This window comes from Oryx dammah, unplaced genomic scaffold, assembly GCF_014754425.2.
Source record: "Oryx dammah isolate SB20612 unplaced genomic scaffold, SCBI_Odam_1.1 HiC_scaffold_29, whole genome shotgun sequence".
NCBI lineage: Eukaryota > Metazoa > Chordata > Mammalia > Artiodactyla > Bovidae > Oryx > Oryx dammah.
Window position 1 is genome coordinate 14,126,670 of NW_024070213.1, and position 65,755 is coordinate 14,192,424.

The 65,755-nt window shown below is 49.6% G+C and overlaps 1 protein-coding gene and 1 long non-coding RNA gene across 2 annotated transcripts; one reads left to right on the forward strand and one right to left on the reverse strand.

Annotated features, from left to right (window-relative positions):
• Positions 1-2,176: 2,176 nt before the first annotated feature.
• Positions 2,177-29,452, reverse strand: LOC120857879. Its single transcript, XR_005719762.1, has 3 exons — positions 29,022-29,452; positions 3,291-3,469; positions 2,177-2,493 (listed from the first exon to the last, which is right to left on the reverse strand). It is a non-coding gene; the product is annotated as an uncharacterized LOC120857879 (long non-coding RNA).
• CCND2 (cyclin D2) lies at positions 27,738-55,876 on the forward strand. Its single transcript, XM_040233750.1, has 5 exons — positions 27,738-28,252; positions 29,979-30,194; positions 32,811-32,970; positions 40,949-41,097; positions 50,530-55,876. Exons 1-5 carry the CDS (start codon positions 28,058-28,060, stop codon positions 50,677-50,679), a joined length of 870 nt encoding a protein of 289 aa, XP_040089684.1. The 5' UTR covers positions 27,738-28,057; the 3' UTR covers positions 50,680-55,876.
• Positions 55,877-65,755: the final 9,879 nt, after the last annotated feature.

Consider the following 65,755-nt stretch of genomic DNA (forward strand, 5'->3'; position numbering starts at 1 on the left):
CAGACGGAGCTGAAAAAAACTCCCAGTCTCCAAGGCTCCACCACCAAATGCCCGGCTGGCCCTCAGCTTTGCAGAGGCCAAAGCCTCCGAGATGCACAAGGATTGTAATTGTTCGCAATGCTGGTAACATTTCATCTTCCCAAGGACCTTGTTCATTTATCAGGGTTCTTAAAACCCTTTTGTTCCTAGGCGCGCGGTGAGCACAGAAAACATTCTATCTAATATCAGAGCACAGCTGTTCCCTGACAGACAGACTTGGGGAGAAAGCCCTTAAAAAAGGGGGAAGGGGAGGAGGGGTTTATCCTACCAGGGACAGAAACACGGGAGAAGCAGCCAGAGCAGCTGCCTGACCAGAATAAGCTGCGTGGGGGCCCTGGGAGAAAGTCATCCCAGCGACAGTGGGCCCCCGGGCACTGAGTCCCGAGACAGAGGCTAGGCCCCAAGTCGGGGCTCCACCCCTGTAGGGTTCCTGGCAGTCGCACCCGAAGCCCCAGCCAAGGCCCCTAAAAATGTTTGAAGTAGGTATGGAGTCTTGAGTAACATCTTAAGGGCCAGTGTGGCTGGAAAAAAAAAAAAAAGGCCTAGTGGAAAACTCTGTCCATCCAAGGCCACAGACGACCAGGAAATATTTTCTAAAAAGGGCTTTGATTGCTCCTGAAGGCCCAGGACAGAGTAATCGGGGCCTGGCCATGGTGGGGACTCTACGACATTACCAATGGCTGCAGAAGGTGGGGGCAGACAGGTCCCCAGTCTAGGATTTATTTTTCAGCTCTTGATGATTGAGTCGGGAGTCACGTAAAACTTGGATAAAGGAAAAATCACATCTGCGTTGATGAAATGTCCGAACAGTCGATATCACTTTAAACGGCACTTTATTTCATAAATCAAAGCCACATTCTAAAAGGGAAAAAGGGACTTTCCTGGTGGTCCAATGGTTAAGACTCCGCCTTGCAATGCAGAGGACACAAGTTCAATCCCTGGACTGGGAACTAAGATCCCACATGCTGTGGGGCAATGGGGCCTGCAGGCTGTGACTCCTGGGCCTGCGTGCCACAAAGAAAGGTCTTCAAGATGCAACACAGATCTCAACACAGCCAATCAATCAATATTTTTTTATTTTTTAAAAAATAAAAGGGAAAAATGATAAAGTTCATTGAGTTGCCTTTTCAATACTGAAAATTGCAGTTGCCTTGTAATCAACTGAAAATAAAGTGAGTGTTAGTCACTCAGTTGTGTTTGACTCTTTGTGACCCCACAGACTGTCCATGCAATTCTCTAGGCAAGAATACTGGAGTGGGTAGTGATTCCTTTCTCCAGGAGATCTTCCCAATTCAGGGATCATATCTGGGTCTCCTGCAGTTGCAGGCAGATTCTTTACCATCTAAGCCACCAGGGAAGCCCATACTAGTTAATGACAGAGGTAGGTTTAAATGATGGTGCTGTGTGACCTTGAGGAAATGTCTCAACCTCTCTGTGCCTGGGATGCTCCAGTGGAATGATAATGAAGGCCCTTACATCACAGGGTTGCTGTGAAGGTTCCAGGAGCTTCTCCATAAAATATGTTTCAAAGAGGGTGAGAATCTCTTGAGCCTCCCCTTTTAAAAGCAGAGGCTCAAATTTTAATGAGATGGAGGTGATCACAAGGCTTTGTTGTCATCAGGAAACAGGTAGTCTAAGCTTGACCACTAATTGGATCCTGAGGCATCTCCAGGCCTTGGTTATCTCTGCAGAAGGCAAATGACACCCATCTATTCCATCTGACACGAAGGTCAGGGGTCAGAGAAGCTTGCTGCTGCTGCTGCTAAGTCGCTTCAGTCGTGTCCAACTCTGTGTGACCCCATAGACGGCAGCCCACCAGGCTCCCCCGTCCTTGGGATTCTCCAGGCAAGAACACTGGAGTGGGTTGCCATTAAAGGCATAGGTAACTGTGATCTATCATTATGACAAAGTATCTTTATTAAGGGCTTCCCAGGTGGCAATAGTGGTAAAGAACCCGCCTGTCAATGCAGGAGATATAAGAGACGTGGGTTTGATCCCTAGGATGGGGAGAACCCCTGCAGGAGAGCATAGCAACCCACTCCAGTATTCTTGCCTGGAGAATCCCACAAACAGAGGAACCTGGCAGGCTATAGTCAACAGGGTCAGACATGACTAAAGCGACTTAGGACAGAGTGCATGTCTTTATTATGTAATTTATTTCCTCTCGTTCAACAAACAACCTCATGCAAGAACTTTGAACGAGTACTGGGATCCAAATTTCCATTGCATCCTTATTCTAACAGATCAATCGCTAAAGAGTGACAGGCAAACAGTGGGGAAAATTGGATATTGAGTTACTGTTCATTTTATTAGTTATGATCATTGTATTCCAGATTTGTAAGTATGTACACATGAGAGAGTTCTTCCATGGGTGCAAGTGGAGTGTTTACAGACGATATCACATGATGTTTGGATTTGCTTTAAAAATCTTCATTGCAGGAGTGGAATCTGGAGCTGGGTATAGATAAAAGAAGGTTGGCCATATGTTAATAATTGTAGAAGCTGGGTGAGGGCACATGGGAGTTATTTATATTGTATTCTCTACCTTTACGTCTGAAAACTTTCCATAAAAACAATACCAAAAAAAATCCAGAAGGGGATCAATGATTAAGCATCCATGAGGGCAGCTGAGGACCATGTAGAGAGTCCTAACCGGGTCAGTCAGGTAGCTGGGATGCAAAGAAGGCACCCAGTTTCAGGCGGATGCTGGAAACTGGACGGCCTGCAGCGGACAAAGCTTTGTGCAGCAACCATCACTCCATATCTCGGACTGCTGTGTCATTTCTCCTGTAAAGGGGGGACAGGAGCCTGAAATGCTCCTTTCAGCTTGAACATGCTATGCTCTTTGAGGATTTCAAAATCAATTACACTTCACGAGGTTCTCTGAATGGAACACACAAATCTCACTTTCAAGCTTTTGAGTGAAGCCATTTACAATGTATCCGCAATGCTCTCAATTTAAAGAATCACCACAGGAAAGTGTCTGGGTCAGTATAACAAATATTTTGTTTAAGGGTGTGCCTTCTGCCTCAATTTCTTCCTGGCTTTTCGATCTGTTTGTTAAGGTTCATTGACCAACACCTACAGAGTCTGGAGAAGTTCTTCCAAACTTCATTTCTAAGAGCTTAAGGATAATCTGAAAAAAAAAAAAAAATCCTTTAGGTTTCAAATCTCATTACAAAAAAAAAAAAAACACTCAAAGCCAGGCGTCTGCTTTCCTAGCTTAACCACCACGGAGGAACAAATACTACCTTCCTGGTGAGCTTGGCGAGAGGTTTCTTCTGATTTCAGGTCACCGCCGAGCATCAGGTCTGACTGCCCCGGACTGGAGATGTAGGCAGAGCGGGTAGAGATCAAGTCCAGTCTGCCGGGCATCTTCTGGAAGGTGAATGAAGCCCAACATCAATCCTTATAGGAGCGTTTCATCCTCCTACAAGTTAACACATTATGAGGAGAGCAGTTAACACAATGTTCTGGTTTGGCTGAGTCTATCAATCAACTGACGTGGGCTGTCTTCCCATTTTTCTCTGCCATGATGGACTGCGTTCATTCACTGTACTTGTGACCCCAAATATGCAGGCTTTATCCCCACGCCAACCAACTCTCCTGATGCCAACTGGGGGTCTGACAAGTCAATTCAGTTCTGACAGTGACCACAGGGTCTTAGCACAGACCCTGAAGTGAAGAACTCAGCCAACAAGACTTGCCCAGCTCAGATGGGGTGCCATCTGGACTCCTGACCAACTGGCCATAAACTCAGTGGTTCCCACAGCCTCCTCCTGGGGTTTGATCCATTGCTAGAACAGCTCACAGAACTCAGGAACAATTTACATACTATTACTGGTTTATTAATAAATCATACTGGGCTTCCCAGGTGGCGCTAGTGGTAAAGAACCCAAATGCCAATGCAGGAGACTTAAGAGATTTGGGTTTGATCCCTGAATGGGGAAGATCTCCTGCAGGAGGGCATGGCAACCCACTCCAGAATTCCTGCGTGGAGAACCCCATGGACAGAGGAGCCATGGGGTCGCAAAGAGTCAGACACCACTGAAGCGACTTAGCACATACATAAAAGATATGATAAAGGATCCAAACAGACAACCAGATGAAGATGTACAGAGAGTGTGGTCTGGAAGGGTCCCAAGCATGGAACCTTCTGTCCCCATGGAGCTGGGCTGCATTGCCTTCCCAGGCATGGTTGATTAAGTCATCGGCCATGGGTGATGAACTCAATCCCCAGCCTTCTCCTCCATCAAGAGGAGGGGGGATGGGACCCAAAGTTCCAACCCTCTAACCTTGGTCTCTTTGGTGACTAGCTCCATCCTGAAGTTCTCTAGGGACCCCCCTCCCCCTGAGAGTCGCCTCATGAGAACAAAAGACACACCTATCGCTTGGAAAATTCCAAGGAAATAAGAAGCTACGGGTTGAGAATTGCGGACAAAGATCAAATACATATATATATTGTGTGTGTGTCACGGTTACCCTGAAGACTTGGAATAAAAAGCATGGAAGTCTCTCAGTTCTCCCAAGGAGTGCCTGGCTTTTGTCCAGCAAGGACTCAATACTATTTTGTTCTCTCAAAAGTATCTGAACTCAGGAATTCCCTGGTGGTCCAGTGGTTAGGACTCCAGGCTATATTGCTAAGAGTGAGCACAAACCACACAGCATGGCCAAAAAAAAAAGCACCCAAACTCACAGATCATTGGAAAAGCAGACTAGAAGAGTCTTTGAACAATCAGTAAGCCGATGTTTCTTGAGCAACTACTCTGTGGGGACATTTGCTAAGTGCTCCAGGAGGTACAAAGGAACAAGAACGTCCTTGACAATGTCTTGTTGAGAACAAGACGGAGACAAATCCCAGACTCTGACACCTGCCCCGGGGTTTCAACACTGTGGTCCATCCAGTACCAGTTGGGTCCTTAGCTGCCGAGGACTGGGGCGTCCAGTCTCTACTATGTAATGCGGCAGTAATAGTAACACAGACTTGTAGGGTTGTTGGGAGGATTAAACCAGCTAATCCCCGGAAATAGTGCCTGGTACATGCAAGTGTTCCGTAAGTGTCTTGTGAACTTCTGAGAGGTGCATTAGTGTAAGAAGCTGCTATGGCCAGGAGACATCGCACCAGCAAGACCTCCAATGCCCAAGGCCAGATGGATGCTAGGGAGGGTATGTTTGCCATAAGAATGGGGTTAATGGGGAGACAGGTCCCTGGACTGGGCTGGCTTCCAGAGTGTCTGAGGCTTTTATCACCCGGTCTGAACCTCAGTCCTCTGGGGACCCCTGCCCTCAAGGAGTGTGGACTGGCCTGGACCTCAGAGAACCTAGGCTTTGTACTCTCAGAACAGAACTGTGAATTTTATGGGTGTGCGGGTGCTGGGTCAGTCAGGAAGGGCTCCATGGAGAAGGCGGCAGTGGAACCAAGGCCTTAAAGAATGGATGGGGTTTCGGAAGGTTAGGGACAGAGACAATGAAGAGGCCAGCTTTGGAGTGGCCCATCTCCTCTGTGTAGAGGCCACTTCGCTGGGCAAGGTCCCACTGCCACCCTCTGTCACGGTCAGGCATTGTACACCGTCGGGGATGTCTCTCTTTCTCCCTGAAATCCCACTGCTGCCCAAACAGAAACCTACTTTTTCTTGCCTGGCTCTTGGGAGAGCCTCTTCCTACATCCCTTCATCCACAGAACAGCCCTTCTCAGATCTGAAGGCTGAGGTCATGCCAGCCCACCCCCGCCGGCTTTCTCGTCTTCCAAGGACCATGTTCGTCTGGTCCCCTCGAAGCCACACTTGGCGCTCAGCCCAGCTCGGGGGTGCCAACCCACCAGTGGGCTCTGAGGCCTTCTCTGGCGCAACCCCAGGCTTGCGGCTGCTGTCTCATCACCCTCCCCTCCGCCTTCCCCATCTCTGGAGCTGCAGAGATGCGGCTGTCCCTGGCACTCCGTCCCAGCTCAGCTCAGAGACTCTATTCTCAGAACCCTGGCATCCCAGCCCGGGCCCTCCCTCGCAGGAGATTTCCAGGGAGAAACAAAACCCAAACGGAGGAACGTCTTCCTATTGCATCACAAGACCTCAGGAGTGAAACACACATCCCACCACTCACCAGCAGGGTGAGCCTGGGCAAGTGACATGCGCATTCCGAGCCTCGGTTTCCCCATCTGTTAAAAGGGGATAACAGTGCCCCTACACGGCGCTGCAGTGAGAGCTGGAGGAGTCACTATAAAAGAAGCATGGAACGGTGCCTTGTGCAGAGTGAGGGCCCTATTAGCGTAGGGTCTGGTTGGGATGGTGGTTAACAGGGTGGGAGACTGCATTAGGCCTCCTGGAGACATCATTTAACCTCTCTGAGCCCGTTTCTTCATCTTCTTACAGTAGGAATAATCATAGCACCTACTTCCCTAAAGCGTTAGACGACCATAGGAGATGCTGCCTGCTAATGGGTCTGTGTTAGTGAGGTAGCGCCGTAACTGACATGTAGTAAGTCACATTAAAGTTTATAGCATTAAAAAAAAAAAAAAGAACCTTTTTCCTTTAGTATTTCTTATATGGACCATTTCTAAAGTCTTTGTTGAATGTGTTACAATATTGCTTCTGTCTTATGTTTTGGTTTTTTGGCCCCAAGGTGCGTGGGATCTTAGCCCCCCAACCAGGGATCAAACTCGCACTCCTGCACTGGATGGTGAAGTCTTAACCACTGGACTGCCAGGGAGGTCCCAAGAAGAAGAATCTTGAAAGGAAGAAAAAAAGAAAGGCTGATCAAGTCTGGATAGAAGCGTGATGACCAAACTCAAGAGAGATGTAAAATGTCTGTAACTCACCCCTCACCCCAGAAGTGGCCCCCTCCATGGCACCCCTTGCCAGGCTGAGCCAGGGGTCCTGAAATAAACCAGGGTTCAAGCAACAGCATATTGAAGCATGCCTGCTTGACCCCCAGGAACCCAGGGGAGGAAAAAGAAGCCCTTGAAGGATTTTTCTCCACCCAATAAATACACAGACCTCCTCCATCAGGGAGGGTGGCTGTCATGGGTGCCACAGAATGTGTGGACTTGCCATGTGGCTTTGGGTGCCAGGGTCAGGAGCTGGGCTTTGCTTTTGAAAGACTGGGTTCAAGTCCACAACTCTGCCAGTTACTGGTTATGGAATTTGGGTAAATTTCTTACTCCAACCTAGCCTCAGTTCCCTCCTTCCTAAAGTGGGGATTATGCAAAGTACCTCATCATAGGCTTCCCTGTTGGCCCAGATGGTAAGGAATCTGCCTGCAATGCAGGAGACCAGGGTTCGATCCCTGGGTAGGGAAGATCCCATGGAGAAAGGTATGGCAACCCACTCCAGTTATTTTTGCCTGGAGAATCTGATGAACAGAACATGGGAGGCAACAGTCCATGTGCTTGCAAAAGTTGGACACACACACACACACACACCTCACCACTGAGTGCATGCTCAGTCATTCAGTTATATCAGAGTCTTTGTGACCGCATGGACTGTGGCCTGCCAGGCTCCTCTGTCCATGGGATTTTCCAGGCAAGAATACTGGAGTGGGCTGTTATTTTCTCCTCCAGGGGACCTTTCCAACCCAGGGATCGAACCTGTCTCTTGTGTCTCCTGCATTCAGGCAGACTACCAACCACGGAGTAAGGAGAAGTAAATGAATTATTTGTTAAATGCCCAACACACTGTCTGGTAGATGTAAGCACTGAATGAATTTGGCTCATTATTATCCGTTCTGGATTTCTCAAACTCCTGAAGAGAGAAGAGCATTCCAGGCAGGAAGTATTTTTAGGGCATATCTGCTGTCTTCTTAACTGTTCCGGTTGGGGATCAGGAGAAGAACGATGGAGCCATGACCTGAGCCCCAGAAGGCTTCTGCCTCGTGCCAGCACCACTGACGTGTGTGTCCATCCTGCTCCGGGGTCACGGTCCCCCTCTGGCTGCAATTGTCAATCCCGTCACCATCAACACCGCTCCTTCTGTAGAGATGTGAACACGCTGGCATTGTTTCCTCTAGCCAATGGCTTCTCTCTGGCCTGTGATTGGTACCCCCGAGATTCCACTGCGGTCCAGGCATGCCAGCTATGTCAGCGTGACTCCGGTTGTGTGCGTCTGACATCCACACGGCCCCGTAGAAGGCAGGCTGCAGCAAAAGGTTATTTGGAATGCTGCTGAATGTTTGATGGCTGTCCGGTTATCTTTTTGGGGTTAGGCCATTAAAGTCCCATCTCGTGTTTTACGGAGCAAAAGAGATAAACTACATGTTGAAATTCATGAAGCACAGAAGGAATTTTTAAGGATACAGACCCAGCAGCAGCTAAAAGTTGGTGGTTTTTTCCCCCCTCTAAAACTTTGTAGTTTGTCTTCCACATGGCGATTTCACTTGAATTCAAAGCAGAGACACAGTGAAGCAGAGAGGCGTCATAGTAACAGACTCAGGAAACCTTGGGGCTCGGGGTCACGTATAAAGAACGTTGAGTGGGAATGCAAACTAGTACAGCCACTATGGAGAACAGTGTGGAGATTCCTTAAAAAACTGGAAATAGAACTGCCTTATGACCCAGCAATCCCACTGCTGGGCATACACACTGAGGAAACCAGAACTGAAATAGACACGTGTACCCCAATGTTCATCGCAGCACTGTTTATAATAGCCAGGACATGGAAGCAACCTAGATGTCCATCAGCAGACGAGTGGATAAGAAAGCTGTGGTACATATACACAATGGAGTATTACTCAGGCATTAAAAAGAATACATTTGAATCAGTTCTAATGAGGTGGATGAAACTGGAGCCGATTATACATAGTGAAGTAAGCCAGAAAGAAAAACACCAATACAGTATACTAACACATATATATGGAATTTAGAAAGATGGTAATGAGAACCCTGTGTGCGAGACAGCAAAAGAGACACAGATGTATAGAACAGACTTTTGGACTCTGTGGGAGAGGGAGAGGGTGGGATGATTTGGGAGAATGGCATTGAAACATGTATACTATCATGTAAGAAACGAATCGCCAGTCTAGGTTCCATACAGGATACAGGATGCTTGGGGCTGGTGCACTGGGATGACCCAGAGAGATGATATGGGGAGAGAGGTGGGAGGGGGGTTCAGGATTGGGAACTCATGTAAATCAACCTGTTTAATAAATCGATAATCAGTTGTTTAAAAATAATAATAATAATAAAAAATAAAGAACATTGACCCATCTGTCTGGCTCCCATCATCCCATCAGATAGCTGTCTGCTCTGTCCTTACTCTTTCTGCCCGACCTGCAGCATGCATATTAAAGAAAAATCATTTTCCAGACTAATCAAAATGCCTCCTGGGTGTCTCTTAGTCAACTCCCACACCCTGTCCCCACAACAGCCTTCTATCCCCGTGCTGTTCAGAGGTGGCCTGTGCTGAGTGCTCTGGCCACAGCAGCCAGTTCTTGGCCCTCTGAGAAACGGGACAATTCAGTCACTTTAGATCCAGGGCTATGTCTCCTTTGCTCAAAGCATCCTCCCCATCCATCTTCACCATTAGTCACCCACCAAATGGCCTAAAAAAGAATCCAACTAAATGACAGACACATTGCCAGGCCACGACAGGAAGATGGGCAGACCAAGCGTCAGAGCCTTCCCATCCTCAGCAACTGTACTCAAGTGCCACCTCCTCCATGCAGCCTTCCTGGCTATCCACTCAACAGAGCCCCTAAATCTCCTTCTTCCTGTACTCCTGTAACACTGAGGGGATCCTTATCTCCCTTCAGTCAGTCAGTTCAGTCGCTCAGTTGTGTCCACCTCTTTGCGACCCCATGAATTGCAGCACGCCAGGCCTCCCTGTCCATCACCAACTCCCGGAGTTCACTCAAACTCAAGTCCATCGAGTTGGTGATGCCATCCAGCCATCTCATCCTCTGTCATCCCCTTCTCCTCCTGCCCCCAATCCCTCCCAGCATCAGAGTCTTTTTCAATGAGTCAACTCTTCCCATGAGGTGGCCAAAGTATTTCCGTTGCTCTTATATTAAAGGGAAAGTCATGTGTGAACACATTTGTTCTCTACAGACTGTGAAATTGTTGAAAATAGGGACCTCAAGGTGTTCGTTTTCTATCTTGGACCACTTTTGAGGTTGCAGCATTAAGGTCTCAAGACTTTTCTCCTCCCACGGACACTTAAATGCACAAAGAAACAAAGCACAATGATGGCACATCATTTATAAAAGCAAAAAAAAAAAAAAAAAAAAGTGGCGCGGGAAGTCGCCCATATGTCCATTAATTGTAGGAAGTGATTAAATTATGATACATTCTAACTGTGAATGCAGGAGAGGATGGTTTGATCCCTGGGTTGGGAAGATCCCCCTGCAGAAGGGAATGGCAACCCATTCCAGTACTCTTGCCTGGAAATCCCATGGACAGAGGAGCCTGGAGGGCTTCAGTCCATGGTGTTGCAACAAGTTGGACGTGACTGAGCGACTATTAAAAAACCTTCTGCACTTAGAATGAATGAAGCAGATCCAAACCAACTGTTCACTGAAAAAAAATAAAGCTGCGGGACAGTATGTTTGGCATGATCCTAGTTAGGGTTTTCACAATTCCAATGCTTGGAAAAAGAAAAAAGAAAAATCTCTCTGCTGTGATTGGGAAGGTGTTGGGTTATCTAAAAATGTCAGGAAAATGAGATATCATTTAAAAATGAATTATACATACCTAAACATTTATTATGGGGAAACAGTGGAAACTGTCAGACTTTATTTTGGGGGGCTCCAAAATCACTGCAGATGGTGACTGCAGCCAAGAAATTAAAAGATGCTTACTCCTTGGAAGGAAAGTTATGACCAACCTAGATAGCATATTCAAAAGCAGAGAGAGACATTACTTTGCCAACAAAAGTCCATCTAGTCAAGGCTATGGTTTTTCCAGTGGTCATGTATGGATGTGAGAGTTGGACTATAAAGAATGCTGAGCACTGAAGAACTGATGCTTTTGAACTGTGGTGTTGGAGAAGACTCTTGAGAGTCCCTTGGACTGCAAGGAGATCCAACCAGTCCGTCCTAAAGGAGATCAGTCCTGGGTGTTCATTGGAAGGACTGATGCTGAAACTGAAACTCCAATACTTTGGTCACCGGATGTGAACAGTTGACTCATTGGAAAAGACCCTGATGCTGAGAGGGATTGGGGGCAGGAGGAGAAGGGGACGACCAAGGATGAGATGGCTGGATGGCATCACCGACTCGATGGATGTGAGTCTGAGTGAACTCTGGGAGTTGGTGATGGACAGGGAGGCCTGGCGTGCTGCGATTCATAGGGTCGCAAAGTCGGACACAACTGAACGACTGAACTGAACTGAACTGAAACATTTATTTGAAGTGGATGTACCTTTATTTACTAATCTTTTTAAAGTTTTTAGTGGTTTTGCTTATTGTTGCTTTGTTTTGATTTTTACTTTTTGGCTGTGCCACGCGGCATGTGGGATCTTCCTCAACCAGGGAGCGAGCCCACGTCCCCACATTGGAAGCGTGGAGTCTTAACCACTGGACCACCAGGGAAGTGCCTATTTACTAAACTCTTGATGTCAATCCAACGCCGACTTTTTAGCATGGGTCCATCATCTTTCCTGGTAAGCCACACCCAGAAAGCACTGTCTGTGACTGCTAGTTTCATTTTCTGTGAAGTAGAGGGAGAACTTAGAGACAACAATGCAGTTATCTGGGTGCGGGTCCCTAAATTACGGTATGTAGAAGCTGCGTGTCCAGCAAAAGTTGAATAAACACTGTAAGCCTGTTTTTCTCATCTGTACAAAACAGGGCATGGTAATAGTAACCATCAGTAACTGAGAAAAAAAAATGATTCTCTGTTCAATGTCTTGTTCTCAATATGGTTTAACTGATCTATGAAGTATTTTACTTTCCTACTATCTTAGCACAGTAAGATGATGAAGAACCGGCAGGGGGACCATTCTACCTGGGACTCTGGCCATCTGCTCTCTCTGCCTCGAACATATTCAAAGTCCAGAGATACCCAGGGGGCAGTGAGGACTGTGGCATGAAGCACAGATGATGTGTGACAAAACCATGCTAGGGGGTGTGGCAACAGAGAGCTGAGCAAGTTAGTCTCTGCTCCAAGGGACATCTCAATCTAATAACAAAACATCGTATAGACATGGGAAGGCAATAATAACGAGGATGAGACTGTTAGCATAACTGACTTAATGGACATGAGTGTCCGGGGGACAGTGGAGGACAGAGGAGCCTGGTGTGGTGCAGTCCATGGGGGTCACAGAGAGTCGGACACGATTTAGCGACTCAACAACAACAAATAAGTATCGATTAGGTATTTTCAGTTGCGATGGAAAATTCTGGAGGTTGGAGGGACTTCAGGAGATGCTTGATCAGACTTCTAGCTCTCTCTCTCTTTGGTTTTTCTCAGTTCTGCCCTGCTCCCTGTGTCAGTTTTGTTCTCAGTCTGGCTTCCTGCTAGTTTAAAACAAAACAAAAACAAAATAAAAAACCTGACTCTAGCAATTCTAGACCTCACATCTGAGACCATGTTGTCAAACTGCAGTCCCGAAGGTTGCGCTGGCCTAGTCAAGCTCATGCACCCAAGGCCAACTCAATCCCTCCGGCAAGAAGGACGGGATTATGTCAATTGGCTTGGGCCAATCAGGGATTACGCCTAGATCGGGTGATGGAATGGATTCACATTTATCTTCACAACTCTAGGAAGTAAGTACTAGTAGCCTCTCTAGTTTATAGTGGCAGAAATCCAGCCCAGAGAGGTTAAGTAGTTTTCGAAAGGTTGCACAGCTCAGGAGCAGTAATGCCAGGATTTCTACTTTGGCTTTCTGACTCCAGGCCCCACATTCATAACCACTAAGCCCTAGAGTCTCCCAAGACACAAGCCCCAGGGTGGTGCCTGATGGGCACTGCAGACACTTGTGGGTAAACTGAGAGGAATGACTGCTGGCTAGGCTCAGTTGGTAGAGAAGGGAGGGCTTGAGCTAGGTCTTAAGCAAGGGTGGGAAAATCAGATCCAGTGAACTTTCAGAGATAAGAATCCTGTTATACCAGGAGCAACAGAGGCAGTTGGGTCAGACACCTGCCGTCTGCCAATCTATATACAAGCTGAGTGAACTTTTAAAAATTATTTGACTCCTCTGAAGATCCCCTGGAGAAGGGAATGGCAACCCGCTCCAGTATTCTTGCCTGGAGAATCCCACGGGCAGAGGAGCCTGGCGGGCTACAGTCCATTGGATTGCAAAGAGTCGGAGGTGACTAAGCGACTAACACTTTGCTTTTGACTCTCTGAGCCTACAGGTGAATCAAAGACCCATGGGGAGAAGCTCAGGAGAGGAGAGGGACGTCCTTGGTGGTCCAGTGGTTAAGAATCCGCCTGCCAATGCAGGGGACACGGTTTGATCCCTGGTTTGGGAAGATTCCACATGCTGTGAGGCCGGTGGTTCACAGCTACTGAAGCCCACATGCTCTAGAGACTGCTCCGCAACAAGAGAAACCACCACAGAAGCAGGCCACAGACCTCAACTAGAGTAGCCCCTGCTCGGCACAACCAGAGAAAGCCCACACACAGCAACAAAGACCCAGCACAGCCAAAAATGAATACATAAATAAAATTTTTAAAAAAGAAGAGAGCAAAGAATACAGTCCCGGAAACCCTGAAAGGAACCAGTAAGAGTCCAGTCAAATCGTAAAATGGAAAGTCTCTTGGGAGGGCAAAGTACAATGTCACAACTCATGGGCTTGCTGTAGAGACAAGTCTAAAGCAGTTATTCTATAGCAACCCACAGCTAGGAAATAGGAAAGTGAAAGTGTTAGTTGCTCAGTTTTGTCCAACTCTTTCAAATCCCATGGACTGTAGCCCACCAGGCTCCCCTTTCCATGGTATTTCCCAGGCAAGAATACTGAAGTGGGTAGCCATTCCTTCTCCAGGGGATCTTCCCAACCCACGCTTCGAACCGAGGTCTTCCCACATTGCAGGCAGATTCTTTACAGTCTAAGCCATCAGGGAAGCAGGAAATAGGAAGGAAGGGGATCAAGATGAACCCTCAGGAGCTATAAGGATATCCTAATAGACAGCTCCTTACAGTCACACAATTCTGGACCTTGATGGGACAACGGACAACATTTGGTACAATCTGATTATCTTATAGATAAGAAAGAAACACATCTGAACACATATCGAGGCTTGTAGGCAACGTGCCTAGCACGGTGCCTGGTAAACAGTGGGTGCTCAATAGATATTAATAGTATTTCTCATTATGTTTTGAAGTGACTCATCCAAGGGATCAGAAATCGGTTAGTGACCAAAAAAAGATGAGAATCCATATCTCTTAATGCCCAGTGCAGTGCCTTCCATTCTTCTTAGCTTTTTTCTTCTATGGCAAATTCAAGATGAAGGATGCCAGGTATCACTAAAGTGAGGGGTTAGTCTCTTTCACCCAAAGCCAGCAACCCTCCTTAGTACCCAAAGTGGGGGGAAGCTATCATAGAAAGAAAATGTAGGAACAAGCGCCAGACAAGGAGTTTGGAAACCAAGATTATGGATGTTGATCTGCCATTAACCAGCTCAGTGACCTAGCCAGTTGAGCTCCAGTTGACTCATCTATCAAATTAGACATTTGGGGGAAAAAATAAACTCAGTTTCCTTTTAACTCTGAAATGTGATGGAAGCAGGTTCTGCTCTTCACATTGCAATGGATATCTTTACACGAGATCATGACTGAGTTCTAGGGGAAAATTGTATAAGGCAAAGGTCACACAGAAATTGAAAGTGGGAGAAGACACAAGAGTTGGCTTCAGATATTTGGAGAACTCTCTAGTCACATAGGGGTTAGACTTCCTTTGTGAGCCTCCAGAGGCAGAAATAAGCACACAGAGTAAACGCAACGGGAGCAGATTCTTGCTCAATACAAAACAAGATTATGTTCATATATTTGCGGGCTCATTTATTAGGGCACATAATGTGTATAATCATTAAATCTTCCAGATGAATTAACCCTTCTATCAGCTGTTCTTTGCATCTCTAGTAGCAGCTTTTGTCCTAAAGTCTATTGTGTCTAGTGTCTGTAATAGCCACGTTAGCTCTCTTTTGGTTCGTGTTTGCATGAGACGTATTTTTTCATCTTTTTGCTTTAAATTTATGTCTTTCAATCTAAAGTGTCTCTCTTGCAGATGGCATATAGTTGGATCATGTTTTCTTTTATTCTGCCAACCACTTCCTTCGACGGAGCTGTTTAGTTCATTTATACTTAATGTAATTACTAAGTTAGAACGGACATCTGTCATTTTGTTATTTGTTTTCTGTATATATTATGTCTTTTTTGTTCTTCTATTTTCCATTGATAGATTCTTTGGTCTTGAATAGTACTATTAAGTGTGCCACTTAAATTCTCTTGTTTTACTTCCTTAAAGAATATTTTTTTTTTCTTGGTAGGTGTCCTGGGGATTACAATTAAAACAGTGCATTAATACCAAGTTAAGTTCAATAGTTTGCAAAAAATTTACTCTATTCCAACACTATTCCCTCTCACTCCTTTGTGCTATTATTGTCACGCACATTATATCTTTAAGCATTATAAGCCTATCAACAAATGCTTTGAACCAATGTCTCTTAGCTTTACCAAGAGACCCAGTGTGTGTGTTGGGAGATTCTGCCTTCAGCAAGTAGTAGACAGTTTTTAGCTCTTAACTCTCACTTTCTGTTTGCACAGAGGCTCAAGGTCGCCTGGTGACGAGTAATTAGGGCTTTCTCAGGTCATGCCTGTGTACATGAAAAGCCATGCACACGCAGTGTGACTTTGTAGATTCCCAAGAATATGTCAGAACTGCTCAAAGCCCATGTGGACAGCACATTTTCCAGCATTTCCTTTTTCTTTTCTCAGCCAGCCTCGTGTTAGCTCCAGTGGGTAGCACCACCGGTGGTTGAAATGTTAAACAATTACCGCTGATTGTTTTGGGCAAACACCCTGAGGATAAGCTTGTTCAGAGAGCAAGCTCTGAGTCAGGTCAGATAATGACAAACCCTTGAGAAAGAAGCTGTTCCAGAAAACTGATAGATAAGTCAAATAGTGACATTTCTCTACCCTTAAAAAAGCAGTTAAGTTTGGAAGGGCAACAGGACAAAAGGAAAACCTACTTAGATAGGCAAAAGTAACAGGCAGTAGTGGTCTGGTAAAAAAGCAAGGCACCTAGCCCAAAAGTTAAAGGTAGGGAAAATCATTAAAACAGAAATGAACAGTAAGAAGTATCTAAAGCCATTCAGAAAACACAACCCATCTGTGAGTCACAATAAAATACTGAGGAAGAAACAAGCAGAATGGGTAAATTGTAACGATACAGTTTAAATGAAAAGAAGCCATTCAATGAAAAGTTAATCCAAAGACTTAACTTCTTTAATTTCAGAAGTAAAGTGTGCTATTTTAGTCCTAGACTACCACCGACGGGCTGCGAGATTATAGATGTAAGTGAGACACTGCCCCTCAGTTTTCTAAGGAAGAATTGGAGTGTGTTTCCTAAATTTTAATAATTTGCATACAACTTTCCTGATTTTTAAAAACTGTGTCTATATATCACTGCTTCAACTTAATTTTTTAAAAAATGGATCCTTTTTTAAAATGTAAATACCACTATAGTATTTGTGTAACTATGAGTTCGATATGTTGCATTTTTTTCTGCTACTCATTAAAATAAACCTCAAAGCATTTAAATACAAAATGCTCCTCCATGTACCAACTACCTCACTTTGGTAAACAGTGGATTTGGTATGTAAGGATCTCTCCACTTCTATGATTGTGTAAATGTGTTCTCCTTTGTCCCTTGCACAAGTTGGAAGATTATGAAGGTTGGAGGATTATCTCTGAGTACATGTCTCTCTGAGGATGAAGTAACAGGATGTTTAGAACTGACTTGTTTGAGATTAAACCATGTTGGCAGAAGCCACTGAGTAACTGACCCATAGTGGTGTAAACAGTGGGTAGAGACACCCCACTATACTATGGGGACTTGACCTCACCTCTCATAACCCCAAGCCTAGTGCTTTCTTCATGACACCATACACCATGTTTAAAAAAACTACAGGGGACTTCCCTGGCTGGCCAGTGGTTGAGACTGTGCAATTCCATGGCAGGGGGCATGAGTTTGATCCCTGGTTGGGGAATTAGGATCCTGCATGCTCTCTGGCACAGTTAACCAAATTAATTAATTAGTTAATTAAAAAAATCTTAAAATGATATAGAACCGTCCAGAAACTCTCCCAAAGGTAACTGCTTATTGTTGTTGTTGCTCAGTTGCTAAGTCTTGTCTGACTCTTTGCAACCCTACGGACTGCAGCACCCAGGCTTCCCTGTCCTTCACTGTCTCCTGGAGTTTGTTCAGATTCATGTCCATTGAGTCAGTGATGCTTTCTAGCCATCTCATCCTTTGCTGCCCTCTTCTCCTTTTGCCTTTAATCTTAGCCAGCATCAGGACCACAAATTTCTCCTTCTCAGCAGCCAGGCTTTTTTTTTTTTTTTTTTTAAAAAGACTTTTGTTGTTGTGGACCATTTCAATTAAGACCAAGTCTTAATTGAATTTGTTACAGTATTGTTTCTGTTTTGTGTTTTGTTTTTTTGGACTCAAGGCACCTGGAATCTTAGCTCCCCAACCAGGGACTGAACCTGCACCCCTGCACTGATAGACAGTATCTTAATCACTGGGCTGCCAGAGGGAAGTTCCCCAGTAGCCACACTTTTAAGAAGGAAATAGTCTAAAAATACATAATTTTATATGGTAAATAATTTACATTAAGTGGATTTTGCTCAATGAATGACATTTCTCACATGTTCAAAGCAATGAAAAGTGGGACAGAGCAGAAAGCTCTCCTTGCTTACTCTTAGCTGTTGGGATGCAAGGAAGAACGTCCAGTCTAAAGACTGCAATGCTGGAAGTCAAAGGAGTCACTTGATGCCCTGGGAGTTCCATCGAGTTCGGAATAAGCCTTGCTGAAAAGAGGCCCACAAGGCTCTAAGCGGTCACTTAGTCAGGCTACCTAAAGAAGGGTCTGTGAGTGAGATGTGGGAGTACGCACTAGGTGAGTTTAAATTTTGTGCTGGAATTTTCTTAAGCACCAGAACACTCCTATATTCCATATATTTTTACATTCCGTGAAGTTTAAAGGCTACCATCTTCTTCTGTTGACTTGGGCCAATGAAAGTAGTCTTTTCATCAGCTGACAACACATAGCAAATGCTTGCCTATGTAATGTACTGAACTTAAAAGCTTTCAAGGGACTTCCCTGGAGGTCCAGTGGCTAAGACTCTGCACTCTCAGTGCTAGGGGTCCTGGGTTCAATCCCTGGTCAGGGAACTAGATCCCACATGCCGAAACTAAGAGTTCTCGTGCCAAAACTAAGAGTTCTTGTGCTGCAAAGAAGACCCAGAATAGCCAAATAAATAGAAACAAATATTTCTTTAAGAAATAAAAAGTAAATAAAAGATTTCAGTCTATGAGGAGTTAATATCTCCCAGATACCTAGGGAGTGAAAATACATCTACCCAAATTTACAATTTAAGATTTTTTTAATGTTAAACATAAAATACATAAAAGACGCTGTAAGATATAATTCCTATTTTGATGATGATGATGATAAAGCCACAGGAACTTGAGAAATTTAGGGCTGAAAGGGAATTTCATAATCCTTTACTCCAGCTAGCTAGTGTTGTAGATGAGAAAGGAACATCAGAAATGGAAGCACTTAAGCTATCCCCAGGTCACACTGCTGGAACCAGAAGATGAGAATTCTGATTTCTAGGCTGGTGCCATCTCACCAACATGGTGCCAAGGACAGATGTTTCCTTTATGCATTTTAGGAGACATCGGAGCTCATAATAAGAGGTCTACACTCTGCTCTCTCAACATCTGGATGAATCAGGATGAGTATTAATAAATGATCTACTTTTGACCTCAACTTCCCTAACCAAAGGAGTGAAATGCTAATCAATACTCTGTCTGATTCAGGGAAGGCTCATTCAGACGAGAAACAGATGGTCTGGGAAAAACAGCTATTCTAAGAAAGGACTGCTTGCAGACTGATGGACCAAGAAAGGAGTCTGGGTACTTTAAAAGGACTGACCAAACCCCAGACACGTAACCCATATATCCAACCAACAAGTTCCAATAGAGTATTATCAAATTAAGAACACAGCTCAAAAATAACTTAAGAAAAATAATTTTAAAACACTATGCAGTCCAAGGAATAACTACTTGTGTAGACTGAATTTTAAAGAAAATATAAATCTCCACGCCTCTGCCTTAAGGTGGGTGGCATAAGGTAGGTAAGACACAGCCTCTCATTCTATGCCTTCTGTTCTAGGTTTTATTACTTTCTTAAAGCGTTCATGTATGGGATGTTAATTCTTTCCCAGGCTTGATCCCTAGACAATGGGCTTGTTAAGGACAGGGACTATGTTATCCAAACCTTTTTCCTCCATGCAAACCTTACAAAACATTCATTCAGTGTCCAGGCTTCATACCCTCCACATCCCTGATTTCTAGCACATTGTTTGACACCTGGTAAGGACTCAGTTTGTATCAAATAAATGAAACAATAAAACACAAAAGGCAATTTCCTAAGCATAGAAACCTCTGCATATCTGACTCCTTCATTAAAACCACTTAAATTCTACCTTACAAATCTGAAGCGTGCCCTCCGACATGCTCTGCTGTACTTGTGCACAGACCTGCGATGTTATCAGTTTAACACATATGTGATCGCTCAGCATGAATAACCTTGATGAATACTATATAGAATTTCAACTGCAGACTCCCAGACACAGAAGGCATATTCTATGACTGGCCAAAATGTCATGAGGGTCCATCATCCGTTCCCCTGTTTCTAAGCAAGACTACATCTAATCTATAGCAGAGAGCCAGGTTTCTTAAATCTGAAAGAGCTCCACTGAGTGAAACATACAGGCAGCCATTAAGTGTCTCAATGGAGGGTCAGACCTCGATTTCTCAAGGTAAAGTATGGTTTTCATCCCAAGTGCAGCAGATTTCACTGGAGTTCGATTACCGACTTAACTTAAATCATTTGCTAGATGACATAAAATTGCTGGTAATCACACTACAAAGAGTAATTATCTGAACTCTCCTTGTATAAAGGCAAGTAAATTGAAGCCCTAGTCTATATTCTGCTAGGGAAATTTATAATTAGGTCTGCCATTTTATTTTAAAAAGAGAGAAACATCACAAGAATATATGTTCAGAAGTAGGGGGTAAAAAAAAAAAGGCTATTCACCAGTTTATCGAAATTATACAAAAGGGAGTTCATGGGCTGCTATGTGAAACAACTAAATTTCTTGAGTTTAATAGATTTTAGGAAGACCTCACACACAAAACGGCCTGCCCATATGTGATGCGGGATCTAGAGTCCCCTCTCTCTCAAAATATTTCTTTAAAATCATATTTCATTATCCTGAAATAATTGGTGCCCGTGAGATGCCGGATGTAAGACATTTCATCCGAAACCTTCTTGTAAACCATACCATTCACTTTAGAACATCTTCCTAGACACCAGAAAAGACTTTAGGTCCTGAGATGCATTTACCTAACAGAATGCCTGGCTGCTCTCAAAAATGGAAACATACGTGGGCACGGTGAAGGAAAGGATTTGTAAATTAAGCAAAGGATTTTTCCTGTTCATTTTTAATCCTGTGCCTTTCCCCCCACCTCTTAAGCAACATGACTACTAAATTTTGGTGACTTTTTATTTTCAAAAGAACAAAATCGAGTGCTTTTGCTGTTGTTTCCCAGGGAAAAAAAAACTAACTTTGGGATGCATTTCTTTACAACATGCTCACAATTTTTATAGAAAAATAAAGTGCAGGCTCACATATATTCACTGGAAGAGGAGATAGGTGGATTATTATTTTATTATTATCATCATCATTATTAAATAGGGCTTGAAAGAACACACCTCTGTATGTCACAAAGAAAAAATTACTTGGTTTACAGCTGATGGAATCACAATGAAAGTGTGATTGGAGAGGGCTAACAGCAGAAATAAATTAGGACTTTCTGTTCTAATTTCACCTTCCACATGAACCCCTGTCCTCTGAATTTGTGCTTTTCAAAGTTGTTTATATAATGCATAGGCACAGACTTTGTTTCGAGTTCATATGAGAACAAATGCCCTTACTTAAGTAGGAGTGTAAATCCATCCTAGCTGGGATTGTCCAGCATACTTCTGCAAACTGCTTGCTTTCAAGTCAATCCCAAAATAGAAAGAACATCTCTCTCCAGAGGTGCACATTCTGAAGATTATAAAACTTAAAACATGCTCTATTCCACATTTCAAATTAAAAATGCCAACAAAAGACCACCAAGAAAATAATTTTTGAAAAATTTTCAATCTGCCTCCTGAATTTTGCTACCAGGGAAAAAAACCCCAAAACTAAAACCTCAACAAGAAAACTATGTCTCCGGTTTATATTAATTAGTTTTTTTTTTTTTTTAAAGTTTGCAGAATGTGAATTCAGGGTGTTGTACAGCTATGCTATAAAGTAGACTAACAAATGTTTACAATCCTTGTGTTTAAAAATTGAAAAATAAAATATGAAATAAGGACTATTTGTTAGAAATATTTTAGATTGCTTCAATTTGGTTGTAGCTAATACACAGCCAAAGAAAGCCACGAAATCGAAAGAATATTCAATCATACTAGAAAAGTGGACATTTTCAAGGCAAATGAACGTTTGAACTTGGGCAAAATTGAAGTGTTTATAAAACAAATAAAAATGACCATTGCTCCAAGAAAATTTCTGGTAAGGGTAGTTTTGATATTTCACTAAGGATTTAAATGTACAAAATGCTTACTCTGACCTCCCAGAACTTAAATGTCTAAAGTGAAGCAGGAGTAGAAGTTAAAAGACATTTTTTTTTTTGGTTTCTTAAACACTTCTTTGGCTCCTTCCCTTTTTTTTTTCTTCAATAATTTATTCTATTTTTCTACCTTTGTACATACAAACCAAGTACTCATCAAATCAGGCACCAAAAAGCAAGAACTCAAATACAGTTCACTCAGGCTGACCTTCAACAGCAAGTATTGACATTTTTTATTAATTTTAACTCTTTTTTCCCCCCAGAAGAAACAAAACAAAGTCTCTTGGGTCACAGCAACAACCATTAAACGAAAAAGAAAGAAATAATGAGTTAAAAATAGAGGGAATGTGTTCAAACGAAGGAAGAAGGTTCATAACCAAAGTCTGACATCTTCAAAAAGAAACAGTTCCACACTTCATATCTTATTCAAACAGAAAGCTTCTCCTTTACATTTGAAACAAATAATTCCACCTCCAATCCACATTTTCTAAGAAGCCCCTAGCTTTCTACATCTGATTCCTGCAACAGTCTCTATATCTCACTGAGGTTAAAAGCTAGTTCACATTTGACTGTTTTTCTCCCCAAAATTCCCACAAACTCCTTGTAAATTTCAGCAGAAACGCAGCATTATCACCGTGGGTTTCAGGACTGGCACAGTTCAGATATCACCCCCCCCAAACGGAAAGATTAAAAGGACTTTGCCCAAATGTAGGGGAAAGGAAGGTACTTGGGCTCACTCTGCAGCTGCTGTGTTTAGCTCTGGGAGTCTAGGAGGTTCTCCCGGAGCTCGGACACCATGGGGGTACCCAGCGGGTGGGAGGGGAGTCGCCCTATACGTTTACCCATCGATTTGTAAACTCTTTTGAAAAGTATACCGTTGTAGATGGATTTGCTCCTAACACAGTAAAATTCGTCCCAAGCTGCTTTTATGCAGATGTCACATGTCATTTTCAGTGCATCAGCCAGTCGGTATTTAAGTAGTGGATGGGGCGGGTGACGGGGGTGGGGGTGGCAGGGAGGAAAAGTCACGCGTGAAAAACTCCTGGTGTCAAAATATGTGCCGAACTCCCTGCCGGGGAACAGAAAGCACACCCACGTCTCCATCACTGGAGAGGCGGAGGACAGCCGGGTGGCGGCGCGTCGCGACCAGCAATCGCGATATTCAATCTGATGTCGCCAACGAGCGCAACTGGACCGCAACCCAAAGAAATCAGCTTTTCCCGGAGCTAGGAGCAACTCGCGGCTTCCAAAGGCTGAAAATCAGCTCCTCCGGGTGGAAGATGCGGGGGCGCGGGGGCGGGGGGAGGGCCTGGGAGCCTGTCGCCGCTCGGCTCCGGGCGGGCGCGCACGGCGGGTCCCAGCGAGCGCGGCGGCCGGGGGCGCGCGGCAGGAGCGCCCCTCGCGAGGTGCCGGCCACGCCGCCGCCGCCCGCCCCCTCCCCCGCCGCTTCCTCTCGCTCTCCCAGCCCCTTCCCCCACGTGTGGGTGACGTCAAAATTCCGCGAAAAAGCCGCGTGGTGGCTCCTCCAGCGGAGGCGCGATTCCGCCGCCCAGCGGGCCCCTCCCGGGCGCCTGGGTGGGGGAGGGCGAAGCAGTGAGCCGGCCGGTTCCCTTTCCTCCCGGAGGCCGGGCCCGCCGACGCCGCGGGCCAGACGCCCCCCGCCCCAAATCTTAGTGGAAAAGTCACTTTTTTTTTTATAAAGCGAATACATTTCCAGGGCTATTTTCGGCCGCGTAAGGCGTGTCCAGCAGCTGAATCAGACAGGAAGAGGGGGAAAGTTCGGGTCTCTTTACTTTTTATTTTTTTTCCAAGGGAGAAGAGGAAGATGTGAGGTGGGCGAACGGACGGCAGGCGTTCCAGACCCATGCCTGTCACATCTGCCGCCCCAGGCACGCAGCCCGGGTTCGAGCCCGGACCTCGCCAGGGCGGCAGGAGAGCGCAAGCCCCAGCCCGGCTATGTCCCCGCAGGTTCCAAGGCGCCCCGGGGCCGCCGCGGGCAAGGGGCAGCCGAGCCGAGTCCGGAAGCGCCCTCACACCTGGTGTCCCTGGGCCTGGCCTGGGGTGGGGTGGGGCTCCCGACGGCTCATCCCCACCCGCTCACCCTCTGTCCCCGTGCGCTCCAGTTCCTGACCTGTCCCTCTCCTTGTGCACAGTTTTCGAACTTGTTGCTACCCCCCACTCTCCCACTCCAGCCGCTCCTTCTGCACCTCGTCCAGTTCCTCCCTGGTACCCCGGGCGCCCGGAGCCGGGGCTCGGACCCTCGGCCATCTACTTTCAAGCCACCGTCGGGTTTTCGGTTTTCACTGGCCGTCCATCCCTAAATGGGAAAACCCCCGACACACATCTGCTCTAGGGGGGCAGTAAGGGGTGGGGGGAGGGCCTGAGCCCGAGCTACCCTCCCCTCCCCCCACCCCGCCTGAGCGCCCCTCTGAGGACGCAGCTTCCCGTCGACGGCGGGATCACCTGGCTGGGCGGCGTCCGCCAGGTGAGCTGGGGCGTAAGTGTGCTCAGCGTTGCAGGTTCCTGCAGAAATGTGCCTATAAACACCCTACACCTACAGGGTTTTGTACACTTTCCAACCGAAACTCCACAACGCGAGAGGTGGTGAGCCGGCCCGGGAGGGAATAAAAGTCCAATAAAACTGAAGTTCGCTAAAGGTTATCACTGATCCCTCGAAGGGTAGGAATTTTTTTTCCCCTTGAGGCATGGAAAAGGAATAAGGAAGAGCCAACATTCTCCTTCCCCCCGCCCCCAACAGTGACCAGTTTTGACTTAAAAGCTAGAGCACAAGTTTGGTTTTTTTTTTTTTTTTCCTTTCTCCTCTAAACCTACGTCTACACTCAAAGAAAATGCGCAGGTTTGCCCAGAAGGCAACGTCCCTTTTCCCGCGTGCGAGACGGTGTGCTTTTTAACAAGCAAAATTAAGGTTTTAACACATGGTCCGAGTGGCGACGAAAAGGGAAAACTCAGTTTCCAGTCCAAGCCTCCCGGAGACATTCCTGCCAACCTCCGCACCCTTGCACGCCCCACCCCGAGCCTCGGAGCCCGAACCACTGGGGGATGGATTCGCCGCGAGGTTGCAGTTCGGATAGAGTCCGTGATCAGAAGGGGAAGTCAACGGGGAACTGGAAGGAGCGAGCCTGCCGCGCGGGGAGCGCCCGCACTGGCGGATCGGGGTGGACGGAGAGGGCGGCGGGGAGAGGGGCACCCGCCTGCGCCCCTCCCCTTCACGACCGCCTCCCCTCCGCCCCCGGCCCCGCTCCCCGCCGGAATTTCTCAGTAAAGCCAGACGGGTTTGGGGTTGGGGGTAGGGAAGGGGCGAGGGGGCCCCTCGGCTCGCTCCGGAGACTTGAGGCCCTGCCACCCAGGCTTTCTCCCCAGGGTGGGCGAGGCCCGGAGGACGACCACCCGCCTCTTCCCCACCCCCCCTCCGCCCCTCTTCAGGGGACCCCGAGCTCAGGATGCTTTCTCTGCAGGGAGGTGGAGAAAAGACCGTGCTGCGTTAGTTATCAAGTGATGTCAAGAGGCTGGGGGCCCTGGCCGGCTTCTGTCCTTGCCTGTCGGGGCAGATTTATACTTTAAAAATACCTCTCTCGCCCCCACTGCCCCCAGCCCACTCCACCCCCAACTCCTGCAGGCTTTCTTTGATCCGCTCAAAGGTGGCTGAACTGAAGTTTGAGTAGGTCTTTTATGGGGTCTTAAAATGTAAGTTAACGTATTTATCCGGAGTGATTCAAGGCCTGAGTCGGGAAGTCCACGTTGACTGAAATCAATAGGCGATTGTTAGGGACCCGATCTTTTCCGAGGAACACGCTCCTGAGCCCCGGGTGTCACCCGCCGCGCGGGGCTGTTTCATTTTGAGTTGCAAACTTGGGTTTTTCAGCGAGCTTTTTTTTTCTTCTGAAAGCTAATGGCTTCCACCGCAATTAGACATTCTCCTCGCCCGCCTCCTTCCCTCCCCTTTCTTTACGTACAGTCGATAGGATCCTAATTCCTGCGGCTATTGATAAGGTCGCGGGCGCCCCGGCCTCTCACCAGCCCCCGCCCGCCCCATCCCCGCTCTCCCTCTGCCCTCCCTTCCTGGGCTTCCTTTTGATGTAGCGGGGAACGCGTCCTACTAAAAAAAAAAAAAAAAAGTAATCTGCCCGGTAACAATCAGCGCGCAGTAGCAGGAGACCCAGAGCTATTGGCTATGCAAATAGAGGGAGGGGAGACGGCGCCCCAAACTCTTACTCACCCTTTTAAAGCGATAGCCCCCTCCACCCACCCACCCACCCACCCACCCCTTCCGCCCCACCCTCGTGGAAAGGGGCTGGCCCCGGGGCCGGAGTTAATCGCTCGCACCTCTGGTTTTCTGCGCGCTCCCCGCGTTCCCTTCCACTTCCCCCTCCTTTCAGGGAACCGCTCGCCCGGTTCACCCATCCCGCACCCCCCCGACCACGCTCGCCCTCCGTGCCCCGGTTCTGAGACCCTCCTTGCTCCGCGAGGGAGGTGCTGGGCTGACTTCGGGGTGTCGCGAGAGCCCCGACCCACGCGGCGCTCGCCGCACGTGCCAGCTCGGCCAGCACCCGGAACGCAGGGCCCGCTCCTTTCCCCCTCGGAGTGAAATAGCACAGAGGGCAGGGTGGGAGGGGGGTGGCGGGAGGAAAGAGGTGAGGAAACGCCCCCGGATCCGCTCCCAAAGCTGCTTTGACCAGAGGATGCGTCGGAGCACGTGTCGGAGCCGACCGCGTCTCCACCGCAGTCCAGTTCTCGAGGAGAAAGCCCTGGCTGCGATGGAGGCGTGAACCTGGAGGGTCTGCGAGGGTGCCGGCGAGGGACCCGGGGTGGGAGATCTTGGGCCTCGGAGGAAACGAAGGGGTGGTGTCGTTTGCGCTGGGGGAGAGACAGGGAGCCCAATCTACCCCCTCTCTCGCCCCCCTCCCCACCCCCCCCCCCCCGGCTATTTCCTAGAAAGCTGTATCAGTGTGGCCACGCTCGGCGCAGACACCTCGGGCGGCTTGTCAGCAGATGCAGGGCGAGGAAGCGGGTTTTTCCTGCGTGGCCGCTGGCCGCGGCGGAACCGCTGGTAGCCCTGCCCCCGGCCTGCGGTGGCTCGGGGCGCCTCCCCGCGTCTCCCAGTGGCGCCTGCGGCGCCCCAAGAACGGGAGGGTTTCTGCTCCTAGGTCACATTCTCCCACGTCGAAGAAGCGCCCCCTCCCTCCGGACACCAACCCCTCCGCCTTCTTCCTTTCCCCACACATCTGCGTTGGGGGGGGGGGGGGCGGTGGCATGGGGCGGAGTGTGGGGGGGTGTATTTTGGTCCCTATAATCGGGTTTCGGAAACAGGCTGAAAATGATTAAGAACGTACATTTCAGGGCCATACATACCCTTTCCCTCTGGGTATGCAAAGTTAACTGTTTTCCAAAATCACCCTCCTTCGGGCTCATATAAGGGATCTTATTTCTCAATCGTCTGAGCCCACCTCATCTTCAGCTCACCCACCCGTCATTCCTGGATCTTAAATTCGTGGGCTGGAGTGTGGCGATCATGTTTGAGGAAGCCAGAGTCGGAGGGTCGTATTTTTGGCGGGATGCACCTACAGAATGTGCTGCAATTACAGGGAATAAGTAGGGATCGGTGGGGTTTTGTGGTTTTTTTGGTGGGTTCCCCTCTCCTGGGCCCCTGGCTTGGTGAGCTAAGGGAGAGGGTGGGGGGCGGCGCGGGGGACCGCGTTTGAAGTTTGGTCGGGCCAGCTGCTGTTCTCCTTAATAACAAGAGGGGAAAAGGAGGGAGAGACTGAAAGGAGGAGGGGAGGGCCGGGAGGGGAGGGAAAGGGAGGAGGAACCGGAGAAGGGGGGTGAGGCGAGAGGGAGGAGAAGTAACTGCCCAGCCAGTTTGCGTCACTGCCTCGGCGAGCAGAGAGCCGAGCGAGCTGGGGAGAGCAGACAAGTTTGAAGGGGAGGGCAGAGAGAGTCAGCCGCCCCCGGGGCGCTCCTCTCCCACCGCCCATCCTTCCCTTTCCACTCTTCTTCCCCGGCTTCTCTCTCTCTGCCCTTAACTCTACCCCTCCAAAAAAAACCTTATTTAGCCAAAGGAAGGAGGTACGGGGAATCCTCTCCCCTCCCCCCTCCCAAAAAACCCCCCAACTTTTCCAGTCCGGAGATCGCAGGGGCACGAGTGAGTAGCCAGCTGGCCATGGAGCTGCTGTGCGGTGAGGTGGAGCCGGTCCGCAGGGCCGTGCCGGACGCCAACCTGCTCCACGACGACCGCGTGTTGCAGAACTTGCTGACCATCGAGGAGCGCTACCTGCCGCAGTGCTCCTACTTCAAGTGCGTGCAGAAGGACATTCAGCCCTACATGCGCAGGATGGTGGCCACCTGGATGCTGGAGGTAGGGCTGCAGGCAGGCGCTCCGTCGGCCCCCGCGCCGGGTCCCGGAACCTGGGCGAGGGCAGCCTCGGGAGCCCGCCTCCCCACTCCTGCGCCAGAGCTTACCCCCGCGCCCTCGGCGAGACGCGTGGCTTCCTCTCGGTTCCTTGCGGGGGGGGGGGTCCCCGCTCCCCGCCGGCCCCGGCCCGCGCCCCCCGCCTGCCCCCGGCCCCCCCCCGGGGGAGCATCCCGAGCGCGTGTGCCTGCATGCGGCTGCCACCTCTTCGCACCGGCACCCACCCCCGCCGCGACCTTTTGCTAAGCCGAGGCTGCTTGCGGTGCCTTGAAGAAGAGAATGGGAGGGTGAACCCCGAAGTTAAAAAGTCAGCTGCGCCCCCTTCACCCGCAAAGGCCAGAGCAAATGGGTCCCAGCCTCGGGTCCCCGCATGTGGTCGGGACTCCGCGTTGGCACTTAAGGGGGGAGGGAGAGGGCGGAGGGAGAAGAGAAACGGGGAATTCAGGAGCCCCGGAAGTCACACTGAAGAAACGTGTGTTTTCGGGGAACCCAGAAGAAGCACTTCTTTCCCCTTGCTCCGAACCCTTGCCGTGTGCCCACGTCTGCACGGCTCCGGACCTGCCGTGGTTTCGCCATGTTGCTTTGTAAACTCGGGGGTGGAGCGGCTGGACGCGTCGCCTGCTCCCCCTCGCACCCCACGACCCCGGTCCCCCCACTTCTGATGGCGCCCTCGCTCCCCCATCACCCACCCCGCCCCCTCGTGAAGGTTACTTACGGTTCGGCCTTCAGTTTCCTGGGTGCGGAGATCTGGGTGGGGTGGGAGGGGGAGGAGGTGTGTGCAGGGGGGATAGCGGGGCCCCCCCGAAGGAGAGGCCGGAGCCCCCCGCGCCTCTCTCCAGCGGCTCCCCGTCCTCGAGCGTCCCCCAGCTCTTCGCCACCGTCCCCGGCCTCTGCCCTTGTGGGCCGCGGCCGGACACTCCCGCCGCCGCGCTCTGCCCTGCAAGTTTCCCCTCGGGATCCGAAGCCCCAGGGGTCGCGCTCCAGACCTTCCCGGCGGCCCAAACCTCCGCTGCGGGAAGCCTGGGTCCTCTGCGGGGTTTTCACGGCGAAAGGGCTTTTCTGGGATATTTCCTCGATTTTTAATTATTTTTTGAACCCGTCTCCCCTGCTCCGACTCCGGCCGCCCAGGCTGCGCGGCGCTCGCTCCCTCCGCCCTCCCCCCGCTTCCCCACCTCTCCCCACCCACCCCCCCAAATGCGGCGCCTGGGCCGCGGAGACCCCTCCCGACAATTTTTTCAATTGTCGGGAATGATAGAGCAGGGTCTGGGGATCCGAATGAGACCAAGAACGAGACCCCTGGAGCCTCCAGAATATTTTTATTGATTTTTTGAAAAGATGACGAAATCCAAAAAAGAGAGTGAGTGAGTGCGAGCGCCCGGAGTAGTGAGCGGCCCACGGGGGCGGCGGGGCCGGCGCTGCTGCGCCCTCGGCTTCGGGGTCCTTAAGCCCCCTCTCTGAGATTTTAAGTTCCTGGGGAGGACCCCCGCGCGGATGGCCATGTAGATTGCCCCCAATTTCCTCGTCTTCATTCTTATCGCTTATTCTACTCCCCTCCCCTCCCCCCAAATTCAACATTTCTGTCATTTCCCTAGATTGTGCGATTTCCCTTTCTTCCTCCTCCCCTGATATTATGGTCTCCCCCTACCCCGACCCCTTCCCACTCATGTCGTAGGTCTGTGAGGAGCAGAAGTGCGAAGAGGAGGTCTTTCCTCTCGCCATCAATTACCTGGACCGCTTCTTGGCCGGAGTCCCAACTCCGAAGACCCATCTGCAGCTGCTGGGGGCCGTGTGCATGTTCCTGGCGTCCAAGCTCAAAGAGACCATCCCGCTGACCGCTGAGAAGCTGTGCATTTACACCGACAACTCCATCAAGCCTCAGGAGCTGCTGGTAATGCCTGCCTCCTTCCTGCCTGCCTGCCTCTCTGCTCTGCCCTGGCCTAATCCGCCTTGAGCCACCGCTCCCAGAACAAACTCTTAGGACCCCAAGTTACCCATCTGTAAAATGTCCACCCTTTGGGGAGCTCTGACTTTTCCTATGGAGACTCCTTGTGTTCCTACTGTGTGCTGGACTGTATATACAAAGTACTCAGGCTCTGCCCATGCATAAGATCCTCCTTCACAGGGGTTTGGGTTGGTGACACTTATTTGCAGAGAGAGAGAGAGAGTGAGAGTGTGTGTGTGTGTGTGTGTGTGTGTGTGTAGTGGAGGTATAGAACACAGTGATAATATTTTAATTAAATTCCCAATTTTCAATCACTGACTTCTGAGACAGTCGTCAACCTCAACATGATCCAGACGTGTTGTGACCGGTCTCCTAAGAACTAGGAGTTCAAAGGTAGCGTCTAGGGAATCTCTCAATCTCTCTGGCATACCTGGATATAGTAGCTGTTCACTAAACACCAACTCACTGGCTTTTGAGCAGAGTCAAGTTTGGCCCTTTGTGGGAGGACTCGGAGGCATGGATTCCCATCTTCGGTGGGGCTGTAACCTCTGTACAGACATGGGAATCTTGTCTGGGCTCTGGTTTTCTGCCAGCAAACCTTTTCCCCACCCAGTAGGAAGGACCCTTTGCCTCTGCAGCTTCACCTTTAAGATGTCCATGTAGCCGCAGTGTGGCATTGGCTGAATGGCCCCAGAGGCCCACCTTCAGTGATCTGCACACCCATCTCCCAACTCTTTTGGAAGAGCCCGCCCCCCCCCCCATCCCGTTCCTCCCCTTCCACCCTCCCTCCCCGCTGGCCAGGCCTGCGCCGAAGTCCAGAGGGCCGGGACTGGCTGCCTGAACTGAGTTCTTTGTGAGAGGCCTTCCTCCCTGAGGCTGTGCTGCCACCTAGCGGCAGACATGTGCAAGGACGGGGAGGAATCTCCGAGAATGCAGAGGGGCATGAATGACCTCACCTTTGAACAGCTGCCAGATTTCAGCTGCTTCTGGTTTGGTCGGAGAGGCCCAGAAAGGTGCTTTCTTCTGGGAGATCTGCTTCCTTTAATAATGGTACAAGTCGAGTGGTTTATACTCACATTCTCCCGTGAGAAGGAGAGCTGGAATTTCAAGTCGTCTTGGAAGACCCTGATTGTTTAGAAGGCTATCTGTGTTTTTACCCCCAACCTCCGGAAAAAAGCAAAGGCCGACATTAAAGCCATTAAAGACAAACAAATGGGTAGAATTAAGATCCAGTTATTATTTTTTTTCCCCAAGAGAGACCAGGAAAAATTATCTTCCTTTTGCATCACTGTTTCATCATGATGGGGGGCTCAGATCTTTTTAGAGCACCCCAAGTTTTTGGAGGGTCTGCCAAGCTACTTTGTATTTCTGCAGACACATGTGCCTATTCCTAGTCTCTTTATCCCAGAAGTTGAGATCTAGAGGGGTCCTCCTATTTTACCAGTGAGGAAGCTAAGACCAGGGAGAGGAGGGCATTGGCGGAGACCACACAGCCGGTGGGTCCCGTGGGCAGAATGGGGCTCCGGTGGCTGGAGGGAAGAGAGTCAGTTTCCCCGGGGTGAATGTGGGAGCGAGCTGCACTGGCAGGCTGCTCTCAGCCTCTCATTCCTCTGATGATCTGTCGATAGACCTGTTTTCCCTCTGACTGCATGTGTTTTTAAGGCGTTCTTTTTGACTTGTTTCCCTTGAGCATAATTCCCCCCAAAGTATCTCCATGAGGAAAAGAAACAAGGTTTTTTCAGTAGGTGGGCTGCTGGTGAGAGGCCCACAGACACCGGGTTAGCCTTGTGCCAGGATTTGGGCTGCATTCTTCTCTATGACCTCGAACAAGCACTTTAATCCTCTCCTGAATCCCCTCCAGCGCAAAACGGGGTGGGGTGGGCAGTGACCCTCTGCTCCTTTAGTCATGGTAACAAAAAACTGAAAACCTGTATGTGGAAGGGTGTGCTGTGTCTGGGTGTCATTTCCTGAGGTCTTCTGCGTTGTGTGTCCAGGGGAAAGTCTTAGCAGCAGAGAGGAAAATGGCACTTTTTGGCATCGACGGCAGGCAGGCTAATTGGTTGCCAAGAATTTAGGCCAAGAAACCTAAATTTGAGCTTCATTCTGTGTGCATCATTTTTCCAGGAGAATGAAAAAAGACTCGTTAATCCAGTCACTGATATATACAATAAATTCCTACTAAAGGGCCACCATGACCTTGGTGATATTTGACTGTGAATTCAACCTTCTGGGTGGGCGGTCGAGAGCATCCTCTGGAAGTCAGGGTTGGGTGGGGAGGTGGGGTGTGCAGCTGGAGAGGCTGAAGAAATAGCAGAAAGGACCATCGAGGCAGGGGCCACCTGGGTGCTCATTGGTTTCTGGGGAGCTTGACATTTGAAGCCTTAAGAGCCATCACCCACTTCAAAGCTTTAGGACCGCTCTGATAAATGGTCCCACCTTCCAGTCTAGCCTTGTCCTAATGAATATCCTCAAAAGACTGGTCTAGATCCCAAGCCTCCCATCCGGGACACTGTGTCAGCCTGTGTGGGTTTTATACTCTTCTCTGCCTCCCTCCCTCCCCAGGAGTGGGAGCTGGTGGTGTTGGGCAAGTTGAAATGGAACCTGGCAGCTGTCACCCCCCATGACTTCATCGAACACATCCTTCGCAAGCTGCCTCAGCCCAGCGAGAAGCTGTCGCTGATTCGCAAGCACGCTCAGACTTTCATCGCTCTGTGCGCCACTGGTAGGAACCGCTGGAACCTTGGGGGGCGGGGGTGGTGGTGGCTGGGTGCCGAGAAGGGCTTTGAGAGGGCTGCAAGGGGAGGCAGACCACAGCCCTAACTTCGAGCGTTTACGGGAGGGGTCCTAAGTAGTCTCTAGAGTCCAAGGTTTCCTTCCCTGGGCAGTTTTTTCCTTCCTTTATCTCAGCTGGTATATTTTCTCTCTCTGCCAAACTCATAAATGGTTTACGAGGACAGGTGTGGTAAGGGGAAGAAAAAAAAAAATAGCGCCTGTTAAAATATTCTTTATGGTGTCTAAAGTGCTCTTTTGAAGATTATATATACTGCTCTCTGGTCGTGTTTAAATCTTTCATCTTTGGAGGGAAAAGGATGGCTTGGAGATAAGCCCAAGAGGAAATTTGGGGGGTGGAGGCAAATACAGGTTAAGGAACCCTGTCAAGATAAATACTGCCTGCCCTGATACTGGGAAGGGAAGAGGCCTCAGGATTTCTACTGGTTGCAGGGCATTGACTGCCTCCCGGCTGCTCCCTCTGGCAGGGTGGGGGTGGACCTGTGGGCTTTGCAGCCAGGAGTCACTTCCTAAGCCTGGGCTTTGCTACCTGCCCCCACCCCCACCCCACCCCGCAAAGTGTTGAGGTTTTGATTGCAGCCTGCAAGTTGCAACTGCCTTTTCATGTTAAAAAGCACTACATCCACCCTGTTGATGCCACAGTTGGTACATAATCTTGTTGGCCCCTGTGCCATTAACTAATACGCCAAAGGCAGCGGTTTGATACAGTCTCATCACACTGAACCTTGGCCAGTTTCTACATTGTCCCCGCTTCCCGCCCCACCCCCCCACAACGGTAGTGGCTGTGGGAGAAACTCCGGATCCGCAATCATCTAGGGTAGAGCGTCAGGAGTTCATATTTTCACAAGCAGAAGTGTCAGGGAAAGAACTTGTTTGGGCAGATCTTCTCCTGCCAGCGGGGGAGGGGGGGGAAGAAGGCGTGGTTCAGGGTTGCCAGGAGTCTGCACTTGCATTGCAAAGGTGGGCCTAGGGGTTGACTTCTTTCAGTATCTTGTTACATATTATATTAGAGCCCAAGGATGAACACATTGTTTGCAGTAGCGTCCCTGCCCTGTTCGCAGCCAAAAGGTCAGGCTTTGCTACTTATCACTGGGTGACCTCCGGGCACTTAAGTTTTGTCTGAACCTTAGCTTCTTCATCTGCAAAACACTGACCCGCAACATTCCTACAACCCTTTCAGGGTGGTTAGGAAAACAGACATCAAAAGAGAGATGAAGGGCGAGGAGGCCCTTTGTCAAGCAGGCAAGGTATAGGCGATGGGCCCTGGTACGAACTGTGAATGTGACTCCGATGCTGACTCTTCCAGCTAAGGCGGATACAGTGACTTTCACGCTGACCCTGCTGCGCCATCTGAGTCCAGCAGGACTCCACGCTCGGCCTTCGCTGGCTCAGATGCAGGGTCCAGGCGCCCCCTCTGTGGATCCCAGGGCAAGCTTCCCCTCCCCGGGCTTCCCAGATGCAGTCTGCGCCCTTCCTGCGGCCCCGAGGGCCACTCTTAGCCATTGATCCCTGCTACCTTGCCGGCCGTGGCCATTCTTTGCTGCTTCCCTTTCTGCTGTCTGGCCTAAGCCCTCGAGGTCAGCCTCTCATTGACTTGTCACTTTGTCTCCCAGGCCCCGCCTGTCCCTTCTTCTCCGTGGTCGAGATTCACTGGGGGAGGGGGCCAGCCAGCCCTTTTCTCTTTCGGACAGCTGACCCCTGACCCTGCGCTCCCGCATTGCCCAGCTGTTGATGGCCAGAGCTCTGCTTTGACCTTGTCTCTTAACTGATGTACCTTTGGGGGTCCATCTGCCCACTCCTCGATGATCTCTGAGTCGGATAGGAGGGCGGGCGGAGTCACTCAGGCCTAGAACAGGTCTCCACATTCTCTAAAGGCCCATTCTCTAAAATTGGGGATCCCATCCCCCACTCCTGGCCTTCTTGGCCAGATCCTTGGGGCAGCTGCCAAGTTTGGGGCCAGAGTAGGGAGCCTGGGATTCAGGGACTGAGGACAGAGGTCTGAGGGGAGGCGGAGGAAGTTGGGAAGACTGCCTTGCTAGTGTGGGGCAGGGGGTGGGGAAGGATAGGAGAAAAAAGACTTCTGGCCAGGTACTCAGTAAGCCCCAGGTGTGGTCTGCTCAGAGCACAGGGAGGGTCTCCTGTGTCTCCTGAAGGAAGGAGCCTATCTCCGGAGGCTTTTCTTTGCCCCATCTGCCCTTGAATGTGTCTGCAAGGCTGTGTCACATGGCATCCCACTGGCTGGGGCTTTAAGTCCATGATGGATCAAGAACCCTGGGGCTGCTTTTCTTGGAGGAAACACCTTCTGGTTAGATGAGATTCCACACCCTGGGGCCCCATGTGTGTCTGGGACAGTTAGCAGGTGGGAAGTCCCAGGAGCTCAGGTCCTGTTTCCCCACCCCCACCCCACGTGGATCCTGCCGGTTCTGTCTCTGAGCTCTGGCAGCCAAGGGCTTGCAGGCCCCTGCAGAGGCCCCGCGGGTCTGGAGGCGGCAGTAGCGACCCTGGGGCGCTGTGGCCAGTTAAGGGGGAAAGCTGCTTGTGAAAGAGCTGGCCTCGGTCCCGCTGTCCGCAGAGTGCCTGTGTGTGAAAGGGGAAGAGGCGGGAGGCAGGACGGGTAGGGGGTGTCGGTCTTCCTGGGGCTCGAGGCATAACATGGTGAGACAGAGAGCTGCCCCCTTTCCTCCCCTGCTCAATCCCGAACAACCTCTAGGGCGGAGACTTCCCCTGGCTGGTCCTGGTCGGCGGAAGCCACGGGTCGAGGGGAGCCCTTATAAGCACTGGCTCCTGTGGGCTTTAGCTGCCAGGCAGCAGGCGGGTCCTGATGGCAGAGTCCCCCAGGTCTGCCAAGGGGGAAGGAGACCACTGGGATGACTCAGGATTGCACGCCGGCATGGGAGATTCTTGACGCATGATATCATGCTCAACAGATGATTCCAGTTACGTCTAGAAGAGCCAATGGCATTGAGGTTGAACTTGGCGCGGGGGGTGGGGAGAGGAGGTGTTTAGCCTCCCTACCCATGGCGCCCAGCCTCTCCTCTTTTTGCCTAGGTGCTCCCCACCCCAAGGTGCTGCCTCAGCTCTCCTGCACGAGTGTCCCCCCGATTTCCAGGCCTGGGCCCGGGTGATGGTGTCACCCCCCGTGCTTCCAACTGGCTTCTTGGCTTTGCCTCCAGGTGTTCCTGTGACAGTTCATCCCCAGGTTATAGCCAGATAGTGATGGCCCAGGTGGCTCCCGTGGTGAAGAATCTGCCCGCCTGCGCAGGCAGAGGCGAGATGTGGGTTCAGTCCCTTGGTGGGGAAGATCCCCCGGAGAAGGATATGGTGGCAGCCCGCTCCAGTATTCCTTTTCTGTTCATTTTGAATTGAAGGATACACACACACAGTGATGGCCCAGAGAGGATCTACCACTTGGCGCCTGAGCCAGGAAGGGAGGTTTGCCTGGGTGCTTGGAAAGTGGAAGGAAGAATGGAAACCGCTTTCTGTCCTCCAAGAGCCGAGGTCGCGGGGCCCAGGGGGAGTGGCCTGTTGACCCGGAGTCTCCCTTCTTCCCTGCCTGGGTTCAGGCAGCCTGGCAAGGCTGGATCATTTCCCATTTTGCTGTGAGGAGCGGGCTGAGGGCCCTCCTGCCACCTGCTCCCATCCAGGCTGCTGGAGTTAAATTGGCATCGAGGCCCCCACAAGGACGTGGTGGGAGCCGGCTCTGGGGGCGGCCGGTGACATCATTTGGTGGCCAGTGAGCACCCCCATCCTGGCCTTTTAAACCCCCAACGGACTGACAACAGGTTGCAGGAGAGATGGAGGAAGGCGTCTCTGGGTTGACACCTCAGAGAGAGCCTCTCTCGCCCCCCAGTGGTGAACAGAAGCGCAGCAGCCACGCTTATCTGGTCAAGGTCTCCACCGTCGTAGTCAAAACAACAGGGATAACGCGACCAGCCAGGGCCCTGTAATCTGTGGTTGCAAACCTGCTTGGCTCAGAACGCTTTCTCCAGTGGCATCTTCCTGAGTTGATGAACGTGGAGCACTTCTCTTGCCCTTGCCTGGGTTAAGGGGCCCCCCTGGAGGTCCTTGACAGACGTGGCAAGGATCTCTGCAGGGTCCCAGAGCAAGAGCAGGGTTGGTGGCGGGGGACGGCTGAGGATGGAACGGGTTCTTGTCTCTTGGACATCAAAGCCGAGTCTCCCTTCTCTGGGCATTTCTCCTGCTTCTGATGGGAGAGACGACCCTGTGTTCTCAGTGGGGCTGGAGGGTGGGGGGGTCCCTTTGAGGCTCTCTTTACCTTCCGAGGAGTCCTCCAGCGCACTGGGTGCCAAGTCCAGGCTCTTGCAAACCCAGCAGCAGACGCTAGACAAAGCCACTTAACCTCTGGAGATTTTACTGATTCACCCGTAAAAGCCAGTGTCCTGAAACAGGTGAATTTGACCTTGTTTTTTGCTAACACTTGGCCAGGGCTGGTCGGTGAATACGCGCCCTTTGTCTGCCCCACCTCACTGGGAGGGCGGAGGTCAGGTCGGGGCTGCAGGTGTGTGGGCCTGCTCCTTGGCTCTGGGTGCCCCTCTTGCAGGAATGAATACGGTCCATCCAGCTTCCCTTTCATTGCTTGTACACTTGTATCGTCTTTCTGTCCCCCTATCCCCACGTCCCCATGGGATCTCAGTGTCTGCCCCTGACAGAGCAGCAGGAGGTGGTGGGGACTCCATGAGGCCGTGTTCCTGTGACACATACGTACACACACACACACACGATTGGGAAAGAGGCTCCAGGCCCAGAGCAGATCCCTCGTTCTCTCTGGGCTCCCCCATGCACCTTGTCCTGAATCACTGCAGATGCTGAACAGAATCTCTGACAGTCAGAACTGCCCACCCCAGGGGCTTCCCTGGCGGGCCAATGGTTAAGATTAAGTGTTGCCACAACGCAAGGGGTTACAGGTTCGAGCCCTGGTAGGGAGAACTAAGATTCCACAAACCATGCAGTGTGGCCAAAAAAGTGTACTGCCCGCCCCAATCCCACAGCAAGTCCCAGTGTTAGGAATAGTGGGGGTGATGGTGGGGTGGTTGATGTGGACTGTTGACTGTGAGCAGGGCGCTGCTCTCTTGGTTGAAGCCTCAACTACCCTAGGAGGTGGGTATATCCTCACTTGCAGATGAGAAAACGGAGTCTCAGAGAGGTCGGGTGACTGGCCCAGGAGACCTTCAAGCAGCTGGTGAGCAGTGGGTTACCAGCCTCCATGGCTTCTACCTTCCAGTGCTTGGAGCTTCGTGGCCCAAACCCTTCCCACCTTCTAGGGGAGGCCTGCGTGGCTCCATGTGGCCGCTCCTATCCATGTGGGGGCATCTCTTTTCTTAGAGATGTATCCTTAGAAGAACCACCCTGCATTGTATTTTTATATCCTGTATTTTGGGGGCAGGGGACCATCCATGGTGCCTGGAGCATGGGGGAATATGGTCCGAATGGGTCCCTGCTCAGCTAACTACCTCTCAGTCTGCTGAGGGTCGGGTTGCTCAGGAAGTGACACACACCTTACCTTTGCAGGTAGGGAGCTGAGGGTGGAGGGAGATGCTTACCCTGATCGTGCCTTCAGCACCAGAATATAACTCGTCAGCATTTCTAAGCAAGAGACTTAGATTCAGGGGAGATTGTTTCGTGATATTAATTTTTGCTAAAAGAAGTTTTCCCCACCCAGTGGTGGGTAAGTTTACATATTTTGTATCTTCTAGTTTTCCTATATGCATGCACGTTTATGCCTTTCTATTTATATATATATGGGTGGTTATAATCTTGATCATAGCACACACTCATATAGTTGTGTGGGGTTTTTTTTGGCCCCCCTCCTCACCCAGGTAGGTATTGTGAATATTTCTTCATCCAGTTCCATAGCTGAAAGTTTAAGGTTTTCATAAATGGCTGAATGGGTTGGGTGGAACTTTCCACGGTTGAGTGTGGAGGTTAGCTAACAGGAGCTAGGACAAAGACGAGACCAGGTGTTTTATTAGGTATTTTCCTCTCTGCCGTTGCCCCTATCAGCAGAGAGGGGAGTGTCTCTGGGTGTAGTCTTGGGGCAGCCCCTGAGGCCATGCAGAACTGCCGGATGGAGAGACATGTCTTGTGACTTCGCTGCCTGGTGGAAGCCAGGGTGTCTCCTCTGTGATGACCTAGAGGGGTGGGATGGGAGTGGGTGGGAAGGAGGCTTTCCATAGGAGAGGGGATCCCCCTGTATATATAGAGTGATTTGCTACATTGTGCAGCAGAAACTTAACACTGTAAAGCAGTTACATTCTAATTTTTTTGTAAATAAAAGTCAGTTAGACCTGGAGGGGCCCCTGGGAAAAGAACCAGCCTGCTGCTTTTCAACTTTTGACCTACCATAAAGGAAGAAATACATTTTATAACACCACTTGGGACGCCTCATCTGTGTACCTCAAATCGATACAAGAGATTCTGCAGACATTGTTGCTTCTCCACCACATGCCCTCCTTCCTGACACTTTTATTTTGTTCTGCACAACAGCAGCAACAGAACAGGCAGGTCACGACCCAGGAGTGAACTTGGTGACTGGTACTGAGTTGCAAGGGAAGTTAGAAAAACTTCAGGGTGGAAGGGAGGGCATGACTGGTCCAGGACCCCCAGGGCGCTGAACCTGGCTTTGCAGCACTCATGTTGCCTCCACTGGATTAACCCAGAGGAGAGTGAGCAGCAGCTCAGAGTCCTGCTGCACATCAGAGCCTGCCTGGCTTCCCTTGCTTCATAGGTGCAGCCATCAGGGGTCAGGGGATGGTGGGGCGGGGCAGGGGGACGTGTCTCTCAGCATTTCCCCCCCTAAACAAGGGAGGTACAGTCCTCTGGGCACCCCCTGGACCATCCACCTGCACCCCCTGGCTTCCAGAAGTTGGTTAATTTGTTAGAAGTAGGGGTTGGGTGTACAGGTATCGGGATGCAGAGATAGGCAGTATGTGGACTGTGCTTCTGGCTGAGGCTGGGGCACTTGGGGGCGGGGGGAAGGAGGCAGGGTCTCCTCCTGCCCGACCTTTCCCTGCCAGCTGCTCCCACCCCAAGCCCCCGTGGGCCCAGGGCCACGAGCTGGCTTCCTTCTGTGCATTGTGAATGTCTGGTGGGGTGGGGGCAGCTAACGAGGTTTCTAGGCAGAGAAACACTGCTGTGACCCCATGTGAAGAGACCTACAGCAGAGAGGAGGGAGAGAGGCTAGCTTCGTCACCATCCAGGGGACAGAGGAGGCTCTGCACAAGTCTGCGCAAAGCAGGCTCTGGGTGGGATGTAATATACATCCCTCAGGAGGTGGAGATGGTGCACAGGCTAAGAAAAGAAGGCCAAGGAGAAAGACAGACAGCCAGGCCTGCAGTGCTCAGGGCATGCGGCCAGGAGGGCTGGGGAGTGGGTGCCTCGTTGAGCCACCCAGCATGGTTTCTAAGGATGCTCATGACTCAGTGTAGACCTTGGAGTCAGCGATAAGAGTGCCTCCATTGATATGCTAGCAAGAGGGAGAAGCCATAGGTCAAACTGTTTCTGTGGGTTCAGCCCAGTGCTTAGGTTGGGTTTTTTTTTTTTTTTAATATTTATTTAGCTGCACTTGGTGTTCATTGTGGCACGTGAACTCTTAGTTGCAGTAAGGTGCAGTCTAGTACCCCGACCAGGGATCAAACCCATGCCCCCAGCATTGGGAGTGCAGAGTCTTAGCCTCTGGACCGCCAGGAAAGTCCCCTGTGCTGGGATTTGAATTGGGACGCAGGTCCTCCCTCCCCAGCAGCCCCTACCCTAGCCTTCCACTTTTTTGGGTGATGAATCACACGGGTTCTGATGCCTCCAAGGGACCAGGCTGCACTTGTGCTATCCGTCTACCGAGCGGGGAAGCACCCGTCTCCACCCTGTCCTGACCTCCCCGCCTCTTGTCCCCGCAGACTTCAAGTTCGCCATGTACCCGCCGTCGATGATTGCAACTGGAAGCGTGGGGGCCGCCATCTGTGGGCTTCAGCAGGATGAGGACGTGAGCTCGCTCACTGGAGACGCCCTGGTGGATCTCCTGGCAAAGATCACCAACACGGATGTGGTAGGTGGCCCCTGTCCCTCCTCCTGGCCAAGACCAGGCATCCTGTCTGTCTGCTCGGGGAAGGAGACAGTTGGTGGGATGGTGATGTGTCAGAGGTTCTTTGTGCTGGCTGGCATCTCTTTGCCGAGACCATGGCCTCTGATGTCATGCAGAATTCAGCAGGTGAGGCTGCCTCTTCAGGTTTCAGCAGCCCGTGTGCCCTCACGATAGAGGGGAGAACTTAGCAGGCAGATCTGAGGCGGGAGGGAGGCCGCTGACTGCTTTCCTGTATTGCCCGGGCTTCCCCGCGGTCTGATTTGTTGCTTGTTTCCATTTATGTACAATCCCCAGCCTGCTTCTCCTCCAGCATGGAGCCTTCTCGCCTGCTCACACACGCTGAGGCTGGCAGGCAGGGCCGGAGCGGGGGGCCCCCCTGCAACACAGGGCGTGGGAGAGGAGGGCCCCCCCACTCCCGTGAGGAGGTGTCCGCCTCCACTGACCTCTCAAGCCCTTGCGCCTGCCTCTCATTTCCCTTTAGTTCATTGTGATGATGGATTAAAAAGCACTTTAAAAAGAGTTAAGTGCCATGCAAACGCAAGGAACTATTATTAGCTATAGATTTTTCCATTCTGGGTGCCCCGTGGACAGTTCAGAGGCTGTAACTCTGGTTGCCAGAATTTGAAGCTCCTTAGAAGAAAGAAAGGTTTAGGGGAGAAGCCAGGGTCTAGGGAGGCTCTGATTCAGCTGGTTGGAAATGATGGTCCTTAGAAGGTCCAGGCCAGAGTGATTCTACAAGGTCAGGGAGGTGGAGAGGCCGGGGTCACTGGCCTGGGACCGGAACCCAGAGGCTCTGACGCCCAGGCCTGGGAACCCTGCATTCCTGCCTGGCTGCAACTCCTGAGATCTTTTTGTTTGAAAAAGGCCTTTGGCTTAAAGCAACCCGGGAGAGGGGTGTCAGCTCCGAGGCCCTCTCGAGTTACCATGGAGAAGCTCAAGAATGCAAGGGACTTCGTGATGACCCCCTCTGGATGGTCAGGGGGATTCTGAGCGTCCTGCTGGGGGAATATATTGAGTTACAAGGGAGAATGTGGTTTACCAGCCTGAGGCCGGTGCCTCCTCTGTCAATGCTGGGCAGAAGGGGTAAATGTCAGCTCAGCAAAGGCTGAAGTTCTCTTGCTTCCCCCCTCCCCCAGCCCCTCCTTAGATTTTGCCCGGACCTTTATTACCATCTCACGGAAATGGCACAGAGAGGGGTTCTCCTAGGCTTGATTTTCAGATGCTGCCTCCAAACAGACTTTTTTTTTTTTAATTGAAGGATAGTTGCTTTACAAAATTGTGGTTTCTGCCAAAGTAGGTAAAAGAATCCACCTGCAATGCAGGAGATGTGGGTTCGATCCCTGGAAAATCCCCTGGAGGAGGAAATCGCAAACAGGATTTTGAAGCATGGTTTCCGAGGTGTAGATCGGAAAGACCCTCCCAGGCAGAATGCTTTTCGAATCCTCTAGAGGCAAATCTTAGACAGAATTTATTAGGATTTATAGAAACGATACACTTCCTTCCTTTTCTGAACGTCTCCTATTAAGGCTGCCTTGCCGAAAGGACTCCCAGCCAGCATCAGACCAGCCCCTCCTCAACCCCTAGAAACAAAACATGTCAGTGACAAGTGTTTTCTCCTTCAGGCATTGTAACCTCCTGCGGATATTTATAGATATACCCTCACGGTCTGATGGCCCCACAGGGTCTCCAGCCTTCTCCCCCATCTCTCTGTCACCCCCTTAGTGGTTTCAGGTGGACAGAGGTTGTTCCCAGGGTGTCACAGGAGCTCGTGAGCTGGGCCTGGCTGTGCCTGCGACCCAGTCTCTCACTTCATACTAGAGACACTGCTGGCCTCTTTCAGACACTATTTAGCCAAGCCATTCAGACTAGGTCAACTGAATACAGCCCCAGCTTAAAGGTTCCTTCTAAAAATGGCAGCTGTTGATAGAGATGGCGTGTACACGTGCTTCAGTCTCACCAGTGGGTCTGGGGGTGGAACAGTTTGATGTGCAATCCCAACCGAGCATGCGTGGACTAAGTTTTCAGAGAGCTGATGGAGACCTCAGGAATTTCCCAGCTTCACCTCGGATCCCCGGGGCCTGGCTCCTGCTCTCCTGGGGCGTGTCTGTCTTCTGTGCCTCAGCTGTTGTGTGTGTTCGTCCTTGGGCACCGAGTCCTCTCTCCCATCAGTCTGGATTCTCCGGAGGGCTCTTGTTTAAAACAATATTTAATAGAGGATATTTGACTTAATTGCAGTATTAAGTGTTCAAATATTAGTTGCTCAGTCGCGTTTGACTCTTTGCGACCCCATGGGCTGTAGCCCACTAGGCTCCTCTGTCCACAGAATTCTCCAGGCAAGAATACTGGGTTGGGTTGCCATTTCCCTCTCTAGGGAATTTCAATGTATAGTCGTTAAAAGAAATAGAGAAACAGTAGAGAGAAGTAACAGCAAATGCATCCACTGCTTGGGCTGATAGCCACATCCAGCCCTGAAGAGCACTGGCAAGCCCTGAATGACTGCAGTCTGGAGTCCCAGTTGGGAAGGGGTCCCAGGCGGTGCCTGCACCCTGCGGGTGAGACTTCAGATTCCTGCTTTCAGGGCTCCCGCTCACGATCCCAGGTTGCAAACTGAGATCATCAGCTCTGGGTTTTCTTTAGCTTTTTTTTTTTTTAACAATGTTGTTTGTTTCACCTTGTGAGTCATAATCTGGAGAGCCCTTGGTGCAGGCTGTCATCTTGTGAGCAAGGCAACACGAATGAGCAAGGCACAGACCCGAGACAAGCGTGGGAGACGTCCGGGGGTGGGTGACACGTGGAAAATAAAGATGAGCTTCCTGTCTTCAGGGAACTCAGCGAGTGTGTGCAGAATCAACACTGAAGCACCTAAACTCCCGGCAGATGAAGAGCAAATGAATGGGCGCTAAGCAGGTGTGAGGAGCTAGAGGTGTAGCAGGCAATCAGTCCGCAGGCAGGACTCTCTGGGCCTAACGTGAAACTCAGGGAAGAGCATCAAGTTTCATCACCCGATGATAGAAAATGCCCTTGGGACGGAGAAAGAAAATATGGTGTGTACATGCCATGGTCTATTGTTCACCCATAAAAAGAAATGAAATTCCGACATATGCTGCAACGTGGATGTGCCTTGGACATGTAAAGTGAAATAAGCCAGATACCAAAAAGACCAAATATGATTCCACTTACCTAGAGTAGTCGAATCCATAAGGACAGAAAGTGGGATAGAGGTTCCCAGGGACCAGAGGGTCGGGGGCGGGGGAGAGTGGTTGTTGATGTAAAGATCTGGAGAGGATGATGGTCACACAACCCAGCGAAGGAAGTTAAAGCTAACACACTGCATTTAAAAGAGTTGAAGATGGTCAGTGGTAGGTGGTGTATACTGAGTTGGCCAAGAAAGGTCATTCAGGGTTTTCTGTAAGAGCGTATGGACAAACCCGAGTGAAATTTTTGGCCAACCCAATGTTTTGCCTTCACAAAAAGTTGTAGCTATAGACGTAGACCCTTGGACCACACTGAAGGGCCCAAGGGTTTGCATTGAGTCCTCCCACGGGGAAGCCAGGTGCTCCGACCGTCTTGTGCCCCACTGGCCCTGATGCTCAGACAGCTAGGAAATTGGGGTGCGCTGGCCTCTGACTTCAGAGTCCCCGAAGCTGTGTGTCAGCCCTGTGCACCTGGAGATCCCGGACCAGCTGATGGTATCCTCTCCCCATGGATTGTCAAGGATCAGACTGCGGAAAGAGGGTCCCCTCGACTCCCCTACCCCAGGATGGCCAGACCCACCTCTCTGGCTCCTTGGCTGGCGGCAGTGAGCTTTGATAGGAGGGACGCACGCGGCCGTAGAAAGCCGTGTTCTGTTGCTCACTCTGGTTGCCAAAATAAACCGGAACGCTTCATGCCAAAGGGAAAGCTGAGTGAGAAGGCTGACGGTTTTACAGGGAATAAAAGTCTCAGAGGGTGGTGTATTTTAAGTACTCTTTCCTTCCACTCATGAGGGTTGCTAAAAACAGACACCAGCCAGAGAGGCCGTGCTGGCTTTGGGGGACGGTTCACCGGGGCTTCCGTTGCCAGGGGTCTGCTTGCGGAGGGAGAACCGACTGGGCCGCTTCCCTGGCAGAATCGGGGTTCCTCTTCCGTCCCCTCGGCATCCTGCTCTGCTTGGCGCCTGCCTTTATCTCCTTGTTCACTTGTCTATAGACTCTTGAACGAGACCCAACTTTGACTCAATCCTTTCTCTCCGTATTCCCTGGCAGAGTCAGGGAATGATGCTGGGGTGGGGGAGGAAGGGAAAGAGGACAGAGGGCTGGCAGGTGGATGTGAAGAGTGTTTCCCCTGCTCTGGTCTCCTCAGGTCTCTTGGAAAGGGAGAGAGGACTTAGCATGTCAGGGTCCCTCGAGTTTTACCTGGCTTTCTCTTAGAGCGAGTCACTTCGCTGTCACGTGACCCCAGTTTCCTAAATCCCTAATGAGCGAGTAGAATGGGGCTTACAGGCCTTGAAAATGTGAATTTATTGGAAGATAGTTAACAGAACAGGTATAGACTCAAGTCAGCTTGTCGTATATACCCTGTTGTACCTAGATTATACCAAAAGTCTGTTGCATTCTTTTTTTAAGATTTTCTTTTTTAATGTGGCCCAGTTTTAAAATCTTCATGAGTTTGTTACAACATTGCTTCTGTTTTCTGTTTCGGTTTTTTGGCTGTGAGGCATGTGGGATCTTAGTTCCTGGACTAGGTCCCCTGAATTGGAAGGCAAAGTCTCAATCAATTGAGACGCAAAGTCTCAGTCCCAAAGTCCTGGTCCCACTGGACCACCAGGGAAGCCCCTCTGTCTCAGTCTTAAATAGCTGCCAGAGAAGTTCCAGGACATCACTCTCCTAGGGTCATCCTGGCATATTAGAATCCTGTTGTCAGTGGGCTATTACAAAACTGCAGCTGCAGTGCTGGGGGAGATGCGAGTAAGACTGGGCTTCCCAGGTGGCTCCGTGTTAAAGAATCCACTGCCAGTGCAGTCGACGCAGGAGATGTCGGGAAGATTCTCCTGGAGGAGGAAATGGCTACCCCACTCCAGTATTCTTGCTTGGAAAATTCCATGGACAGAGGGGCCTGGCATACTACACTCCGTGGGGTCACACAGAGTTGGATGCAACTGATGTCATCTTGGTCCCCGGAGCCCTCATGAGCACACCTTCTCCCGGAGATCCCTGCGTTCCCCAGACTTGTCTTTCGTGGACAGGACCGGGTCTGTATGGTCAGGGGCCTCCCGAAGGGTGGCTGGAGGAAGGGAAGGCGGGGGCGGGGCGGCAGAGGAAGCAGAGTTGGAGCTGACGCTTCCCCGCGTGCCTGCCTGATTTTCACTGCGGGCCTCATTTGGTATTCAAGGAAATAAGCCCAACAGGCTGCGAAGAAAGGAAGAATGAGATAGTTTCCTAAGTTGTCTGTGCCTGCTTTGGCCGCGGGTCTGGGGCTCATTCAGCCCTTTGTCCCCCTGTTGAGGGCAGTGCGTGTGTGGTGACAATGCCCTGATGCAGCGACTCTGGGGGCCGATGGTAACAGTTCCGCAGCCCATTCACCGAGGCCGAAGAGGGTGCAGGGCGCGGGGCTGGAGCCAGCAAGCGGAGGAAGTCGGGGCCCGGGGGCACGGAGCCCGGCATCACAAACGCGGCTGTCAGGGCTGGGGGTGGGGGCCGGGGCAGGCGGGGGGAGGGGGCCCAGCCTCGTGGGGCTGGAGGCCTGCCCGACCCCCAGCCCTGGGGAGTGCCACCTGTCCAGGCTGACAGACGAGCATTATGGCTCTCCTTCTAATCAGCTTAATTTGGGGCATCTCGACACAACGGCTGGTGCGTTTGGAGGCTGCCGAGGAGCAGAGGGCCCTGGGGCGTCTTTTCATCCGAGGTGCTGTTGCGGTGGGGTGGGGGGAGCTGGTTTCCAGGCCGCTCCTGGGCTGTGTCTGCCTTTCCTGGAGATTCTCTGGTCTGTCTTTCCTTAGAGCCTGGAAGGAGCAGAGAGTTGCACAGGGAAGAGGGTTCTGGAATAGGAAGCTTGCCCTCTGAAGACCAGGGTTAACGTCTGACTACATGTGACTCGGGGATGAGCCAGCTCCACTTCGGTTCTCTAAGCTGGGAAGTGAGGGCCACTGGCTGTTACAGCCCACCCACCCCCCACCCCCGCCCCAGAGCCCGTATTCTCAGATTCTATAAGGATCTACGTGTGTCCACCTAAGAACCCCACCCGAAGACACACTGCTGTCACTCTTCCCCAGCTTTGCTTCTTGCTCCCTTCAGACTCCACAGCTTGTTCCCCCATCTATTTGTCTGTTTCCATCTATAGGCTTGGCCGCCGCCTCCCTCTGGGCCACAACCTCCACCCTGGTCCCTGCTGGGGAGATTGAGAGCCCTTTGGGCAGGCCTGGGTGGGGGTGCTGGTCTGCTGCGGGTAGGGGCACCAGCCCACCCTCCCTCCAACCTCACTTTCCAGCAGCTCACAGGAAATTCACAGTCGTAGGAAGTCCACAGAGGGGAAGGGCTCCTGTGATGCTGAAGGAAGGTATTAAAATGCAGGGAGTGGGGAATTCCCTGGAGGTCCAGTGGTTAAGACTCTGCACTTCCATTGTGGAGAGCACTGGTTCTATCCTCAGTCTCTTAACTTAAGATCGCACGTGCTGCATGGCCAAAAAAAATTATAGGAAAGAAATGCAAGGCATGAGCTCTATTCTCCAGGAAGAGGGAGGCTGATTTCTTACCTTTGTGCCTCCATCAGAGGAGAACTTCAGCATCCTTTATGCAAAATGAGCTCTTGCCTCAGGTAGGTTTTCATCCCGCCAATAGCAACAGATCCCACAGTTGAAACTCAGATGCTGTCAGCAGTGGAACCAGAGGAGGGTTAGACTTGGACCTCAGAGTGCTTCCCAGGAATGGGAGACAAAATTGACTCCTGAGAGCCTTTGCTTCCTGCTCTATCCTCATTTCTGTGTCAGCTGCTACGGTCCTTCCTTTTCTCTCGAAGTAAGAAGTATCAAAGAAGAAGAGCTGTCAAAAATGATTTACATTTACTGAAGGAAGGAGAGTCTGTGTTTTGTGTGATATCTTTCTTCATTTTATTCAGGAAAGCATGAAGGTTTGGGGCTGCAAGTTACGTAAATGTGATGTTCGATGCCTGTGTTATCTTGAAGTCCTGTAGAAGTGACTGCCCGGTGTACCAGCCTGCCCCAAAGGACTTTCTCAGAACTTTTCTTTTAGGGTCTCAGGCTGCTGGGAGGGAAGCCTGAATACCAGGAAGATCAGGCGCCTGGGTGACCGCCAGGGAGACTGTCCATGGCCCGCTATCAAGCTGCTTAGCTCTCTGGAGCCCCATCCCCATATTCAGAGGACCACCCATCTCAGCTGCTGGTGTGGCTAATGCAGAAATAATCATGGCTTCCTGGGTTCATCATATTGTTGGGTGGCAGTTGTGTTGACGCAGAAACCGTCTCGGAGGAAGGAAAGTCGACAGGGTTGGTGGAGAGTTTCCTAGGGGACCAGCCAGAGCAATTCTGACTGTCGTCAGTTTTTGCCTTGTTAACCTGATGCAAAGGGTGAACTCATTGGAAAAGACCCTGATGCTGGGAAAGCCTGAGGGCAGGAGGAGGAAGGGGCGACAGAGGACGAGATGGTTGGATGGCATCACCGACTCAATGGACATGACTTTGAGCAGACTCCAGGAGATGGCAGAGGACGGGGAAGCCCGGCGTGCTGAGGTCCGTGGGTTCACAAAGAATCCACATCCCTGCTGGACGCTCCATCCCTGGTGCGCGTTCCTCTGTGCCCCTCACCTGTCTTGAGAAAATACTCACTTGTACCTCATTTCAGAGAAACCTCAGGAATTTGTTCAGATTCTAAGAATTCCACTTTGTAATGAACGATTAGAGCTTCATTTGGACATCTCAACTGATCCTCCCTCTGTGAGCGTTTCCTGAGCCTTACTTTACAAATGGGGAAACCAAGGACACAGAAGGAGAATAACTCAGTGGTGCCCCCAAGTCTGGTCGTGGGGACAGCAGATACCACCTCCCTCTGTCCCTCTTCACTCATTCTGAGTGGTATTTCATATCTGCTCTCAGCGCTTGGTCCAGATGTTAATTTTCCTAAAAAGCTGTGGTTTAACAGTGTGCGGTGGCTGAGAGATACAAAAGGAAAATGTGGGGGCATGGAAACTTTCCTGGGAGTTCCAACTTTATTTTAGATCTTTGGAAAATAGAGATAATGCTTGTGTGCTTGGCAGACTGCATCCTCTGGGCAGTGAAAATTGCGTGGTGGAGCAAACACAGGGGGAACATACATGAAGCTGTGAAAAGACCCAGGCAGAGTGGAGTTCACATATTTTCCATACATTTACGAGAGTGCCAGGAAACCAGTCTTGATGAGTAGAGAGGTCGGGAGATGCTGAGTTGGCCAAAAAGTCCATTCAGATTTTTCCATAACATTTTACAGGAATAGCCGAACGAACCTTTGGCCTACCCAGTGTCTGCTATGAGCAGTTACTTCAGCTCACATCCCGGTGGCTTGCCAGCCACCGTCCCACCCTGACGACGCCCATGAATTCCTGCTGTGTGGGGCTGACACACCCTGAATCTTCCCTACCAAATATAGACTGATCTCAAAGCAGTGCTGCAGTTTTTTCTTTTTGCTTTCTCCCAAATTAGACGGCTTAAGTGTCCAGAACTTTGTAAACACTTTGTGTTGTGTTTTTTATGAGAGTTAAGGAAATGGTAAACAAGTGGAGAGGCAAATCTGCTTGTTTCTGAGTATGGCTGTGAGGCTCAGGGTAGTTCAGTCCTTTCGCTTATGTCTGCCCCTCAGGTCGTCTAGTTCTATCACACTATCTGGAGGGCTCAGCTTCCCCTTTTCCCACTCACCACGCAGTGGCCCCAAGCAGGAAGCATCCCGCTGGTCCTTGAGTTACCAGGTGCTGCATGGCCGCAAATGGCCCCTCGCCTTGGCCAGCGCTGCCTGGGCTTCTGCTGAAATGCAGATCCTGAGATGCAGCTGGTTCGGAGAGGGCTGAGAATCGCATTTCTAGCCAGCTTCCGGGTGGTGTGGATGCTGCCGGCCTGTGGACCACACTTGGAGTGGTTCCCCGGCCACCAGGAAGACGCACTTCCTTACATGTTGACTTTCTTTCTACTGGAAGCGGAGAAGGGCATGGCAGCCCACTCCAGGATTCTTGCCTGGGAGATCCCATGGACAGAGGGGCCTGGCAGGCTGGAGTCCAGGGGGTCGCGAGAGGCGGAAATGACCTAGTGACTAAACCACCACCACCTGCTGGAGTGTGGAGTCAGGCGGGCTTGAATCGTGCGTGTTCTCTTTGTTGATTGCTGTGTGTCCTGTTGCCCTTGCTAACGGCTCTGGTCTTGATGTTTCTCCCTTCTAGGATTGCCTCAAAGCCTGCCAGGAGCAGATTGAGGTGGTGCTGCTGAATAGCCTGCAGCAGTACCGTCAGGACCAGGGCGACGGATCCAAGTCGGAGGATGAGCTGGACCAAGCCAGCACCCCTACAGATGTTCGGGATATCGACCTGTGAGGATGTGGGGCGGGCCAAATGGGAGGGGTGCGTCCAATCCGCGCTCTCCTTCTCTCTGGTTGTATTTGGTTCTCTTACATTTTAGGATGAAACTTAAAGAAAAAAATTCTGCCCCCACCTAGATCCTATTGAAAGATCTTTTAGAAGTGAGAGATAAAGGTCCTATAAAAACAAAATCATTACAAGCATTTGGTGCCTATTTGAAGTACAACAGAAGGGAATCCCTTATATATGCCAACAGTTACTGTCTGATGATGTTAAAAGTCATAGTAACATGCTTACAGGAAAACCTGCAGAGTAGCTAGAGAAAAATGTATGCCTGCACTATGGGAACAGATTAGAGACTTTTTTTTTTTTCATGTTATGAACTAGCACGTATATACCCCTGTTGGATAATTTGGAAGAACTGCGGATGCCACGTATGGCAGGATTGGATTGTGAAGCAATGAACTTGAGAAGGAATTAGAAATAAAGGAGGGACAGGATGGGGAAGGAGTGACAAGTAATCTCAGCGCGATCGAACCATTTTGGGTGGAGAAGCGCCTGACTCCCAACCACCTGTTTGTTGCTAAGCGATGCTGGGTCTCTAGTGACAAGTCTTGCTGCCTGCAGTAGCTGCTACCTAAAAGAGATGTTCTGTTTTGCCCGTTGGACACAGGTGATTGGATCCTGGGTATCATGTTTTTCTATACCTTGCTTCTTCTTCCAAACTCGGTTCGTTGCGGACACCACCCCATTTTTATCTTAAAGGGGCAATCTAGCTATGGGCCATCCCCCAAACTCCGTGAAATAGAGGCAGACGGAGCCCCCAGGGTGGGATCTGGAACTTTTTTTTTCTCCTGAGGTGTTCAAGAGAGTAATGTGACCTTGGCATCCCTCATTAGGAAAAAAAAAAAACGTAATTTTTTGGTGCTGATTGGCATGTCCGGTCCACAGGTGAGCGTTGGTATAAACCATTCCATTCGAAAAGCACTTTGAAAAATTGTTCCCGAGGGGGTAGATGGATTGGTTTATGCAAATCATACAGAGTAGAGGCCTCCTTCCTCCTGTGCCCCCTCCCCTCCTGTCCCCCAGTCAGGTTGCTGTCCTGTATCCGATACTCTCTGGGTTCCCCTCCGGGGACTCAAGACACATCCCCTTCCGCGGAAATCCCTATGACAACATTCCTAAAAGCAGAGATCTGTAACCATTTTGATGGCACACAAGGATCTTAATTCCCACCTCTATACTTCCCCTTCGGACATGGAAAGAAACATGATTGCTGGTGCAAAGACAGACAGCGGGTCATCCGTGTGGCATTTTGTTCCCGTTTCCGTTTTGTTTCTTTTGTTGTTGATTTCATTGCAAAGTTGCATTCAGCGTACTTGAACTTTTTTTTTCCTCTCCACGTCTTAGAGGCATTCAGTTAGCAGAGAGGTTGAAGCACCAACTTTTTTTTTTTTTTTTGCACAATTATAATTGACAGGTAATGAAGCTATTAAAATATTTGCCTTTTTAAGTAAAAAAAAAAAAAGATCAGAACAGGGCTACTCTGAAGAATTATTTTATACGCAGATTCTGCCTTGTTTCATAGTATTGAGGGTTTAAGATGGAGAAAAATCTAAGGGTCTCTTATTTTTCATTTTATTATGTTCAGTTTTTTATTATTTTTTTTTTTGCGCTGCTAAGAAGCTAAGATCATTCATCGTTATCCACATTAACAGTACCTAGCTGTAATGTTTCACCGAGTGTGCTGCTATTATATAAACATTTTTATAATATATTATTTTACTGCTTAAATTTCCAAGTCCTGAAGTAGTTGGTTGAGATAGGAGTTCTTCGTACTGGAAAAGCCCTCTTCCATACATAGTGTGTTTTCTTCTGGTTGCGTATTCATGGTTTTTTTTTTTTTCCCTCTCTGATCACATCCTTCAACGACAGAGTATTCTTTACCTCAGGTTTACTGGACAAAATCAATAGCTACGAAAGAAAATGGTTCACATTTTTGTTCTCATCAATACCTCACAACCGTACAGTTTCTGCTTGGGAGCCCATCAGTTAGGGAAGGTGCAGGGGGGAGGGGCCCACAGCCTTTCCCCGATGGAAGGTGGGGGGCTTGACCCCAGGGTCTCATGCCCAGGGACCTCTTCAGTGGTGAAGGTCATCAGGCTTCCATTCTGACTCCGGTATCCTCATCATGATGGAAAAAATGCAGTTGGACCAAGGGATTTCCCCTCTCCCTCAAGGCCGACACACAGCGCTGAGTGATGCCGTGTGCTGGGCACGCAGCATCTCCACGTGGGTGCCAGCCATTTCCAGCAGGCCGTTTGCGCAGAGAGCCTCGTTTGGTGGGCCTTTCTGAAGCACACCTGCTTCCAGTTCTCCTTTCACCTGGGAAGCTTCCCTTCTTTCGGCATGTTTCTCTCTCTGGCAAGTTTCTCTCTCCGGGACGCTGGCAGCCCCTTGGGCCCCCCCTTCAGGACCATCTCAGAGGGTTTCCTAGGTTGCCATGGGAATTGCTCCCACCTGTCTGGCCTGTGACAGGCAAAATGCTGGGGCAAGGGCGTGGTCCTCGCTGAGTGGCACTGAATGGTTTTCAGGTTTTAAATCGTGCGCTGAATTGGCATGATCGGGAAAACGGGTCGGGGTGAGTATCGGATCGGTGGTTGAAGGCAGGTGGGCAGGCTGCTTCTGTCCAGAGATGGAATCCCAGGTGAGTCAGGCTCCGCTGACGTGGGTTAGAAGGGTTCAGGACTCGGTGAGTTATGTGATCCTGAGATGCTCAGGATTCCTGGTGGGCCAGTGGGTGGTGAATTCTGAGGTTTGGGGGAGAAAGGCTGAGCGGCCTGTGTTTTATCAAGAGGCCATCCTGCGTAGGCCGCTCTTCTGGGCCCCGGGGTGGGGGGGGGGGAGTCTGCGTGGTAGAGAAAAGCATGGGCCCTAGAGTTCTTGAGAATCTTGGAACCTAAGGAGAAAGGGAAGTACAGATCCCTCTAACAGTGACCAGCTGCTCAGCTCAAACAGAAGCAGCGAGTGGGAGAAACAAGGAAGGAGACAGGCCAACAGACTCCCCCCGCAGTCTCTCCCTCTCCACTTTCCCCGGAGCCCTGAGGGTCCCTGGGACCTTCTAGCTTTTTCTCCTTTTCCTCCTCGTGCCTAGTGTGATGGGAGGTGCAGGGTTGCAGGTGGGAAGGGTGCTAGGTAGTTTCTGCTTTCCTGCCTGCTCCTTCCTTAAACAAAAGATGGGCCCCAGGCATTGTTGAACTGTCTTGTGCCCTCTCCTCGGATCTTGGATCTTGGTTTCCTCGGTAGGAGCTTCTGTCCCAGAGGAGTTCAGGTGCATTTTTTTTTCCCCCCTCCTGTGAAGGAGGTTCCAAACCTATTCTGTTTTTTTTTTCCTACCTTGTTGTCGTTGTATTTCTCCTTTATTCTCTTTTATGTTTTTTTTTTCTTTTTTTTGGTTGTTTTTCTCCATCAGTGGGGACTGATTGTTCCCCTCGCTGGCCAAATTTTGTTCCTTCCCATATTTTGGCCAAATCCTAGGGGGTGAAAATCCTCGTATGCCAAAAATATATGCTGAGCATAAGTCAGTTCCATGTGGGTTGTTCATCGTAGCTGAGAAGCCTGCAGGTGGGGGCAGGGGATGGGTGCCTCAGCAGACTGCACCCCCCCTTCCAGGCCGAGAGAAGGGGCTTCTGTCCACGGAGGCTGTCCTCTGGAACTGTCCCCACCCCACTGAGCAGCCAGTGTTCCCCTGCCAGGTCCCCCTTGGTCTGTGGGCTGTTCTGAGGTCCCGTTCTGCCTCCTGTCCTCACCTGAGTCGGGGACGTGTGACTTGGGAGGGGCGGCCCTTGGCTGCAGGCATTGGGGTCTTCCCTTCCGAGGAGCCTGCCATCCACCCCCAAGGGCCCCAGGAGCCCTGGGACTGCCCGCTGAGGATGGCGGCAGGACTGGATGACTTTTTCTCAAAAGAGGGCAGCAGACTGTTCTCCCCACGGGCCACTGGGGGACAGGGCTGGGAGAAGAGATAGATGTGCACCTTATATCATGTAAATATACTGATTTTTCTAGTTCAAGAAGAGAGAATTATTGGTAGAGTGGGAACGGGAGATAAGAATGGGCAGGAAATCTTAAGCAAGCCAGCTGGCTTCTCAGCCAAAAGGGTTCCTCCGTGTTTATCTTTGAGACAGCCCAACCCCAAGAATAGCTTTAAAAGGGAAATCAGTGCTGAGACGGTGAAGTCCCTTACCCAGCACGTGCCCTGTAGCTTTAGAACGAACGCAGGCTCCTCAGCTGTGGGCTCGGCGTGGTTCCCGTCACCCGTTGGTGTGAAACGAGGCGGGAAATTCATTAGGGTGTTTATGGCCTCTTCATCCCACCCGGCTTTTCCTGGTTCTGGATTCTAAACAACCCAGAACAATCTCTTTCCTCCAGAACCACTGCTCTGCACCCCGGTGTCTCTGCTTCTAGACTTGCGTGGGCCCTCAGACCCGTTTCTTGGCTTAGGTTTCCGGGAGCCTTCGGCAGACGTATACACGCATGCTCTTGCTGCCACATTTATCCCTTTGCCTGCAGCCTTCTTTGGGGGGAAAAAAGTGCCTTACTGACTGTAGCCATTACAGTAGCCAGTGTATTTTCACAGATGCCTATCCTTTTTTTAAACAGGTCTCATGTTTTTGTTTTTTTTTCTTTCTTTCTTAGTTGGCTCTATTTCTTACTGCTCACCACCTCTGAAATCCCCAGCGTGTCACGGGGCCATTGGATTTTTTCCATTATGTTCATTACCCTTGTACCATGTACCTCAGATCTCTCTCTCTCAGTTACAGTTTCTCGTCTTGGACTTTCTTTTATTATTATTATAATTTTTTTTTTTTTTTGCTTTAAACGAGTGTGATGCCATATCGAGTCAATGTTAATCTCTCACCATGTACTCTATAAGAGGTGTGGGTGTTTATTTGGTCGGCGTGCGAGCAAGTGCTAAAGTAGCATGATCAGTATACACGGAAGGTTTTTAGGAAGTATGGGAAAAAAATGTTGTATTGGCTATGATGGTGGCACAGTATAGTCAAGCTGCCTTTTCTGAGGTCCTATCTTTTCAGTGTTAAGTGATTTTTAAAAATAATAACCTGTTTTTCTGACTAGCTTAAAGATGGATTTGAAAATGGTTCTGGATGCAATTAGATTATGCTATTTGGACAATAAACTCACCTTGACCTAAGGTCCCTGGCTCTTTGACTTATTTTTTAGACTAGCAGTCCTCAGTGTGGAGCACAGCCTTCTCGGGTCAGAGCTCTGTTGGCCATAGTTGGTATTGGGGTAAAATGTGGATCCTAACCTGAAGGGTCATTTAGGTGCGTCACTTGGGTGCAAGCCATTGATGGCCTTTAAAAAAAAAAAAAACAAAAAAACCTTAAGGATCACCCAGGCAACCCTCTTGTGAAAAACTGGAGCCTCAGACCACTTTCAACAGGTGCGTCAGTCACTGCTATCATGACTGGCCTCAGATGCTATCCCCTGATTATTGCCAGCTCTTCACTCCTGGGTCTGAGCAAGCATCTTCTGGCTTCTGAGGTGCCATCTCATGATTGTGTGTGTGTGTGTGTGTGTGTGCTCAGGCGTGTCCGACTCTTCTCGACCCCATGGACTGTGGCCCGCCAGGCTCCTCCATCCATGCGATTCTCCAGGCAAGAATACTGGAGTGAGTAGCCATTCCTGTCTCCAGGGGATCATCCCAACCTAGGGATGGAAGCTAGGTCTCCCGCATTGCAGGTGGATTCTTTACCCACTGAGCCACCAGGGAAGCCCCATCTCTAGATTGGGTGGGGCGTGTCCATGGAGAACCAGACCACTGGAGCTTTTCTGGTTGCTTCCTGATCTTCATGGCCCTTACCTGATTCCCGATTCTCTCTCTCTGTATCCCTCCCTTGAGGACTGCACCACCACTGTCTTGGAGGAAAGGGTGGTGAGGCAGAGCCTGGGAAAGGGGGTGGGAATGGCCACACTTAAACGAATTGCCAGTTGCTCCATGACCTCAGAAACTCAGACTAGCCTCTTTCCCAAGAGTGATGGGTCATGCCCGTTGCTGTTGCTATGAAAATTCATTTGCTCTGTAGTTCCTTGTCTCTTTAGAAGTCACTGAATTGATAAAGAAGACATGGTGCATATATGCAATGGAATATCACTCACCTATGAAAAAGAAGGAAATAATGTACCTGCAGCAACATGGTTGGACCTAGAGATGATGATACTAAGTGAAGAAAACCAGACAGAGAAGGACAAATACCATATGATATCCCTTGCACGTGGATTCTTAAAAAGGAAATGAGCTCGTTCACAGAACAGAAATAGACTCAGATTTAGAAAACAAAGTTATGGTTACCAAAGGGGAAAGGTGGTAGGTAGGGATAAAGTAGGAGGTTGGAATTAACGTACAGATACATGTCTGTATGTTATCAAACAATGAACAAGGACCTACTGTTTGGCACAGGGAACTCTTCAATACTCTGTAATAACCTATATGGGAAGAGAATCTGAAAAAGATAAATGTGTAACTAAACCACTTTGCTATATACCTGAAACTAACACAATGTTGTAAATCAGTTACACTCCAGTATAAAAATTTTTAATGTGAAAATTTAAAAATGTGAATTTCTATGAGAGTTAATAAAATATTAAAGGAAATAATAGAGCTGTTGAGACAGAAAATAATAACCTAGTCTCTAAGGGGGGAAAAAGTCACTTTAGGCTATTTTCCAGTTTAATTCTGACCTCAGTTGCAAGCAGGAAGGGTAACGGTGGTCATGGAGGGACAGTCCGGATGAAGACATTTCACTGTTATTCCCTAGTAACTCCACTCCATAGGATGCTTCATCTTAGAAGGACTCTAGAAGTTCCCCTTTGTCTCCATCCACCGTGGACTTCCAGTGTTCTTGGAGGAAAGCAGGCCTAACTTTTTTCTTGGGTTTCTGCCTAGTGGCGTCCGCTGGGCCTCTCGGGAGTTTCCAAGGCCTCGTTCGTTGGTTGCTGCTCTTAACCATCCTTGGAATCCTCTTCTGCACGACCGACAGTGCAGCCCGCCCTCCCCTCCCCTCCCCAGTCTGCGCCCCGCAGTGCTTGTGCCCTGTCTGTTAATAACACTCCAGCACCTCTCCTCCCAAATACCGTCCAGCTGCCGCCGGCTTCTCCCTTCCAGGGCTCTGGGTATTGAAGGTGGGAAGGAAGCTGAAGCCTCACTCTGCACAGCTGGCTTGGGATCCATCCACTGGCCCCTTCACACACATTTTCAGACCCCCTTCATTTTACACTTGGAAAATCTCAGACTTTAAACATCGTGAACACCGATGTTACCCTCATGAAAAGGACGCAAGTGTTTTTTCTGCAAGTGGGGCAGAGATGTCAAAATCCCAGGTCTTTTGTTTCTGCTCTAGGGACTTCCCTGGTGGTCTAGTGGCTAAGACTCTGCACTCCCAAGGAGAGGGCCCAGGTTCAATCCGGGTGCCCCCTGTAAGAACCAGATGTTTTGGTCTTCCCGGGTGGCTCAAACAGTAAAGAGTCTGCCGGCAATGCAGGAGACCTGGGTTTAATCCCTGGATCAGGAAGAGCGCCTGGAGAAGGAAATATCTACCCACTCCAGTATTCTTGCCTAGAAAAATCCCACGGACAGAGGAGCCTGGCAGGCTACAGGCAATGGGATCACAAAGAGTCGGACACGACTCAGTGACTAACACTTTCACTTTGTTTCTGCTCTGGGGAGAACTTTTCTAACAACTTTGCAGAGATCTGGGGCTTTGAGTCGGGATACAGAGGTCACACCAAAATGAAAAGTTCCAGTTGCCCGAGTAACACGCTTAACCTGCTGCCGTGAGGAGAGTGTTCAGAGCTGAGTGTCACACCGGATCATTTCTGCCCTGTCCTTACAGCAACAACGGCAGCAAGAATGGTGGGGACAGTGGGTGTGAAGTTCAGCTTGTCTCAAAGAGCTGACCGGCCACGGCCAGCACGTGTGTGCAGGGCCAACTACACTTGGCCTTCAAGGAGAAACAGAGCAGACATAACCCATGCTCTCCAGTGTAGGAGGTTTTCCATGAGACCCCTGAGGTGGCACAGAGCTCTGATGGCAAACGCCGATGCCCTGGGTGGCTCAGGGTGCTTTCTGACAAGATGAGTTTTAGGAAAATACATACAGCCGGCCTTTCTGAGCTGATGGCATGGGCTCAGTGATGTCCTGCTGTTGAGGGGCAGATTCCGTCAGGATCCCATCAGGAAGGCAGACAGAACTGGGTGGGCTGAGAACACAGCAAGACAAGCCTCAGGGCCTTGCCTCAGCATCCCACGGGAACTTGGTATCTATGCTTATCCAAAACACAGCTTCCATTTCACTGGTGGTGACTTGCTCTGACTCTGGCCTTTGCTCCAGGTGGCTCAGTGGGTGAGGAATCCACCTGGAGAGACACAGGAGACTACAGGTTCGATCCCTGGGTGGAGAAGACCCCCTGGAGGAGGGCTTGGCAAACCACTCCAGTATTCTTGCCTGGAGAATCCCATGGACAGACGAGCCTGGTGGGCTACAGTCCATGGGGTCAGAAAGGAGTCAATCACAACTGAGCAACTGAGCACGCAAGCTGGGCCCCCACCATCCTCTGGCCTTGGTGGGTATCAACTTCCTGGGAAGTCCGCTAGGTGGCACTAATGCCATGGATGGGAGCAACTAGCAGAGAACCTTGGCAGACAGGTGTAGGGCTACACCTCCCTCCCACAGGTGAGCAGAACTGGCAGCTGCCTCCCCAGCATCTCAGCACTGCTGCCTTCTGACTTCTCCTGGGATGGGCTGGTGCCATTCATGACTTCTTACCGTTCTCAGTGTCTAATTTGGAGATGCAAAAAGTAATTTATGGACCAAATCCAGCCCTCGGGCATGTTTAGCTTGACTCCCATCACGACTTATATTCATTGGAAGTACTGATGCTCAAGCTCCAATACTTTGGCCACCTGACGCGAAGAGTTGACTCTGGAAAAGACCCTGATGCCGAGAAAGATTGAAGGCAGAAGGAGAAGGGGTCCACAGATGGTTGGATGGCATCACCAACTCAATGGACATGAATTTGAGCAAGCTCCGGGAGATGGTGAAGGACAGGGAAGCCTGGTGTTCTGTAGTCCAAGGGGACACAAAGAGTCAGATATGACTTAGCGGCTTAACAATGACAACTCAGCCAGAGAATCTTCCTGGTCCAGTGGACAGGGAAGACCTCATCACAGGCTCCCAAGCCCTTGCTTATGTCAAGATTATTTTCTTTATCCTCCAAGGAGAGATGGTCATTTCTCTGGCCTCTGGCACCTCCTCTTCCCTGAAAAGGGGACATGGGATAAAGAGCCAAAAAATGCAAGGGAAAAATGCTGGAGGAAACACACTGATTACTATCTCAAAAGTATCCTGCCGTGGACATGATAAACTGAACCCTGCAAGGGCTCATGCCATTCTCAGCGTAGGGTCACTCAGCAATGGAGGCCTTGACAGGGAAAGTGCTCTCAGCTTGTGTGGGTTTCCATTTGTGGCTGGGCTCAATGAGTCTGGACACCTCAGTCAGTACCTTCCTGGAAAGTCTTGATGCCTCAGATGTTTTGACAGCAATCATTCACTTCTATCTCCCACGTGTCCCTGTAGAATCAGAATGAAGAGTCTACGGGGGACTTCCCTGGTGGTCCCTAGGCTAAGATTGTATCTTCTAATGCAAGGGGAGAGGACTGATCCCTGGTCTGGTAACTAAGGTCCCACATGCCGTGGAGTGTGACCAAAAATTAAAAAACAAAACCAGATAAAAGGGTGGGGAAGATCTGCTTCAATCTGATACTTCCTATGGCCTTACCCATTCGGCATCCTAAATCTTTCCAGATATGAGGGCCAGGAGAACAGGATTCTAGGGTCTTTCCTAGCACTCTTCCTGGCTCTAGGGGAACCGTCCCAATCAAGACCCAACAGTGCTTGCTCTCTGCCTGGAGTGTTGCTGACGGTGTTGTACATTTATTCATTTTATGCAGATTGTCACAGTGACAGGAAGAGTCAGGATGGTGTAGCGGAGAGGGCGTTTCACTTAAGCAAGAGGATCTATATTTGAATTCCAGGGCGGTTGCTTGTTAACTGTAAGATGCTGAATTATTAAAGGGATTACATGAGGTAGTGTAGGGACACCACCTAATCCTGGAAGTTTCAAGCAGTGTCTGACCATAGCCCTTCCACATCCACAGGTTCAACCAAAGATCGAGAATATTTGAGAAAAAAATTTCAGCAAGTTCTCTAGTGGCTCAGACAGAGAAGAATCTGCCGGTAATGCAGGAGACTCGGCTTTGATCCCTGGGTGGGGAAGATCCCCTGGAGATCTTCCAGTGACTGCTACCCACTCCATTCTTTCCTGGAGAATCCCACAAACAGAGGAGCCTGGCAGGCCACAGTCCGTGAGGTTGCAAAGAGTTGGAAATGACTGAGTGACTTACACTCCTAAAAAGCAAAGTTTGAATCTGCAGAGTGCTGACAGCTATTCACAGAGCTTTTGCATTCTGGGTATTCTGAGTAACCTAGAGATGACTAAGTGTCTGGGAGGCTGTGCATAGGTTACCTGCCAATCGTATATGGTGCATTATATACGCACCATCATATATAAGGGACTTGGACATTCACAGATGGTGGTACCCAAGGAAGGTCCTGGAACCAGTTTCCAGTGGGCAGTGACTGTATATGCAAACACATCAAGTGTCAACTATTTTTAAAGGCGTTATGAATGCAAATGTTAACTTTCCAAAAGGGCAGGGATGACGGAAGGTATCACTTTCCTGTAGATCCTGATGGAAGAGACTGCTCTGATCCACAACAGTGAAACCATAAGTGTTTACTCTGTCCACAGTATCTCCTTCATTCTGCTGCCCTTCTCCCAAACATCAGTGAACTTGGGCTTAGGCAAAGTTCTCTCCCCCACTAAGTGACAGGCTATCAGGCGAGGCATGAAAAGGGATTACTGGATACATGTATTCAAATAAAGAGGAGTTCCCCAGAAGCAGGCTGAGAAAGCCTCCTTCCACCATCCAGTAGAAAAGACGTTTGACTGGCAGATACAATTTTTTGGAAGCAGTAGTAATGGCGAACTCTGGGTGACAGATGTCAGATGTTGGCAGAGTGACTGCCAAAACAAATCTCCTTGCACCTTCAGACATCAAACTGATGGAGGACTGGGCACAGTTGGACTGGCAGCCCCTTCCTGCTTGGATCACTGCTCACATTATTATTTCGCAGTCGCCGGACAAAGCAGATGGTTTACTATGTATTTGTGACTTGTTATTGGCCTTGAAGTTCTGTTCTTCCATCAGGGTACAGCATGTAATCAATTATGACAGTGGGTGGTGTAAAAAAAAATCCCTGCCAATAAAAGTCCAAGACTTTCTCTTATTACATTTGCATAAACCCTGACAATTTCCAACTTAAAAGCCAGAGGAGCAAAAAGCAAAGTCATGGTGTTAAAAGTACAGTAACTGGGGTAATTGAAAAAGCACCAAATCTTAGTTGGTCCTGAAGACTCTCGTTAGTTTAGACTAACATCTGATGTCAGCTTTGTCCATTTTGAGTCTTCAACTCAAAATCTTCTGATCTCTGTTTTGGTGAGTCTTTAAAAACATTTTGTTTTTCTTTATTTTTTTAGTTGCTCTGGGTCCTTGTTGCTGAGCATGGGCTTTCTCTAGTTGTGGCGAGTGGGGGCTCCTCTTTTGTCGCTGTACATGGGCTTGTCACAGCAGTGGCTTGTCATGTTGCTGAGCATGAGGTCTAAGCGTGCAGACTCAGAAGTTGTGGTGCACGGGCTCAGTTGCTCAGGAGCATGTGGGATCTTCCTGGACCATAGTGAGTTTTCTATCTTACGATTTTTCCTCCCCCCCCCTTTATTCTTTAGGAGCATGATTTTTGTGGATGACAAATGTTGATTGGGCTTTTGCAATGTGACTGTCACCATTCCAGGCCCGTGTAAGAGAACAAGAGAGTCCCTTCCTTAAAAAAAAACAAAAAACCTACATTCCAGCATATAACAAAACAGAAATGGATTTATACATACAGAGGGCAAACAGGCAGCAAAATGGGGGCAGTGGGAGAAAGAGATAAGGTGAGAAAGATGAGGTACAAACTTCCCGTTGCAAAATAAATGAGTCAGTGGGTATTAAAGTTTCAGTGAGAGGAATACAGGTGACATGTTGTAACCACTTATCTTGGTGATCATTTTGAAATGTGTCAAGCCACTATGTTGTAACAGGAACTAACAGAGTTTTAGCTCAGTTATACTTCAACAACAAACCCATGGAGGGGGGGAGATCAGATTTGTAGTTACTGGGGGTGGAGGAGTGGGGAAATTGGATGAAAGCAGTCAAAAGGTACACACTTCCAGTTACAAGATAAATAAAATTTTGTCTCTAAGTCATGTCTGACTCCTTTTTGACACCATGGGCTGTAGCCTGCCAGGCTTCTCCGTCCATGGGATTTCCTAGGCAAGACTACTGGAATGGGTTACCATTTCCTCTCCCGGGATCTTCCCGACCCAGGGGTCGAATGGGTGTCTCCTGCAGTGATAGGTGGATTCTTTACCACTGAGCCACCTGGGAAGCCCTAAGATAAATAAATACTAGCGATGTAATGTACAACATGATAAAGATATAAACACAGCTGTAGAGAGTAAATCCTAAGAGTTCTCATCAGGAGAAAAGCTTTTTTTTTTTTTTGCTATAATTTTGTGTTTCTAAGATGATTCTTTCAGGAAAAGAAACAATTTCGAACTTGATTGATATTCACTAGAGTTTTACTGGACTCCCCTGGTGACTCAGATGGTAAAGCATCTGCCTGCAACGCGGGAGACCCGGGTTCGATCCCTGGGTTGGGAAGATCCCCTGGAGTAGGAAATGACAACTCACTCCAGTACTCTTGCCTGGAAAATCCCACGGACAGAGGAGCCTGGCAGGCTACAGTCTGGGGGTCGCAAAGAGTCAGACACGACTGAGAGCAACTAACACATGAGATGACAAGATGAGGGATATTCACTAAGATTTTTGTGACAGTCATTCTGTGATGGGTATAAATTACATCATTACGTTGCACACCTTAAACTTATAAAGGGCTGGATGTCCATTATATCTCAGTAAACCTGGAGGAAACAGTAGACGAATAAGGAGGAAGCGGAGGGAGGGGACTGCAGGCTGGAGGTAGGATCACTGAGGAGACGCGTGGTGGAGCGCGGAAGAGGACCAAGGTATAACCCACAGCGATCTGGACGCACACTGTGTGGGTGGCGTTGTCCGCACACTAACCACTCATGTGTTCCTCACTTTTCCTGTCACCTTTGCAGTTAAGGAGGGTCACGTGAGCAGCTTTGGGCACTGAATGAAGTATCTAAAAACTGGCTCAACACCCTCAATCGTTCTCACTTCCTGCCCTAGTTATTGTGAATCCATGTAAGGAGGTCATTGTTAACTTAGGACTTTGTGGAGTAAAGCCCCTTTCTGATCCATGTCAGACATGTAGCATGAGAGAGAAATAAAACTTTAGTGTAGTAAGCCATGGGAATTCCAGGATTAATTTGGTACCATAACTTGGCCTATCCTGACTAATTCAGAATTCTATCATATGAGTTGCCACAACAAAGCATCCTTTTTTATAAAACAAACAAACAAACCAGCATGTTATTTTATCTGTTGTCAACAAAAGTATATCAGTGGTCATTTCCAGCTTATATCTAAACAAAGTTTAAATGAATTCCTTGTCCATTTTATAAACTGTAGGGTAGTCTCTGAACTCTTGAACGAATAACGTAGAATAATGTCCATTCTTTCAAAGATTCTCATTTTTCAACTGTTTTTTTTCATGATTCTCAATGTTTTTGAAAACATGGTTTTTATAAGAAGTTCTTAGATTATTAAACATTTCATATTATTTTAATTTTCTAAATTTTTCCAAAACAATTCTCTCCCCTTACATTATAAAGCTAATTTTTTTTAGGTGTTTGATTTATTTGCCAAATGAATGCAACTCTGAACACAAGGACAAATGGAAATTTATAGCCAAGGGTGGGCTACCCGGAGGGGGAGCAGAAAAGAATCAGCCTGCAATGCAAAAGACGCAGGTTCAATTCCTGGGTCGGGAAGATCCCCTGGAAAAGGAAATTAATTATACCCTACTCCAGTATTCTTGCCTGGAAAATTCCATGGACCGAGGAGCCTGGCAGGCTAGAGTGCATAAGATCACAGAGTCACACACAGCTGAGCACAAACGCATAGCCAAGGGTGCAGGGTGAAAGATAGAATAGAAAATGAGGTAGAGAATGGAAAATATGACCATGAGGAACTAGGTGAGATATTGGGGGAATGGGAACGGAGAGGAATGTGATTTTATTAACAGAGTGGAGGAAGAGGAGTTTGATTGGACATCAAAGGTGGAAGGATTCTCCAGCAAGTGGCTTCGCAGGATTTTTGGTAAAAATTGGGCCCTGCAGGCGAAACAGGAGGCCTAGTCCAGAAATGGTATGGACCTAACAGAAGCAGAAGATATTAAGAAGAGGTGGCAAGAATACACAGAAGAACTGTACAAAAAAGATCTTCACGACCAAGATAATCACGATGGTATGATCACTCACCTAGAGCCAGACATCCTAGAATGTGAAGTCAGGTGGGCCTTAGAAAGCATCACTATGAACAAAGCTAGTGGAGGTGATGGAATTCCAGTTGAGCTATTTCAAATCCTGAAAGATGATGCGTGAAAGTGCTGCACTCAATATGCCAGCAAATTTGGAAAACTCAGCAGTGGCCACAGGACTGGAAAAGGTCAGTTTTCATTCCAATCCCAAAGAAGTTCAGTTCAATTCAGTCACTCAGTCGTGTCCAACTCTTTGCGACCCCATGAATCGCAGCACGTCAGGTCTCTCTGTCCATCACCAACTCCCGGAGTTCACTCAGACTCACGTCCATCGAGTCGGTGATGCCATCCAGCCATCTCATCCTCTGTCATCCCCTTCTCCTCCTGCCCCCAATCCCTCCCAGCATCACAGTCTTTTCCAATGAGTCAACTCTTCACATGAGGTGG

Excerpts from the sequence above, each read along its gene's own strand:
- CCND2 (XM_040233750.1), top strand. The coding sequence starts at position 28,058 with ATGGAGCTGCTGTGCGGTGAGGTGGAGCCGGTCCGCAGGGCCGTGCCG. Across the intron at positions 32,971-40,948 it reads CATCGCTCTGTGCGCCACTG|ACTTCAAGTTCGCCATGTAC; the intron begins GTAGGAACCGCT and ends TTGTCCCCGCAG. Across the intron at positions 41,098-50,529 it reads AGATCACCAACACGGATGTG|GATTGCCTCAAAGCCTGCCA; the intron begins GTAGGTGGCCCC and ends TCTCCCTTCTAG.